At 43.1% G+C, this 58,266-nt stretch overlaps 6 protein-coding genes across 6 annotated transcripts; all 6 read right to left on the reverse strand.

Moving 5' to 3' along the window:
- Nucleotides 1-2,666: 2,666 nt before the first annotated feature.
- On the reverse strand, nt 2,667-5,096 carry LOC135883073 (protocadherin gamma-A5-like). Its single transcript, XM_065410109.1, has one exon. The coding sequence runs from the start codon at nt 5,094-5,096 to the stop codon at nt 2,667-2,669; it is 2,430 nt and encodes an 809-aa protein (XP_065266181.1).
- Nucleotides 5,097-8,238: 3,142 nt separating this feature from the next.
- Nucleotides 8,239-10,719, reverse strand: LOC135882924 (protocadherin gamma-B5-like). Its single transcript, XM_065409953.1, has one exon. It carries the CDS (start codon nt 10,717-10,719, stop codon nt 8,239-8,241), a length of 2,481 nt encoding a protein of 826 aa, XP_065266025.1.
- Nucleotides 10,720-19,641: 8,922 nt separating this feature from the next.
- Nucleotides 19,642-22,068, reverse strand: LOC135882082 (protocadherin gamma-A4-like). Its single transcript, XM_065408856.1, has one exon. The coding sequence runs from the start codon at nt 22,066-22,068 to the stop codon at nt 19,642-19,644; it is 2,427 nt and encodes an 808-aa protein (XP_065264928.1).
- Nucleotides 22,069-23,869: 1,801 nt separating this feature from the next.
- LOC135883007 (protocadherin gamma-B5-like) lies at nt 23,870-26,410 on the reverse strand. The gene has a single exon (XM_065410034.1). It carries the CDS (start codon nt 26,321-26,323, stop codon nt 23,870-23,872), a length of 2,454 nt encoding a protein of 817 aa, XP_065266106.1. The 5' UTR covers nt 26,324-26,410.
- Nucleotides 26,411-27,338: 928 nt separating this feature from the next.
- Nucleotides 27,339-30,130, reverse strand: LOC135882925 (protocadherin gamma-A12-like). Its single transcript, XM_065409954.1, has 2 exons — nt 27,710-30,130; nt 27,339-27,404 (listed from the first exon to the last, which is right to left on the reverse strand). The coding sequence occupies exons 1-2, from the start codon at nt 30,128-30,130 to the stop codon at nt 27,339-27,341; spliced, it is 2,487 nt and encodes an 828-aa protein (XP_065266026.1).
- Nucleotides 30,131-34,900: 4,770 nt separating this feature from the next.
- On the reverse strand, nt 34,901-37,453 carry LOC135882926 (protocadherin gamma-B1-like). The gene has a single exon (XM_065409955.1). It carries the CDS (start codon nt 37,451-37,453, stop codon nt 34,901-34,903), a length of 2,553 nt encoding a protein of 850 aa, XP_065266027.1.
- Nucleotides 37,454-58,266: the final 20,813 nt, after the last annotated feature.

A 58,266-nucleotide genomic window follows, 5' to 3' on the forward strand; every position in this document is an offset into this window, starting at 1 on the left:
CAAAGAGCTATCATCCTACTTCACTAAGAAGATCATGCACATTCAGAAAACCTTTTCAAGTAGCCTGGATCCACTCTACCTGTACTCACCAATCAATAGACCATATGCATTCCCGGAATTCAGTGCATTCACTCATCAAGAAGTTAAGGACAATCTTAAAAAGTCCCAACCCAAGACTTGTGAATCAGATACATGCCCTTCCTGACTTGTGAAAGAGTCATGAGCACCTGGTGCCACTCATGACAGAAATAGCCAATGTCACATTCAGAGAAGGAATGTATACAGGTGTCTTCCTTCAAACATGCGGTCATCTAACCAACATCAAAGAAACCCACCCTGGATACATCAGCTCTAGCCATCTACCACCCAAAGTAAAACCTCACATTCCTGAATAAACTCACAGAATAGCTACACAAAGGCCAACTACAATCTTACCTAACTAACATTAATATTCTAGACCTGGCACAATCTGGATTCAGACCAGGAGATGGAACTGAAATGGATTGAGTGGCACTGATGGATAATTTCCTTTAGTCAATGGATAAAAGGCAGACATCCATTCTCATCCTCTTGGACAAGTAGTACTTTCTATCATCTCTGGTTAGCTAGGAGACTCCCCATCCTGGCAGAGGATGACCTGACCTCAATTATTCTCTTGACTGGTCTATAGCTATGTGATATGACTGGCATAAATCCTTCAGTGTTAAGGAAATTCCATATAGTATAGAGCACTGTAGTGCATCTTTTCAACAACACAGGATACCAGTAGCACTTCAAACCTGTCCTCTACTCTCTACCTTGGCTTCCCATACAAGAATTGAATAAAGTTCAAGATATCAGTCATATTCAAAGCGCTGTATGGCCTCGGGCCTAGGATATCAAAAAGATTGCCTAAAGATGCAGGATGAACATCTTGGTGGACAATTTTGCTCCTCTGGCAAAAAGGAACTCTTTACCATAAGGGCAAAGCTTGTCTGTATGGGAGACAGAACTTTCTTGGGGCTAGTCCAAGACTTTAGGAGTAACCCCCCCCCCCCTCCACTAAGGATAATAACAAACCGCACCACCTTCCACTCCAAGTGTAAGGCACATTTCTTTAACCTTGCCTTCTTTAACAGAGAACAAAGATAGATATAAGTCATGTCACTTAATACACTACTGGAAAGAGCTCAGATACTATGGTGATGAGTGCAGTATAAGAGCCTATATAAAATAGAATAGAATAGAACTATTTATTAATGGAGATATCCCATCTCCTAGAACTGGAAGGGACCTTGAAAGGTCATCAAGTCCAGCCCCCTGCCTTCACTAGCAGGACCAAGTACTGATTTTGCCCCAGATCCCCAAGTGGCCCCCTCAAGAATTGAACTCACAACCCTGGGTTTAGCAGGCCAATGCTCAAACCACTGAGCTATCCCTCCCCCCCAATTAAGTGTTCTAAATAGGAAACATCACAAGGAATTTTGAAAATTTCACTTATAAACCCAATCGTCAAAGAACGCCACCAGGATCCAACATAAGGCTCTGATAAATTGCTTTTGTATATGAGTCAGAGTTCACTGCATTACCACCGACCAAGGGGGATTTAATATAGTGACTAGTTAGCTCTAATTTCAAATATATAATTGTGACTATGTAGGAGAATGTTTTCTCTAATAATAAAATTATTACAAAGTCATGCTATAACCTCCTTTATAAACGTTGAATCAAACCATTAAATGTTTCAAGGCCCAACGGTAATACACAAACAACAAAAAATATAGACATTATCACATATTATAATGATGCCATATATCATAGTTTCATAATTCTGCATTTCTGACATTTACATAATAATAATAATAGATACGAGTGGAATTTAAATGAGTTTGGTTTAAAAATTGGATTAATCCTCTTAAAGCTGAGAGGTATATCTTCACCAGACAAGTCAATAATCTACAAATAATTATAAAGTAATGATTATGACCCGACTCAGCAAAGTATCTGTATCAATAAGGTTATTGACTTGTTTACATGTATACAGGTGTCTTAAGGAGCGTGCTGAATGAGTGCTTATATAACGTGCTGTATAAAAAAATGTCCATAACTTTCAAACGTGAAAGGCCAGACTATTGGGAACATGTATATCAACAGGGAAACAAAATTAAAAGAACATGAGATAAATTATAGGACAAAACTATGATTTTACACGTGATTAAATTATATTATAGAAAAAATAAGGTAGTTCTTTTACTACGTTAAATTTAAGAGGTTCACGGTCTTCAAATCAAACTGTCTTCCAATAAAATTGAAGTACTATATACACTGAAATTTCTGTACTATCCCAAGTAGGTAACAGATATATGAAGATACAGGAAGAGAATCTACTTTCAAACAAACATTAAAAGGGTGTAATTTCACTGAAAAAAGAGAAACATATATTGTGCCATTTAAAAAGAAAAGGTAGATGATTGAAAATATATCAAAAGTCACACATATCCTAATGCCCCGAGAGCCAACCCTTGCAACACAGAAAACACAGTTCACTATTGACTTCAGTGGGGCCTGGAATTACCTCCTTTCCTTATCTCACAAACAAACATAAAGCATCATTTCCCTCTCATTAGACATTGCCCGAGAAATTAACATTATATACTTTCGACCCACAGAACGAAGACACAATAACCTTAGCTCACCTGAACAGAGGTCCGATCCCCGTTACTAATGCTTACATCCTCAATAACTAGAATAGGATCCTTTATCTCACAAGTTTGCTCACTACTCAGAGTATTTGAATAGTTTGATTTGGGAAAGTTGAACTGGCTCTTTCTGGAGTCCGTGGTTAGAGAAACCTCATGTGAGTAGGAGTGAAGAAAAGCTCTGACTCCATCGAGCCCCACAAACTGCGAGACGGGAACTCCACTGAAAGTCACACTCGAGGAGTCAAACAGCTGCGAGTTTTTCCACCTGCGGAGCCTCAGGGCCAGTAACACTATGATAAAGGTAAAGAACAAGCAGGAAACGGAAGCCACAGCGATCACCAAATACAAGGTGAGGCTGGACTGGGGGTCTGCAGGAGCTGAGAGGCTGCTTAAATCGGAGAGGATTTCGGGGATGCTGTCAGCCACCACCACCGTGACAGTGGCCGTGGCAGTGAGAGGGGGCTGCCCGTTGTCCTTCACTAAAACCACCAGACTTTGCTTGAGCGCATCTTTGTCGAGAAAGTAGCGCGCTGTCCTGATCTCGCCGCTGTGGAGTCCCACACAGAAGAGCCCCGGCTCTGTAGCCTTCAGCAGCTGGTAGGAGAGCCAGGCGTTCTGCCCGGAGTCTGCATCCACCGCCACCACCTTAGTGACCAGGTAACCCGGCTCGGAGGAGCGAGGGGCCAGCTCCACTCCCGTGGAGCCATCGGTGGGAAAGGAGGGGTGTAAGATGTGCGGGGTGTTGTCATTCTGATCCAGTATAAAGAGAGTGATGGAGACATTACTGCTGAGAGGTGGGGAACCCCCATCCTGAGCCTGCACTTGGAACCGAATCTCCCGGAACTGTTCGTAATCGAAGGAGCGCAGAGCGTAGACAGCCCCAGTCTCGGAGTTAATGGAGATGGAGGAGGAGAGCGGAGCTTCCTGGATCTGAGTTCCAGGAATGGAGTAAGTGATTCGGGAGTTGTCCTCCAAGTCGTAGTCACGCGCCGTCAGGGAGAAAACGGAGGCTCCTTTCGGGTTATTCTCCGTGAGGTAGGCGGTGTAGGATGTTTTATCGAAGAAGGGGGCATTGTCGTTCGTGTCTAAAATCCGGAGTGGGATCGTGGTGGCTGTAGAAAGAGGAGGAGTCCCACTGTCCGTGGCGGTCACTGTGATGTTGTATGCTGCCACCTGCTCCCTGTCCAGAGCTCGGTCTGTCACCAGACTGTAATAATTATCCAACGATTTCCTCAGCTGAAAGGGGAGGTTGCCGGGTGTGGAGCACGTGACTTCCCCGTTCTCTCCGGAATCTAGATCTTGCACATTTAAAAGGGCGATCACAGTCCCGGGAGGAGAGTCCTCAGGGATCGAGTTGACCAGAGATGTGATTGTTAATTCTGGAGCGTTGTCATTCACATCACTAACAACGATCAGTATTTTCGATCTGTCGAAAAGGCCTCCCCCGTCATGGGCTTGCACCTCCATTTCATATAATGCGGATTCCTCAAAGTCCAAGTTCCCCATGACTGTTACTTCTCCCGTCCTAGAATCCAAGTGGAATATTTGGGAAGCTTTCTCCACGATTGTTCTGAATGAGTATTTTAATTCGTTGTTGACTCCTTCATCCGGATCAGTGGCTTTTACTGATACCACCGTGGAACCTTTCGGCACATTTTCCAAAACCCTCGCTGTATAGATAGCCTCAGTGAAAACTGGGGCGTTGTCATTTGCATCAAGAACAATAATGCGAATTTGCGCAGTGCCGGACTTGACTGGTTCTCCCCCGTCAGTGGCTGTGAGGATTAGATCGTGAACAGCTTGTTCTTCCCGGTCTAGAGACTTTTCCAGCACCAGTTCGGCATATTTCACAGCATCGGTTATAGTTTGCACATCCAGAGAGAAATGCCTATTATTGCTCAGTTGATATATCTGGATAGAATTAATTCCCACATCTGGATCCTGCGACTGCTGCAGGGAAATCCGGGTCCCCACAGCTGTTGTCTCGCTGATTTTTAACTCTAATTTCTCTGATTGGAAGCCTGGAGCATTGTCATTAATATCTGTGATTTCAACTTCAACTGGAAAAAGCTTCGCTTTATCCTCACGAAGAACCTCAAACTTTATCAAACATATCTCTATCCGGCCACAGATCTCCTCTCTGTCTATTCTGTCTGTGGTGTATAAATGGCCACTCTTAAAATTCAAAGCAAAATACTGACTCCTACCTCTGGCAACAATGCGGACACCGCGGTCTGAGAGCTCTTTTAGATCCAGTCCCAAATCCTTTGCTATATTCCCCACGAAAGAGCCTTTGTGCGTTTCCTCCGGGATCGAATAGCGAATCTGCCCAGAAACCGCCTCCCAAACGGTAACCAATAAAAAACAAAACAGGGCTCGCCGTTTGCAGTCCCGGAGACTTTGTATATCCTCCATTTTTCTCCGGATGTATATAGTGCTCTGATTCCCAGTCAGGTATGTATTTTCTTTTAGCCGCAGTCCTTTGTTTTCGCAATCACTGATGTTAAAATTAAGACTGTTTCATAGATATTTCTCAGTAAAATCCCTCTGAGTAAGTGTGACTCTGATCTCTGAGTTCTGTGCTGTGTAGCTGCGGGCGGGGCTGGCTGGATCTCTCTTCCCATTTCTCTGCCTGATTGGTGAACAGCGGCGCTCAGAGTCACAACCAATAACTGCATTAAAAAAAAAATCCAACACCTTCCTATCTGTTTGTTAATTAATCTTTTCTCACGACTATTTATGTACAGTTACTTCCTCTATTTAAAATGTATACACTTACCAATACGCCTATTTGAGTTTTACATGGAATTACGTTAAGTAAATAGTCCTTGATAAGCAATGATTTAAGTAGAGTTCGTTGTGCTAAAGGAACACAGATGTATTATTTATTTCCCAGACAAGAGGGTGATATCACAGTTGTATTTGCCTGAATAAAATACAGCTCCGTGTATAAATTTGTCAGGAGCTCACAAAGATATTCTAAAATTGGCTCCGCGTTCTGTTACACACTTTGCTTTGAAACTATATTGAAGTTCCCTGCCAACTATGGACTGTAGCATATTGGTAAATGGAATTTTTAAAATGTCAAATGTTATAATCCTTCAAATAGTCCATCACTGACTGACGCCTTTCCTTCAAAACTTCTAACAGGATGATGAGAGTATAATTTTCACATTCCATAAATCTCAGGTAAGACAGTTACTGCTACAAAATGTATATCAGCAACGCGCAATAGTATCAGAACTTTGGACATAGTGCTGCGCAATTCAATAGGCACTAACCACAGGTTGGTACCAAACATTTACAGTACTACACCGAAGAGAAATAACGCAAACATATAAAAATAGAATTAATCTAACAACCTTTTAGTTCACATGATTATACATGATTATACATATTCATGAATATCATTTTTCATTGTCTGAATAATTTAATTAAAAATAAGAGAACACTGCCAACTTAATAAATTTGTTAGTCTCTAAGGTGCCACAAGTACTCCTGTTATTTTTGCGGATACAGACTAACACGGCTGCTACTCTGAAACTGCCAACTTAAGTGCAAGAGTGTAATAAGAAAAGCCAAAGAGGAGTTTGAAGAACGGCTAGCCAAAAACTCCAAAGGTAATAACAAAATGTTTTATAAGTACATCAGAAGCAGGAAGCCTGCTAAACAACCAGTGGGGCCCCTTGACGATGAAAATACAAAAGGAGCGCTTAAAGATGATAAAGTCATTGCGGAGAAACTAAATGGATTCTTTGCTTCAGTCTTCACGGCTGAGGATGTTAGGGAGATTCCCAAACCTGAGCTGGCTTTTGTAGGTGACAAATCTGAGGAACTGTCACAGATTGAAGTATCACTAGAGGAGGTTTTGGAATTAATTGATAAACTCAACATTAACAAGTCACCGGGACCAGATGGCATTCACCCAAGAGTTCTGAAAGAACTCAAATGTGAAGTTGCGGAACTATTAACTAAGGTTTGTAACCTGTCCTTTAAATCGGCTTCGGTACCCAATGACTGGAAGTTAGCTAATGTAACGCCAATATTTAAAAAGGGCTTAAGGGGTGATCCCGGCAATTACAGACCGGTAAGTCTAACGTCGGTACCGGGCAAATTAGTTGAAACAATAGTAAAGAACAAAATTGTCAGACACATAGAAAAACATAAACTCTTGAGCAATAGTCAACATGGTTTCTGTAAAGGGAAATCGTGTCTTACTAATCTATTAGAGTTCTTTGAAGGGGTCAACAAACATGTGGACAAGGGGGATCCGGTGGACATAGTGTACTTAGATTTCCAGAAAGCCTTTGACAAGGTCCCTCACCAAAGGCTCTTACGTAAATTAAGCTGTCATGGGATAAAAGGGAAGGTCCTTTCATGGATTGAGAACTGGTTAAAGGACAGGGAACAAAGGGTAGGAATTAATGGTAAATTCTCAGAATGGAGAGGGGTAACTAGTGGTGTTCCCCAAGGGTCAGTCCTAGGACCAATCCTATTCAATTTATTCATAAATGATCTGGAGAAAGGGGTAAACAGTGAGGTGGCAAAGTTTGCAGATGATACTAAACTACTCAAGATAGTTAAGACCAAAGCAGATTGTGAAGAACTTCAAAAAGATCTCACAAAACTAAGTGATAGGGCAGCAAAATGGCAAATGAAATTTAATGTGGATAAATGTAAAGTAATGCACATTGGAAAAAATAACCCCAACTATACATACAACATGATGGGGGCTAATTTAGCTACAACGAGTCAGGAAAAAGATCTTGGCGTCATCGTGGATAGTTCTCTAAAGATGTCCAGGCAGTGTGCTGAGGCGGTCAAAAAAGCAAACAGGATGTTAGGAATCATTAAAAAGGGGATAGAGAATAAGACTGAGAATATATTATTGCCCTTATATAAATCCATGGTACGCCCACATCTCGAATACTGTGTACAGATGTGGTCTCCTCACCTCAAAAAAGATATTCTAGCACTAGAAAAGGTTCAGAAAAGAGCAACTAAAATGATTAAGGGTTTAGAGAGGGTCCCATATGAGGAAAGATTAAAGAGGCTAGGACTCTTCAGTTTGGAAAAGAGAAGACTAAGGGGGGACATGATAGAGGTATATAAAATCATGAGTGATGTTGAGAAAGTGGATAAGGAAAAGTTATTTACTTATTCCCATAATACAAGAACTAGGGGTCACCAAATGAAATTAATAGGCAGCAGGTTTAAAACAAATAAAAGGAAGTTCTTCTTCACGCAGCGCACAGTCAACTTGTGGAACTCCTTACCTGAGGAGGTTGTGAAGGCTAGGACTATAACAATGTTTAAAAGGGGACTGGATAAATTCATGGTGGCTAAGTCCATAAATGGCTATTAGCCAGGATGGGTAAGAATGGTGTCCCTAGCCTCTGTTCGTCAGAGGATGGAGATGGATGGCAGGAGAGAGATCACTTGATCATTGCCTGTTAGGTTCACTCCCTCTGGGGCACCTGGCATTGGCCACGGTCGGTAGACAGATACTGGGCTAGATGGACCTTTGGTCTGACCCAGTACGGCCTTTCTTATGTTCTTATGTTCTTAAGAGAAGAGACACCATAACTAACGTGATAATGCAAAAACTCACCTTGAGAAGAGTTTCGGACCCAGATTTGGGTGCTTCAGAACCACAATTATTCATAACTAAAATCCCAGAGTTGTCATTGCAAAGGATATTCTCAGCTGTAACGTTCTGGTCACTACTTTTAAGCAAGTTAAATCCATTTTGCCCGCAGTCTGTAGCCAAACACAAATTATAGGAATACGGCAAGGTCCCGTCTTTGTAATCTGGTAGGAATCTGGGATCAGCCTTGGAATAAAGAGCAGGCCTGACATACTGAAGAATAGAGGAGCCTTTTGAACTTCTAACTTTCATGGCTATCACCACTGTAATTGTAATTAGAAATAAAAATGAGATCAAGGCTAAAGCTAACACCAAGTAAAACTGTAAATCAGACTGAGGTGCCGAGTCACCGGATTGGTCGCTCATTTCCGGAAGAGCCTCTTGGAAGTTCTCAGCAAACACCAGGTTGAGAGTCACTGTGACGGAGAGAGGCGGCTGCCCGTTATCTTTCACCAGGGTGACCAGCCTGTGCTTCACAGCATCTCTGTCCGCAAAGGCGCGGGCTGTCCGGATCTCCCCGGTGTGCAGCCCCATTCTGAAGAGCTTCGGTTCCGTGACCTGGAGCAGATGGTAGGAGAGCCAGGCATTGTGTCCTGAATCAGAATCCACCGCCACCACCTTAGTCACCAAATAACCTGCCTCGGCCGAGCGAGGGACCATCTCGAACGAGGCGGAGCCATCGGCTCCGAGGGAAGGGTACAGGATGCGAGGGGCGTTATCATTCTGATCCAGAATAAACACCCTGACGGTGACATTGCTGCTGAGAGGCGGGGACCCGCCGTCTTGGGCCTTCACTTGCACTTCAAACTCCCGGAATTGCTCGTAGTCGAAGGAGCGCTGGGCATAGATAGCTCCGGTCTGGGAGTTAATGGAGATGTAGGAGGAGAGAGGCACCTCTTCGAGGCTGCTGCTCAAGATGGAGTAAGTGACTCGGGCGTTCCGGTCCAGATCCCGGTCTGAGGCTTCTACACTGAAAATAAAGCCCCTCGAGGGATTGTTCTCTGGCACATAGGCGGTGTAGGAAGGTTTCTCAAAGACAGGAGCGTTGTCATTGATATCCGAGATCTGCAACAGGATGGTTTTCTGGGTGGAGAGGGGGGGAGAGCCTTTGTCTGTGGCTGTGATTGTGATATTGTACTCCGGGGTTCTCTCCCTGTCTAGGGTGCTGTCTGTGAGGAGCTTGTAGTAATTATTAGAGGAAGATATTATTTTAAACGGCAAATTATCTTGAATGCGACAGGTGACTTCTCCATTTCCTCCATCGTCTCGGTCACGGGCTTTCATCAGAGCTATCACTGTCCCGGGCACTGAGTCTTCGGGAATTGGACTCGACACGGATGTGAGTGTCATTTCGGGTGTATTGTCGTTCTCATCCAGAATTTCTATATGAACTTTGCAGTGGTCAGTGAGACCTCCCCCATCCCTCGCTTCTACACCCATTATATAATTATTTGCTTCTTCAAAATCCAGAAATCCTTTTGTTGTGATTATTCCGTTACCAGAATCTAAACTAAACAGATGTCGTGAACTCTGCGGTATGTTGCTGAAATAATATGTTATTTTGGCATATGAACCTTCATCTGCATCAATGGCTTTAATCTGGAGCACTAAAGAGCCCTTTGGTAGATTTTCCTTCAGGTTGACTTTGTAGATCTCTTCAGTGAATACAGGGGGGTTGTCATTAGCGTCAGTAACAGTTATTTTAATCTGAGCTGTTCCAGTTCTGACTGGATCTCCCCCATCCACAGCCGTCAGGATCAAGTGATGGGAACTCTGCTTCTCTCGATCCAAAGGTTTCTCTAACACCAATTCTGCCTCCTTTTTTCCATCTGGATTTTCCTTCAGTTTCAATATAAAATACCGATTTGGACTGAGCTGGTAACCCCGCAGTGAATTGGCTCCAACATCGGGATCTTGCGCAGGTTCTAGAGGAAATCGCGCACCAGGTTGTGCTAATTCATTAATTTCTAAATCCATATTATTTTTAGTAAACCGCGGTGCATTGTCATTCATGTCCTGGATTGCGACATTCACGTGGAAAACATTCAAAGGGTTTTCAACCACAGCTTCTAAATTTAGGAAACAAATCGGTGATTTCCCACATATCTCCTCCCGGTCTATCCTGTTGTTCACATAGAGATTGCCATTTTCCCCATTCACACTGAAGTATGGCTTTTCCGAATTGACACGCAGCTTTCGCTGAGGCAGCTCTCTGCCATTTAACCCCAAATCCTTAGCGAGATTCCCCACAAGGGAACCTTTGGCCATTTCCTCGGGAATGGAGTAACGAATCTGCTCGGAGACCGCCCGGCAGAACAAAGAGAATAAAAAGGGAAAGAACAGTACTTGCCCTGTGACTGCCCGGCCCGGCTCTCTGTGTCTGGTTTCCATATCAGCCACTCTCGGCTCTGTTTTCCTTGCCTCTTTTATTCTGAATCGATTCTCCGTTCCAAATTTCCCTCGGCTTGTAAGAATCCTCGGGGTCGGCAATGAAATATAAATGAAATATATTCCCCTGCTAGATTATAGCAATCCGGGAGGATTTGGTTTTTCCGCGACACTGTGTCTTTCTGCTGCGTTTCTTCAGAGATCTGCACAGTATAATAATGTAATAGCTCTGCAAGAGGCTCCGTCCAATAGGTCCCTGGCTGCAGCCCTGACTCCGCATTGGCCAACAGCGGCACTCTGAGTCTTAGTGAGGGAACTGCAGGCGAAATGCTCACATCGGAGACGGAAATACGCAAGACCCCGCAATATCACTAAGCATAAATTCTTTCATAAACTAATTTTTTGAGAGTTAAAAAATCATCAAGATCTGAGAAGTGGAGACTCCGCAGACCAGGTCAATTTATAATAAACCAACTCCGAAGGTAAGATTCTCATCGGAATGTTGCAAATTTAGTTTTCCTTTCAAGAGTACAACCGACTTCTTTACCCTCTTGATTTAAAATACAACATGTAAGTGTCTGTTGGTGTAAAAAAATGCCATTGCATGCATTTTCAGCGTTATAAGTAATTTCAGGTGAGGCAGTTTAGTTCCGTCATATCCTCATTCGGTTAGATTATTTGTAAATTTCTGTTGTTGCCATGGGCGATAACATGATTTTCCTCGCTAGAGAGCAGAGAACGTTAATTATGTTGGAGGCTGAATGTGGAATTTATTAAGTACATTCACAGTATGCTTCTCTGAAGATGGAACTATCTTACTTAAAACCCTTTGTTCACGGCTAGATGTACCCATTCTTATTTTATTTCTAAAATAATCTCCCGGTATGTGTATGAACGAGGCCTGGGACGTAAGGTATAATTCTGTTCTCGCAGAGGTCAACAGCAAATATTTTATTGCTTCAGTGGTGTCAGGATTTCTCCCTTGAGAAACAGTTCCCTTCCCAGCTCCGACACAAAACTCCTAGGCAGGGGCTGAGTTTTCGTAAAGGCGGGGAGGGGGCACAAGGCCCCGCCCCCTCCTTTGCCCACGAGGCCCCGCCCACTCCTTTGCCCACGAGGCCCCGTCCCTGGCCAAGCCGGATCACGGAGCTCTGGCCTCTCCACCTGCTGAGGGTGGGAGGTCCGAGAGCATCCCCCGGTGCTCTGTCTCCGTCTCTCTCGCGGGACCCCTGCCCACTGCAGGTGGAAGGTCCGCGCTGGCTCCCCACAGCAGCTCGCGCGGTTCTTACCCCTACCCGGCTCCGGCTTCCCGCCTGGCCTAAGGTGCCGAAGAGCCACCCGGGCAGCTGTGGGGAGCCGCGGACCATCCATCTGTCCTGGGCGGGGACATGGGTCGGGGGCTGCTCTCGGCTCCCCCGGACAGGGCAGGTGGAGGATCCCCGGCTCCGGTTCCCAAGGCCGCTGTTGTCTGGGCCAGATCCAGCTTCTGTTCCGGGCAGCCTGACGGGGGGCGGAACCTCAGGGGGAAGAGGAGGGGCAGGGGGCCGGGCCCTAGCGAAAAAAGTGGACGGACCTGGAGGGCCATGGTCCATTGGTCTCTGCTGTTCCAGCACCCCTGCTAAGTGCAATATTTGGAAAGTTAATTAGTCAAATTTTTCAAATTTGGAGCCTTCAAGTTAGGTACCTAAATCCATACTGAAGATCCTAAATAAATGTCTTGATTGTCAGCGACACTGAGCAGCTTCAGCTGCCGCTCACTTCATTTGGGATCTGTGAGTCCCCGCCTACTGGAATATGAGGCCTTTTATATAATTGACTAAATATTGATTCACACGCCTAATAACAACGTTTGAACACTTTGATTTAACCTATCTGTGCCTGAGCTTTCTCGTAGTTAATTTGGGAATAATATAACTTTCCTAATTCACAGGATTGTTGTTAGACTATATTAATCATTGTTTGTAGTTTACTGTGAGCCTGATCCAAGGCCCACTGAAATCAATAAAAATAAGAATCCCACTGACTTCAATAGGTTTTTGGATCAGGCCCCTTAAAATGCTTGCATGGAAGGGAGTATATAAGTGTGAAGTATCACAGAGATGTTCTGATGAGAACAGACCAATAGAGTACAAAAATTATGAGAGAACTAAAAATAAGAGATTTTACTTTTTTTTTCTTATAGGCATTCCATATTATAATCCAAGTCAGATACCAAAGAGGACATTTCCTTATGAACAAAACAAACAGTTATCAATAGAAATATTAGGTACTCCACATATGAAACATTTTATGGAATAGTGAAAATATTGACATAAAATTATTCTTTTAAAAATATCAGTAGGTGAAGGGACACAATGCAGGTCTTCAATACATTTCTTTAGTTAGTTGTCAGAATCCATTGCAATATCTCACACCAAAGCATTTCATCTAGTGACTAAACACATATGTGATGTCAGAGAATGACTGTCCCTAAAGAAACTACTAGAAAGATGTGTGAGAAACTTTTCTGTATTAATTATTATAAAGTAATTATATAGCCCGCTGAAGAAACTTTTAATCAAACATTAAAATGTGTTTAGGCCCAACAGGAAGACACAAACAAAAACATATAGCAATTAATCTGACATGTTAAAATGATAGGATTTATTTATGCTAGCTCCATAATTCTGTATTTATTACATTTACAATATATATATCAGTACGGGCTAGATAATGCCATGTATGTATGGGACTGAATTAAATTTGTAGATTGAATATTAAAGTAGATTCTTTCTTTTAAAGTTGAGAGGTCCTCTAATCAGTGAGTCTTCTTTAAACATCCACATTTTATTTGAAAATGTAGAATTTTAAACATGGTAAAAGCATTGATGTGTGTTCAAAATTCAAATAAGCAGGGACAATTTCACAAGAGAGGAAAAAATATTCTCCTAATCCAAACAAATAACAAACATTTTTCCATAAATCCACAAAATTGATAGATACTTGTGTAATTTCCAGCTGAAGAATACATATTTTAAAATACATATAAACTGGAGGAGATGATAACCTCACACAGTCTTCTCTATTATGTGTGAAAGCACAAAGAATGTTATCAAATCAATGACCAGAGGTCCTTAAATGACCTGCCAGTCAGAAACAGAATGGCAATAATGGCCCACGTCAGGGCCAAACCTTCAAATAGGCCCATTGCTTCAAATTGTGCAGCTCGACATTGAGGGACTATCTAATGCAAAGTGTGATTACCTCACAATGATCCCGCAGATTCAAAATATCTATGCCCTTGAGGTACAAGAAACACACCTGGAGAGTGAAGGCCAGTGATAGAAGATCAATAGAGTCCACATGTCTGCAAGCCATCACCCTACATATGGACTTGTGACGTACATAAAATATGACCTTAAAGATTCCATCGAAGTCCTACCTATTATGAACCCCTACTCAATCACCATCAAGAATGACTATCTAACAGTCATTAACTTATACAAGCCACTGTCAATGAAATGGTCATGTCCAGTTTTACCAACACCAAGCCATCCTACCATCTATGTAGGAGCACATCCTGGGCTTTCACTGAAGACCAGCACCTCCTCTCCAATGCCAAATACTGTGGCATGTTCAGATCAGCCGGATGGAGGCAATGCTATACTCCTGACATTTGTTTTGTGTCACGTGACATCTGTGGTCACACAATACCATTGAAAAGGCCAATTCTCAATGACTTTGCCAAGAGCAAACACAGCCCGGTCATGGTTTGCACAAGCCTACAATTTTCACTCATTCAATCCTTCCTGCAACTGCCCTGGAAAATACAGTCTGCTGACTGGCCCAGCTATGTGGTGATTGTAGACGGCTCGATAAACCAGATTCCATTATATTCAGCTAATTACCACCACTTTGTAGGCCTACTAATATTGGCCACCAAATGAGCATTGCATGGGGCTTCATAAAATCATTAACTCCTTGTTGGACAGAAGAGAGCGAGGCACTCTTCCAGAAATATCAAGCTCACAAAAGCCCCAGGAGGAAGGTTACTAGTGGAGTTCCTCAGGGATTGGTCTTGGGACCAATCCTATTTAACATTTTTATTACTGACCTTGGCACAAAAAGTGGGAATGTGCTAATAAAATTTGTGGATGACACAAAGTTGGGAGGTATTGCCAACACAGAGGAGGACCGGAATATCATACAAGAAGTTCTGGACAACCTTGAAAACTGGAGTAATAAAAAAATAGGATGAAATTTAATACTGTGAAGTGCAAGATAGGGACTTAGGGACTAACATCAAGAATTTTTGCTATAAGCTGGGGACTTATCAGTTGGAAGTAACAGACGAGGAGAAAGACCAGGATGTACTGGTTGATCACAGGATGTGTATGAGCCAGCCACATGATGCAGCCATGAAAAAGGTTAATGCAGTCCTAGAGTGCATCAGGCAAGATATTTTGAGTAGAGATAGGGAAGTGTTAGTATCATTATACAAGGCACTGGTGAGACCTCATCTGGAATACTGGGTGCAATCCTGATATCCCATGTTTAAGAACAGTTTGAATTCATCTGTCTCCCATGTTTAAGAAAGATGAATTCAAACTGGAACAGGTGCAGAGAAGGGCTACTAGGATGATACAATAAATGGAAAACCTACCTTATGAAAGGAGACTGAAAGAGCTTGGCTTGTTTAGGCTAACCAAAAGAAGGCTGAGGGGAGATATGATTGCGCTCTATAAATACATCAGGGAGCGAGAGGAGTTATTTAAGTTAAGCAGCAGTGTGAACACAAAATTCTTCTGTGTGTGTGACACTGGCAGACCAGGTACCATCTCATTCCAAGGCCCCTAGGTCTCAACTGAACACTGAGCAATACATAGTTGAAAACCAGACTGGCTCACCTGTGTGTTAGCCTTGTTAAAATAGAAGTTAAATTTATAAGAATGTGTTTAGAGCTTAGACTTTATGAAATGCTTGTAGGATGCTGCACGTATTAATCTCACTTATAACATCTGTACCCCATGTTATAAGGTTATATAGAGTGTTTGCACTGTAATCCTCTGTAACTGTAACTCACCAAACAGGAAAGAAGCATTAACTAATGTGAAATGCTGACTTCCACAGAAGGTGTTAGGTCCTGCCCTCAAGAAGGCCCACTGAAACCAAATGAGGCATTGTAAAACATCAAATACTTCATTAATTGCACTCCTCTCCCCACTCCCCCATGAAGAGGAGACATGAGCATGAACTCATCCCATCAGCTTGAACTCTGAGGGGAAGAGAATAAAAATCCCAGACAAAAAGAAAATGGATCTCTATGCTGCTTGCACTTTGGAGAGGTCAGAATTTCTAAGCATAAGCAAGGGACCCCCAGTTGCTTAGCCTGAGTTAGCCCTAGAGAAAATATAGGGTTTGCATATTACAGCAGCTTGTACTACCTTTTGGAACCCAATTGTAATGCTCTTGATTCACTACAGACAGCTTGACAGTGTGACATTTGGAAAGATGCTTAGGCCAAAATTTTCTAACTTAGATGTAAATCCATCATTATAAATATAAATAAGTGATGCTGGCAAACCATGTGCCAATTGATGCGAAGGTCCCCAAGTCTCACACTGACAAATACATAACTGGAATCAGTGTGGCTCATGTGTGTGTCAGTATGGTTAAAAAAAAAGTATTAGAACGATAGGAATGTGTTTAGTTTTTAGAATTTCTTCTTCTTCTTTCGTATGGCTGGTGTAGAGCAGCAACTACAATTTCACCTGAAGTTGATTGAGCCAAATGGCTACATTAGGAGTAGCAGAATTTATTGAATGCTTGTGAGTTGCTGCATGCGTTAATCTCACTTATAACATCTGTATCCCATATTGTAAGGTAATATTTAAGTGGTTGTAGTGTGAGCCTCTGTGCCTGTGTAAATCATCATTCAGGAAAGAGACATTAATTAATGTGAATGGCTGATCTTACCAGAAGGTGTTACACCCTTCCTAAAAGAAAAGGTCTATCAATATCAAACAGACTATACTGAGATATTGCAACTGGAATTTTCCTACCTACCATCAACAAGAGGATGCTGTTGTTCTGCCTCCTTCCCCTGAAGATGTGCCATGAAGTGGCCTCCTCCCATCGCTGAGTTTGCAGTTTAGAGCACATGTCAGGAAGTGGACAAAAACCCCAAACAAAAGGAACTAGCTGCTTGGAGTGTGGGGAGGAAGTATTTCTATGCATAAGCAAGAGACTCCTAAGCTGCTTAGCATGGATTAGCCCTAAAGGACATATAGAGGTTGCTTATTATATAAGATTCATTTACCTTTTGAAATTTAAGATTATAACTCATCTTGTATATATATTTACCTGCTTTAACTTTGTAAATAAACTAATTTCCTTTTCCGAACAGTCTGCCCTGAGGTTGGTACTCACACTCTTGAATCACTACAGGCAGCGTTACAGCTTAATTTTGAGAGATTTTGAGCATCTGTAGCTCCCATTGATGTCATTAGGATTTGTGGAGCTCAGAACCTACCAAATGTGGCCCCCCACTTGATGCCTAAATATAGGTTTATGTGTTTAGAAGTTTGAAAAGCTCAATCTCCGTCCGTGTCTCAGCTTCCTCATCTGTCAAATATGTAGAATATACATTTCCTACCTCACAGGATTGTTGGGAATCTTAATTAAATAATTATTATCTGTAATGCACGGTGAGATCCCTGGTTAGAAGGCACTATATAAGCTGTAATGTGATGTATATGATGATGTTCTTATTCACATATTATGATGTTCTTAATGACAGCAGTTCAACATACAAAGAATCAAAAGCTTTAAGGTAACTCAAGATTAAGATAACACATGTAATTCCATAATTGAAATTTAGGCCATGTCCCAAGAAGACACTGTCTTCGGGACAAAACTAAAATGTTCCAGAGGAGTTCCAAATATGAGACATGGAATGCTGAAATTATTCATTGTAAACACATTCATTAGAAGATATCACCAGATGCAAGGATACAACATATGCCTCTGATAAATTTCTTTTGTAATATCCCTCAGCCCGCGCCTCTTCCTGCAGCCCCCATTGGCCTGGAGCAGCAAACCGCGGCCAGTGGGAGCCGCGATTGGCCGAACCTGCGGATGTGGCAGGTAAACAAACCGGCCTGGCCCACCAGGGGCTTTCCCTGAGCAAGCGGCGGACCGGCTTTGAGAACCACTGCTCTACAATATTGCATACATAAAGTTAAATTGTCATTTTCAAATGAAAGATACCTACATTGAAATATACAAAAATATAACTACATCTATATAACTGTTTATAAACAGACAAACACAACTTTATTTCCTTTTACTTCCACATAAATCCTTCATTTTTCTTCTCATTTGATATGATTCTAGAGACAATCAGTATATCTTCATTCCAAGTACAAAGATCTAAAGATGCTAGGTCAGCTGAATCAGTGCCTCTATATGGAAATTTAAAAAATTGTCTTTTCTAAACATTAAAAACAGGTGCCGGAATTTATCTCTAATTAAAATAAAAGCAACGACAATAAAACCTGATGAGTAAATCTTCACCCACAACATTTAACTCGCAAAGGCCAGACTATTGGAAACAAGAAAATCAATGCTGCAGACAACTGCAAAGAATTTCAGATTAATTAATCAGCATAATTCTGCACTAACATAATTCTAGATTACAACAATAAAAACAAATTGAAGTCATATGACAGTGGGATTAAATTAACTGTGTGAGAAAAATTATTGTTGTCCCTGCAGTGGGGTAGATTTGAAGCTCATCAACATCTCATCAATGTGCCTTCCACTAACCTTAGTATTTCACATACTCAGAAATATCTGTATATTTGTAACTTCCCAAACTGGGTCTCAAGAAATCTTAAAAAGATAATGTTGTTTAAAACAAATATTCAATAAAGAGTAATTTCATTTAAAATAATAAAGGAAAAGGATGTTTGTGCCAAATTCATGGCTATGAAAAACACGTCATGGACCGTGAAATCTGGTCTCCCCCTGTGAAATCTGGTCTTTTGTGTGCTTTCACCCTATATACTGATTTCATGGGGGAGAAATTGTGGGTCCTGACCCAAAAGGGAGTTGTAGGGAGAGTTGCAGTATTGTTGTTCTTACTTCTGTGCTGCCTTCAGAGCTGGGACACTGGAGAGCGGCGGCTGTTGGCCGGACACCCAGCTCTGAAGGCAGTGCCCTGCCAGCAGCAGCACAGAAGTAAGGGTGGCAATAACATACCATGCCACCCTTATTTCTGCACTGCTGCCTTCAGAGCTGGGCGGCCAGAGAGTGGCAGCTACTGACTGAGGGCCCAACTCTGCAGACAGCAGTGCAGAAGTAAGGGTAGCAATACCACACCATGACATCCTTACTTCTGTGCTGCTGCTGGTGGCTGCTCTGCCTTCAGAGCTGGGCTGCTGGCCAGCAGCCACCATTCTCCAGCTGCGCAGCACTGAAGGCAGCACTGCCAGCAGCAGCACAGAAGTAAGGGTAGCAGTACCACAACCCCCCCCCCCCACAATAATCTTGTGACCCCTCAGCCCCACAACTCCTTTTTTGGTCAGGACCCCTACTATTACAACACCATGACATTTCAGTTTTAAATAGCTGAAATCATGACATTTACTATTTTAAAAATCCTATGACCCTGAAATTAACCAAAATGGACCCTGAATTTGGTACATTCATAAGTAATCAAGACACAATAATACCCTCCTCCCCTAGAGCAAGCCATATGTACACTGTATTTTCTCAGTCACAGAGGGCTTGATGCTACACTTATTGAAGTCAATGGCAGAACTCTCACTAACCTCAATAATGCAAATTCAGTCCTCTTTAATCCGTACTTTTCAACTAATTGCACAGTCCATGAGGAAGACTAAACTTATATACTATAAACTAATAGCAAAAAGACCGATTATGTTAGCTCACCTGAATGGAGGTCTGATCCCCGTTACTAATGTTTAAATTTTCAGTAACTAGAATAGGATCCTTTATCTCACAAGTTTGCTCACTACTCAGAGTATTTGAATAGTTTGATTTGGGAAAGTTGAATTGGCTCTTTCTGGAGTCCGTGGTGAGAGAAACCTCATGTGAGTAGGAGTGAAGAAAAGCTCTGACTCCATCGAGCCCCACAAACTGCGAGACTGGAACTCCACTGAAAGTCACACTCGAGGAGTCAAACAGATGCGAGTTTCTCCACCGGCGGAGCCTCAGGGCCAGTAACACTATGATAAAGGTAAAGAACAAGCAGGAAACGGAAGCCACAGCGATCACCAAATACAAGGTGAGGCTGGACTGGGGGTCTGTAGGAGCTGAGAGGCTGTTTAAATTGGAGAGGATGTCGGGGATGCTGTCAGCCACCACCACCGTGACAGTGGCCGTGGCAGAGAGAGGGGGCTGCCCGTTGTCCTTCACTAAAACCACCAGACTTTGCTTGAGCGCATCTTTGTCGAGAAAGTAGCGCGCTGTCCTGATCTCGCCGCTGTGGAGTCCCACACAGAAGAGCCCCGGCTCTGTAGCCTTCAGCAGCTGGTAGGAGAGCCAGGCGTTCTGCCCGGAGTCTGCATCCACCGCCACCACCTTAGTGACCAGGTAACCCGGCTCGGAGGAGCGAGGGGCCAACTCCACTCCCGTGGAGCCATCTGTGGGAAAGGAGGGGTGTAAGATTTGCGGGGTATTGTCATTCTGATCCAGTATAAAGAGAGTGATGGAGACATTACTGCTGAGAGGTGGGGAACCCCCATCCTGAGCCTGCACTTGGAACCGAATCTCCCGGAACTGTTCGTAATCGAAGGAGCGCAGAGCGTAGACAGCCCCAGTCTCCGAGTCGATGGAGATGGAGGAGAGCGGAGCTTCATTTATATGTCCTTCATTAATAGAGTAGGTGACTCGGGCGTTCTCCTCCAAGTCGGAATCATTCGCTTTCAGGGAACAAACGGAAGCTCCTCTGGGATTGTTCTCTGTGATGTACAAAGTGTAGGATGGCTGGTTGAAGATAGGAGCGTTGTCGTTTATGTCTGAAAGCTGTACTAAAATAGTTGTTGTTGATGATAAAGGAGGAGTCCCTCGGTCTGTGGCTGTGATAGTTACACTGTAATTCGAGACCCGCTCCCTGTCCAGTGATGTGTCAGTCACCAAACTGTAGTAATTGCCAAATGACTTCTGTAACCGGAATGGAAGGTTGGCTGGTATGGAGCACGTGACCTCACCATTCTGGCCGGAATCTCCGTCTTGCAAATTTAATATCGAGATTACTGTTCCGGGGGGAGAATCTTCAGAGACTGAGTTGAACAGGGAAGTGATTGCAATTTTCGGGGTATTATCATTGACATCAATAACCGTTATCAGAACTTTGCACCTGGCGGAGAGATCTCCAATATCCTTTGCCTCCACTTCCATTTCATATAATGAAGCTTCCTCGTAGTCCAGGTCACCTATCGTTGATATTTCTCCTGTCCTAGGGTGAAGCTGGAATATCTGAGACGCCTTTTCTGTAATTTTTCTAAATGAAAAGGTCACCTCAGAATTCTGTCCCTCATCCCGGTCAGTGGCGTGTATTGTAATTATCAAGGACCCTCGAGGCGCGTTTTCCAAAACACCCACTTTATAGACCGGCTGAGTAAAAAGCGGTGCATTGTCATTGGCATCCACAACCACAACACGGATCTGAGCAATGGCAGATCTGACTGGATCTCCCCCGTCAGCTGCTGTGAGAGTTAATTTATGGACAGTCTGCGTTTCCCGGTCCAGAGACTTTTCCAGCACTAGTTCCGCATATTTAACACCATCAGATCCAGTTTGCACATCCAGAGAAAAGTGTTTGTTATTGCTCAGTTGATAGCTCTGGATGGAATTAATTCCCACATCTGGATCCTGCGCCTCCTGCAGGGAAATCCGGGTCCCCACAGCTGTAATCTCACTAATTTTTAACTCTAGCTCATTCGCTTGGAAGGTGGGAGAATTGTCATTAATATCTGTGATTTCAATTTCAACTGCGAAAAGCTTCACTTTATCCTCAATAAGAACCTCAAAAATTAAGAGACACTTCTCGATCCGGCCACAGATCTGTTCTCTGTCTATCCTTTCTGTGGTGATTAAATGGCCGCTCTTAAGATTCAAAGCAAAATACTGAGTCCTACCTGTGGAAACAATGCGGACTCCGTGGTGTGTTAGCTCCTTTATATCCAGTCCCAGATCCTTTGCGATATTCCCCACAATGGAGCCTTTCTGCATTTCCTCGGGAATCGAATAGCGAATTTGCCCAGAAACCGCCTCCCAAACGGTAGCCAACATAAAATAGAACTGGACTCTCTTTTTGCAGACTCGGAACCTTTGTGTATCCGCCATTTCTCTTCCGATGGGTATGGAACTCCGATTCCCGGGTCACGGCTGAGAGTATTTTCTCTTATCTTTAATCCTTTGTTTCCGCAGCCACTGATGTTTTAACCAAGACTGTTTTATATAAAATTCCTGCAGCCATGTTCCCTTTACAATCCCTCTGAGTGAGTGTAATCTCTCATTGTTTTGCGCTGTGTAACTGCGGGGCTGGGCTGGCTGGATCTCTCATCGCGTTTCTCCACCTGATAGGTCAACAGCGGCGCTCAGAGTCTCAACCAATAACTGCAGGCAATGATTTAAAAATCCGCCTTTTAATCTGTTAGTTTAAATCTCTAGCGCTATGTATACCGAATGATGTTTATATTAGAAATAAACTCATATGAGTTTTCGATTACGTTGTTTTAATGCGGACAGTTCCTTATCCGTTTTACATAAAGATCACGGTGCTATTGAAATACTGATGTGCCATTTAGCTATATAACTAGAGTGCGCAGTCACAGTTTTCTTTGTCAGAATGAAGCAAGTCTATTGGTGTCAAGGACTCACAAAGATATACAAATATGAAAACACCAAGTGGTGTACACATTTCCTGTGAATTATTCAGAGCCTCCTTTAGTTTCCTTACTCCCCTTCAAATAGAGATTTGAAGAACCATGATATCATAGGCACGTTAAGGGATATTTGTAATTGTAACATTGTATTTCCATCTTATTATCAATAAAACCTGTTATTTTCAACCCGTGAGACCAGAATACCTGAGATATATAATTGTGTATAATGGGAATAGCTGACGGTCCCTTTCAAATTAATATATCTTACATGATGTATTATACCACTAAGCAAAGAGAAATGGTATTCCCAATGTTTGTTCCTTTTCGGTGACCTAACAGATATCCCGAGCGGTTTTGTTTTCTACGTGTTAATGCAGAATTGCGCTTTGATTTGATTTGGTATTGATGTTCCCTAATGATTAAGGACGTTAACTTATTGTGAATTTGAATGGAAAAATGATTCATTTAATAATTATTTGAATAAGTATCTCCTTAAATGTCCGAAAAGTCTCATTAGAAGATGATATTAGAAGAATTGGAATATATTTACAGCATGCCATAAATTCCAGGCAGGTAAATTATGGCTGGAAAATTTAACTCATTGATGCACAGTCACATCGCAGCCAAAATCAAAACCCTGCCAAAACACAAACACGCAATTCTCCCCCTGGAAAGATGATAAGAAAGAGGTGACAGATACTTAATGCACTATTGGAAGGTGGTCTGATACTGCACAGATCAGGGAAAGATACGAATCTATATAGCATAGAATAGAACAAACAATTTTTGCTTCTACAAATCTGCCACTAAACAGCAGGTGCCGACAATCCTTTGGTACTAAAACTTGGAGCACCTGATAACAACAATTGCACACAAGGAAACACAGGGAAAAAAGAATTACTCTGAAAAGATCGCAATATAAACGACTCTATAAATTTCATAAATATCACACGACAATGTGCTCACTTAAAAATCAAAGTGTAGACTTCACCTCGAATATGTCAGTGAAAAAATTCACCAGTGGAAGCGTTCGGGTGTCAGATTTTGAACTCTCTAAACCAAAATTACTGCTTAAAATTAAAATCGCAGCGTTGTCATTACAAAAGATATTCTCGGCTGTATTACTCTGCCCATTAGTTATCAGAAAATTTAATTCATTCTTCCCAGCGTCCTTAGCACAACACAGTTTATAAGAATATGGCAAAGTCCCATCATCGCAGTTTGGTAGAAATCGGGGATCTGCCATGATGGAATAAAGATTAGAACTGATTTATTGAAGAACAGGGGAATTCTTTGATCTTCGGAATTTCATGATTAAAACCACTGAAACTGTTACTAGGGGGTGAAAGCAGATTAGCGCTACAGCCAGGACCCAGTAAATTAATTAACGCATTAATGCAAAAACTCACCTTGAGAAGAGTTTCGGACGCGGATTTGGGTGCTTCAGAACCAGAATTATTCACAACTAAAATCCCAGAGTTGTCATTGCAAAGGATATTCTCAGCTGTAATGTTCTGGTCGCTACTTTTAAGCAAGTTAAATCCATTTTGCCCGCAGTCTGCAGCCAAACACAAATTATAAGAATACGGTAAGGTCCCTTTTTCGTAATCTGGTAGGAATCTGGGATCAGCCTTGGAATAAAGAGCAGGCCTGACATACTGAAGAATAGAGGAGCTTTTTGAACTTCTAACTTTCATGGCTATCACCACTATAATTGTAATTAGAAATAAAAATGAGATGAAGGCTAAAGCCAACACCAAGTAGAACTGTAAATCAGACTGAGGTGCCGAGTCACCCGATTGGTCGCTCATTTCCGGAAGAGCCTCTTGGAAGTTCTCAGCAAACACCAGGTTGAGAGTCACTGTGGCGGAGAGAGGCGGCTGCCCGTTATCCTTCACCAGGGTGACCAGCCTGTGCTTCACAGCATCTCTGTCCGCAAAGGCGCGGGCTGTCCGGATCTCCCCGGTGTGCAGCCCCATGCTGAAGAGCGCCGGTTCCGTGGCCTGGAGCAGATGGTAGGAGAGCCAGGCATTGTGTCCTGAGTCAGCATCCACCGCCACCACCTTAGTCACCAGATAACCTGCCTCGGCCGAGCGAGGGACCATCTCGAACAAGGCGGAGCCATCGGCTCCCAGGGAAGGGTACAGGATGCGAGGGGCGTTATCATTCTGATCCAGAATAAACACCCTGACGGTGACATTGCTGCTGAGAGGCGGGGACCCGCCGTCTTGGGCCTTCACTTGCACTTCAAACTCCCGGAATTGCTCGTAGTCGAAGGAGCGCTGCGCATAGATAGCTCCGGTCTGGGAGTTAATGGAGATGTAGGAGGAGAGAGGCAGCTCCTGGAGGTTGCTGCTCAGGATGGAGTAAGTGACTCGGGCGTTCCGGTCCAGATCCCGGTCTGAGGCTGCTACACTGAAAATAGAGGCCCCCGAGGGATTGTTCTCTGGCACATAGGCGGTGTAGGAAGGTTTTTGAAAGACAGGGGCGTTGTCATTGATATCTGAGATCTGCAACAGGATGGTTTTCTGGGTGGAGAGAGGGGGAGAGCCTTTGTCTGTGGCTGTGATTGTGATATTGTACTCCGGAGTTCTCTCCCTGTCCAGGGTGCTGTCTGTGAGGAGCTTATAGTAGTTAATAGAATATGATATTATTTTAAAAGGCAAGTTGTGTTGAATACTACAACTAAGTTCTCCATTTTGTCCGGCATCTGGATCAAGAGCTTTGATCAGAACTATCACTGTTCCTGGCGGTGAGTCTTCGGGAAAAGGACTGGATAATGATAAAATCGTCACTTCCGGGGCGTTGTCGTTCTCATCCAGTACTTCTATATAAACTTTGCAGTGATCGGTCAGCCCACCCCCATCCCTGGCTTCCAATTCCATGGTGTATTCATTTTTCTCTTCAAAATCCAGGATCGCTGTATTTGTAATTTCTCCATTCTCAGGGTCTAAATGGAATAATTTGCGGGTGTTTTCCGGTATGCTGTCGAAAAAGTATGATATATGGCCATTTAAACCTTCGTCTTTGTCACTGGCTTTCACTTGAAACACTAAGGAGCCCTTTGGTAGATTTTCCCTCAGGCTGACTTTGTAGATCTGTTCAGTGAATACAGGGGGGTTGTCGTTGGCGTCAGTAATTTTAATCCTAACCTTAGCTGTCCCAGATCTGACTGGATCTCCCCCATCCAGAGCCGTCAGGATTAACTGGTGGGAACTTTCCTCCTCCCGATCCAAAGACTTTTCTAAGACTAATTCTGCTTGCTTTTTGCCATCTGGGCTCTCTTTCACTGCCAGGGTAAAGGAGGGGTTTTTATTGAGTTGGTAATTCTGCAGTGAGTTGATCCCAGAATCCGGATCTTGCGCAGATTCTAGTCGAAATCTCGCACCCGGCAGCGCTGATTCGCTGATTTCTAGATCAATGTCACTCTTTATGAACCACGGGGCATTATCATTAATGTCCTGGATTGCGACATTCACGAGATAAATATTTAAAGGATTTTTAACCACCGTTTCGAATGTCAGGACACAAAGGGGTGTCTCCCCGCATATCTCCTCCCGGTCTATCCTGTCATTCACATACAGGTTGCCATTTTCCACATTCACACTGAAGTATTGCTTTTCAGAACTGACACGGAGGTTCCGCTGCGGCAGTTCTCTGACATCCAACCCCAAATCCTTGGCGAGATTCCCCACAAGAGAACCTTTGGACATTTCCTCAGGAATCGAATAACGAATCTGCTCCGAGACCGCCCGGCAGAACCAAGAGAATAAGAAAGGAAACAACAGTACCTGCCGTGTTACTGCCCATCCGGTCTGTATGTGTCCGGTTTCCATCTCACTCGCTTGCACTTATGCTCTTTTCCTTTCTCTTTTATTCCGTTTAGATCCTGTAGTTGAAATCCAGCCTGTATTGTAAATATTCCCAGCGATGAAAATAAAATAAAATCCCTTTATTACTCCAGTTGTGCATCCGAGTCCCGATGGAAGGTTTCTCTGAGCATCAAGGCTGTGTGCGCTTTTGTCTCTGCTCTGCACTATGTGATTGAGCAATCACCCTGCAGCCGGCTCCAATGGATCTCCGGCTGCAGCTCCGCGCCGTATTGGCCAACAGCGGCACTCTGAGTCTCTGCCGGAGAACTGCATCTCGAATGATATGATAAAAGCCAGGACGTAGGTACAGAGAGGGCAATGGAAATTCGTTTGGATCAATGCATTCCCTCGTCCATCCTTAGGTAGAAGAATATATAACGAACACACAAAAAGAATTTAGGAAAGCTGAATGGTATGGGTTTCCATTTTGTCTGCTTTTTGTGTAGTTTGTATGTTCTGTCACCAAAGTGGCTTGATTTTAACAAAAAGCGCAATGAAATTGTTATTATTACAAAATTTCCCTATCCAGAATCAGGGCCCTGGCACAACAAAATTATTTCTCTTCAGAACTTCCTTCAAAAATAAAATACCTTTTCAGTCATCTTTCCGTGTAAACGGCCTAATTCTGGTCTGGTGGATTTCGTGGGATTTATGGTACTTTGATGTAAAGAGAGCACAGGATTGTCAAGATCTAATAACACCTATCGGAAACTAAACAAGTAAACATAATATATACGTAACCGAGGAGATTGAAGCTTCATTCAAAAAGGTTTCTCGGAGTTGTTATAAGACCCTCTGTAAACTGATCCTTCCTTCCAACAAACAATTGTAGTTCCCTTTAAAAATACTGTATATGTTACGCTACACTGGTATTCCTGTTTGAATTGTAGTAACGTCGAAAAGCTGCAATGAAGATCGAGATCTAATTGTGTGTAAACAAAAAAGTACACATCACGCTTGCCTGGAAGATTTGCTATGTTACTTGAACCTGAGTCATGAATTAAGGCTCAAACAAACAAACAAACAAACAACAAAAAACCTACCCTAATGAAGACGGAAAGGAAGTAGAGGGTCATAAGGAAAGTGGGATCACTCTAATACAAGGTAATAATGCGTGATGGATCAAAAAAGGCGATGGGTTTTACAATAAATAAATAAATAATATTTCCGGCTCCTAAAACACATCAACGTGGTTAAAAAGAAAAATAAGAAAAGAAGCAAACTCACTTGAACAAATTTATGCTCGCCATCGCCATTCTTTAAATCTCCCGATATTGACACAGGATCCTTTATCTCACAGGTATGCTGACTGGTCAGAGTATTTGAATAGTTTGATCTGGGAAAGTTGAATTGGCTCTTTCTGGAGTCCGTGGTGAGAGAAACCTCATGTGAGTAGGAGTGGAGAAAAGCTCTGACTCCATCGAGCCCCACAAACTGCGAGACGGGAACTCCACTGAAAGTCACACTCGAGGAGTCAAACAGATGCGAGTTTCTCCACCGGCGGAGCCTCAGGGCCAGTAACACTATGATAAAGGTAAAGAACAAGCAGGAAACGGAAGCCACAGCGATCACCAAATACAAGGTGAGGCTGGACTGGGGGTCTGCAGGAGCTGAGAGGCTGCTTAAATCGGAGAGGAATTCGGGGATGCTGTCAGCCACCACCACCGTGACAGTGGCCGTGGCAGAGAGAGGGGGCTGCCCGTTGTCCTTCACTAAAACCACCAGACTTTGCTTGAGCGCATCTTTGTCGAGAAAGTAGCGCGCTGTCCTGATCTCGCCGCTGTGGAGTCCCACACAGAAGAGCCCCGGCTCTGTAGCCTTCAGCAGCTGGTAGGAGAGCCAGGCGTTCTGCCCGGAGTCTGCATCCACCGCCACCACCTTAGTGACCAGGTAACCCGGCTCGGAGGAGCGAGGGGCCAACTCCACTCCCGTGGAGCCATCTGTGGGAAAGGAGGGGTGTAAGATTTGCGGGGTATTGTCATTCTGATCCAGTATAAAGAGAGTGACGGAGACATTACTGCTGAGAGGTGGGGAACCCCCATCCTGAGCCTGCACTTGGAACCGAATCTCCCGGAACTGTTCGTAATCGAAGGAGCGCAGAGCGTAGAGAGCCCCAGTCTCGGAGTTAATGGAGATGGAGGAGGACAAGGGCACTTCGCTTCTGTCTTCTTCAATAATTGAGTAAGTGACTCGGGCGTTCTCCCTCCAGTCAGGATCATTCGCTTTCAGGGAACAAAGGGAAGCTCCTCTGGGATTGTTCTCTGTGCTGTATAAAGTGTAGGATGTCTGGTTGAAAATAGGAGCGTTGTCGTTTATGTCTGAAAGATGTACTAAAATAGTTGTTGTTGATGATAAAGGAGGAGTCCCTCGGTCTGTGGCTGTGATACTTACATTGTAATCGGAGACCCGCTCCCTGTCCAATGCTCTGTCACTCACCAAGCTGTAATAATTGTCAAATGATTTCTGTAACCTGAATGGCAGGTTGGGTGGTATAGAACATATGACAACACCATTCTCTCCAGAATCCAGATCATGTAAATTTATAAAGGCGATTACAGTTCCCGGTGGGCTATCTTCGCTCACAGAGTTGGTGAGTGAGGTGACTGTAATTTGAGGCTCATTATCATTAACATCAATCACAGTAACCAGGACTTTAGACCTAGCCGAGAGGTCTCCAACGTCTTTGGCTTGAATCTCCATTTCATATAATGCAGCTTCCTCATAGTCCAGGTGTCCCACAGTTGATATTTCTCCCGTTTTAGAATCCACCTGGAATATCTGAGACGCTTTGTCTTTCATCTTCCGGAGTGAATATGTGACCTCCGAATTTATCGCTTCGTCGGGATCTGTGGCGTTTACTGCCAGCAGCAGAGACCCGATGGGCACATTTTCCAAAACATTCACTTTATAGACAGGCTGACTGAAAACTGGTGCATTGTCATTTGCGTCAAGGACGATAACGCGGATCTGCGCAGTGCCGGACCTGACTGGATCTCCCCCGTCAGTGGCTGTGAGGATTAGATCGTGAACAGCTTGTTCTTCCCGGTCTAGAGACTTTTCCAGCACCAGTTCCGCATATTTGTCTCCGTCAGCTCCCGTTTGCACATCCAAAGAGAAGTGTTTGTTACTGCTGAGATAATAGCCCTGCACAGAATTGGTTCCCACATCTGCATCCTGCGCCCCCTCAAGATAATATCGGGTTCCCACAGCGGCTAACTCACTGATTCTAAATTCCAATTCATCTTCTTGGAAGCGGGGCGCATTGTCATTAATATCTGTGATTTCAACTTCAACTGGGAAAAGTTTAGCTTTATCCTTAACGAGAACCTCAAAATGTAACAGACATTTCTCCATTTGGTCACAGATCTGCTCTCTGTCAATCCTTTCCGTGGGGCATAAATAACCGCTTTTAACATTCAAAGCAAAATACTGAGTCCTACCTCTGGAAACAATGCGGACACCGCGGTCTGAAAACTCCTTTTTATCGAGTCCCAGATCCTGAACGATATTCCCCACGAAAGAGCCTTTCTGCATTTCCTCCGGAATGGAATAGCGAATGTGCCCAGAAACTGCCTCCCAAACGGTAAAAAATACAAAGCAGAACAGGACTCGCCAGTTGCAGTCCCGGAGCCTTTTTATATCCGTCATGTCTAGCACTGGAAATAGATGCCTTAGAGTCCGAGTGTCAGAACAGTATATAAAAAATAGTAAAAATAAAAATCCCGCTCTTCAATCAGTAGTTCGTGGATCAAGAGCTTTCCCAGGGGGGTTAGTGCAGCTATGCTGTACTGTGTATTCTGGCTTTTACAAAGAGTGTCTGGTCTGCCTGTTGTGCGATCTGTTACAGCGGGGCGGGTGCTGGCTGGATCTCTCTTCGCTTTTGTCTCCCTGACTGGTGAACAGCGACGCTCAGAGTCTCAACCAATAACTGCAGCAGTTTAGGTACATAATTTTAAACGCATTTCCCCCCAATATATGTGTTAGCTAATTTATCCAGCATCTTTAGTCTCCTAATGTATATTATATATTAATTAGGGCTGTCATTAATCACAGTTAACTGAGGTGATTAACCCCCCAAAATTAATCACGATTAATAGCAGTTTTAATTGCACTGTTAAACAATAGAGTACCAATTGACATTTATTAAATATTTTGGATGTTTTTCTACATTTTCATATATATTCTGTGTTGTAATTGAAATCAAAGTGTATATTATTTTTATTACAAATATTTGCACTGTAAAATGATAAACAAAAATAGTATTTTTAAATTCACCTCATACAAGTAGTGTTGTGCAATGTCTGTTGTGGAAGTGCAATTTACAAATGTAGATTTTTTTGTTACATATCTGCACTCAAAACCAAAACAATGTAAAACTTCAGAGCCTACAAGTCCACTCAGTCCTACTTCTTGTTCAGCCAATGCCTAAGAGAAACAAGTTTGTTTACATTTATGGGAGATAATGCTGCCCGCTTCTTATTTACAATGTCACCTGAAAGTGAGAACAGGCAATGTTATTTGTTTTCGTATGCCCCATCATGCTTAGGCAGAGGACATGCTTCCATGCTGATGACACTTGTTACAAAATGCATTATTTAAATTTGTGACTGAACTCCTTGGGGCAGAATTGTATGTCCCCTGCTCTGTTTTACCGGCATTCTGCCATATATTTAATGTTATAGCAGTTTCAAATGATGACCCAGCATATGCTGTTCATTTTAAGAACACTTTCACTGCAGATTTCACAAAAGGCAAAGAAGGTACCAACCTGAGATTTCTAAAGATAGCTATGGCACTGGACCCAAGGTTTAAGAATCTGAAGTGCCTTTCGAAATCTGAGAGGGGTGGGGTGTGGAGCATTCTTTCAGAAGTCTTAAAAGAGCAACACTCCAATGCAAAAAATACCCCAAACCACCAAAAATGAAAATCAATCTTCTGCTGGTGGCATCTGACTCAGATAATGAAAATGAACATGCTTCAGTCTGTACTGCTTTGGATTCTTATGGAGCAGAACCCGTCCTCAGCATGGATGCATGTCCCATGGAATGGTGGTTGAAGCATGAAGGGACATATGAATCTTTAGCACATCTGGGATGTAAATATCTACAAGAATGCCACGAGAATGCCTGTTCTCACTTTCAGGTGACATTATAAACAAGAAGAGGGCAGCATTATCTCCTGCAAATGTAAACAAACGTCTTTGTCTGAGTGACTGGCTGAACAAGAAGTAGGACTGAGTGGACTTGTAGGCTCTAAAGTTTTACATTATTTTATTTTTGAATGCAGAGTTTTTTTACATAATTCTATGTTTGTAAATTCAACTTTCACGATAAAAAGGTGATTTGAAAAATACTATTTCTTTTGTTTTTTACAGTGCAAACACTTGTATTCAAAAATAAATATAAAGCGAGCACTGTACACGTTGTATTCTGTTTTGTAATTGAAATCAATATATTTGAAAATGTAGAAAACATCCAAAAATATTTAAATAGTATTCTATTATTGTTTAACAGTTCAATTAATTACACAATTAATCACAATTAGTTTTTTATATCACATGATTAATCACGATTATTTTTTTAATTGCTTGACAGCCCTAATATTAATGAAACAAATCTAGTTGCAAAATGCATATTATCTTATGCTAGATATATTGTAAAGCTTAACTCTTCCCTTTAATCCACTAGTCACATAATCTGTGGCAAATGGAACACAACCTCTCTGCTTAATTTCCTCATTTTAAAATGACACACAGATTTATTTTTTGCATAATAAATTAAAGTAATCCTGTATTTATATCACATTGTAATAAACAAGAAGACTAATTTTAGTTTACACATTATTGTGTGAAGTCACACAGTCCCATGCACTTTCCCTTCCAATGAACAATTTGTTCGCCTTTCTGTTTAGAATTTAGCATCTATTTATTTGTTTACTTATATATTAATTTAGGCATTCATTATAGGGCAAAAGTGCCTATCCAGTGCCTTAGAGACTTTTGCACAGCATAATAATATCCGTGAACTTTATCAAATCCAGTAGCCTACTCTAATTGCAAGGTTAAGACTCATACATCCAGAAAACTAAAATATAAATTATCCTGCACACCAGCACAAATTACAATTAGTCTCCCTTGGCTCCAAGAGCCCATGAAATCAGATTGGCTTTGCAGCATGCTCTAAAGGTCAACCTCTAAAGGTCAACAGTATTTGGCTAATTTGGCCCAGGTGGACTAGCAATCATTTCCAAAGCAGAGGAGAGAGAAAGCCCTGTCAGCAGATGGAGCTCCAGTTCTGGTGCTGCAGTGTAATGCATTTACCGCAGTATGTGAGACAGGGAGAGACGATCTCTCAAATAGACGGGCCCCACCCATTCAGGAGTTTATAGTCCAAAACCAGAATACTGAACACCCCTTGGAAACAAACATGCAGCCATTGCTGATCATGGAGCACTGATTCTCACTTCAGAGGAGAAATCGAAAATACATTTAAGGAAATAATGCAAGAATATCTCATAGGTGTTTTGCACGTGTTTCATCAATATATAAAGTAGGATATTTAAAAATATTACACCTTTTGGGTAACCCAGTATATGTTCTTTGTTGCTTTGTTTTCGATATGGCAACCCTGAACAGTGAGGTCATTCACATAGGCCTGGTCTACACTACGAGTTTAGGTCGACTTTAGCCGTGTTAAATCGAATTAAGCCTGGACACGTTCACACGACGAAGCCCTTTCTTTCGACTTAAAGGGCCCTTTAAACCGGTTTCTTTACTCCACCTCCGACGAGGGGATTAGCGATAAAATCGGCCTTAGGGGGTCGGAATTGGGGTAGTGTGGACGGAATTCGACGTTATTGGCCTCCGGGAGCTATCCCACAGTGCTTCATTGTGACCGCTCTGGACAGCACTCTCAACTCAGATGCACTGGCCAGGTAGACAGGAAAAGCCCCGCGAACGTTTGAATTTCATTTCCTGTTTGCTCAGCGTGGAGAGCACAGGTGACCATGCAGAGCTCTAAAAATCTATTTTTTACATCTTAAGACGACGGTGCAGCATGACTGATAGCCCTCGGCATCTTCTGGGTGCTTGGCAGCAAATACTGGGCGCTTGGCAGTTATAGCCACATTTTTCCTGTATGATGACGATGGCCTTCAGGTCTATTCCATGATCTGCTACTCAGGGAAGACTCTGCTAATGTGCGATGGGCGCTTGGCAGAAAATGGCATACTACGACTGATAGCCATCATTGTCATTGTGAAGGCAGCAGAATATGACTGGGGGGATGGGGGACTGGGGGACATATGGAGTTCCAGCTACTGCTGTACGACGATGACGGTTACCAGTCGTAATAAACCATCTACTGCCAAAAGGCAAAAGGCAAGGGCTGGTGCAATGCAGCCCTACGGCTGCCAGCCCCACGGCTGCCAGCACCCAGATCGCCAATGAAGGATACCAGTCAGCTGCACCGTCTACTGCCAAAAGGCAGTTAGCTGCTGCTGCTGTGTAGCAATGCAGTCCCACGTCTGCCGGCACCCAGATGACATATGGTGACGGTGAGCTGAGCTGAGCGGGCTCCATGCTTGCCGTGGTATGTTGTCTGCACAGGTAACCCAGGTAAAAAGGCGCGAATCTATTGTCTGCCGTTGCTCTGACGGAGGGGGAGGGGCCTGACGACATGTACCCAGAACCCCCCGCGACACTGTTTTGCATCATTCGGGCATTGGGATCTCAACCCAGAATTCCAATGGGCGGCGGAGACTGCGGGAACTCTGGGATAGCTACCCATAGTGCAATGCTCCAGAAGTCGACGCTAGCCTCGGTACTGTGGACACAGTCCGCCGACTAGAGCACTTAGAGCATTTTATGTGGGGACACACACAATCGGCTGTATACAACCGATTTCTATAAAACCGGCTTCTATTAATTCGACCTAATTTCGTAGTGTAGACATACCCATAGACTGATGAACAGAAAGGAGAAGGGAGATAGAAAGCTAGACAGGAAATCTGACTAGCATATCAAATTTCGAACTGTGTATCTTTAGTTAACTGCTTCTATTTTGGCTTTAATTTTTATGTTTATTTTGGAGGCATTTCTGTTGATGTTATGCGTTATTTACTTATCTGCTAATTTATTCCATTATTTTATAAAGTTAATATATTTTAATGGTTTTGTCATTCTTAAAATTGATGGAAAATCAAAAAGAAAAAGATCATGAATTTAAAAGGCTTATCTACATAAGGCTTATCTGCTGGGTTATCTACATAGCCATAAATGGAAAACTGCTGATATACAGTTTATTTTCTCATTGCAATATATGTCGAAAACTTTCTGCCGTATCACCTTGATACCACTTAAATAATGTCAAGACCCCGAACAAATATAAACAAATAAAAGCTGATATAAAAATTGGTTGTTCAGAGGATTACTATTTTTAATTCATCAAGTTTAACGTTAAATGATATATAACCCCTTGATTTGCCACTACTAAAATATATAAAGATACAAGCACGTGCAAGCGCATGAGCACAGAAACTCACCTTCCCAACGCTGTCAGGTTCAGACTTTTGGTCTACAGAAGCGGAGGTGCTGTTGCTCATTATAAACATCCGAGAGTTGTCATTGGAAAGGATAATCTCTCCTACATCGTTCTGGCCATTTGGTTTTAGAATATTAGAGTTATTCCTTCCGGAGTCTACTGCTAAACACAGATTATAGCTATACGGTAAAGTCGCATCGCAGTAGCTGGGTGGGAATCTGGGACCCGCCTTGGAATAATCAGAACTGAAACATCTCAGAACTTGGGGATTCCTTGCTCTATAAAATTTCATCACAATGGCCAGTGTAACTGTCAGGAGGAACAAAAATGAGATCAAGGCTAAAGCCAGCACCAAGTAAAACTGTAAATCAGACGGAGGTGCCGAGTCACCCGATTGGTCGGTCATTTCCGGAAGAGCCTCTTGGAAGTTCTCGGCAAACACCAGGTTGAGAGTCACTGTGGCTGACAGAGGCGGCTGCCCGTTATCCTTCACGAGGGTGACCAGCCTGTGCTTCACAGCATCGCTGTCCGCAAGGGCGCGGGCTGTCCGGATCTCCCCGGTGTGCAGCTCCATGCTGAAGAGCGCCGGTTCCGTGGCCTGGAGCAGATGGTAGGAGAGCCAGGCATTGTGTCCTGAATCAGCATCCACCGCCACCACCTTAGTCACCAGATAACCTGCTTCGGCCGAGCGAGGGACCATCTCGAACAAGGCGGAGCCATCGGCTCCCAGGGAAGGGTACAGGATGCGAGGGGCGTTATCATTCTGATCCAGAATAAACACCCTGACGGTGACATTGCTGCTGAGAGGCGGGGACCCGCCGTCTTGGGCCTTCACTTGCACTTCAAACTCCCGAAATTGCTCGTAGTCGAAGGAGCGCTGCTCATAGATAGCTCCGGTCTGGGAGTTAATGGAGATGTAGGAGGAGAGAGGCAGCTCCTGAAGGTTGCTGCTCAGGATGGAGTAAGTGAGTCGGGCGTTCCGGTCCAGATCCCGGTCTGAGGCTTTTACACTGAAAATAGAGGCCCCCGCGAGATTGTTCTCTGGCACATAGGCGGTGTAGGAAGGTTTCTCAAAGACAGGGGCATTGTCATTGATATCCGAGATGTGCAACAGGATGGTTTTCTGGGCGGAGAGAGGGGGGGTGCCTTTGTCTGCGGCAATTACTGTAATATTATACTCTGGGATCTTTTCTCTGTCCAGGGTGCTGTCTGTGATTATTTTGTAGTAATTACGAGAGGAGGACAGTATTTTAAAAGGTAAGTTGTGTTGAAGGTGACAGGTGATTTTTCCATTTTCTCCTGCATCTCGGTCACGAGCTCTTATAAGAGCTATCACTGTCCCGGGCACAGAGTCTTCGGGGATAGGACTGGACACGGATGTGAGGGTTACTTCGGGGGCGTTGTCATTCTCGTCAATAATTTCTATTTGAACTTGGCAGTGACCAGTCAGGTCACCCCCATCCCTGGCTTCAATTCCCATTGTATATTTATTCGTCTCTTCAAAATCCAGAATATCTGTATTTGTTATTACTCCATTTTCGGGATCTATTTTGAATAATTGCAGGACATTTTGGGGGGCATTACTGAAGGAATAACTGATTTCTCCATATAATCCTTCATCCTTATCCATGGCTTTCACCTGTACCACTATGGAGCCTTTGGCTAGATTTTCACTTACTCTGACTTCGTAGATCTCTTCGGTGAATATTGGGGGATTGTCATTGGCATCAGTGATTTTAATGTTAATCTGAGCGGTCCCGGTTCTCACAGGGTCCCCCCCATCCACAGCCGTCAAGATCAAGATATGAGAAGTTTGGTGCTCCCGATCCAAAGGTCTGTCTAAAACTAATTCTGCGTATTTATTGCCATCTGCATTCTCCTTCACCGCCAGGATAAAATACTGATTTGGGCTGAGCCGGTAATTCTGCAGTGAATTCAATCCAACATCTGGATCTTGCGCTGATTCGAGTGGAAAGCGCGCCCCTGGCAGTGTAAATTCATTGATTTCTAACACAACGTTATTTTTGTCGAAGCTCGGGGCGTTATCATTAATGTCCTGAATTGCTACATCCATGTTGTAAATGTTTAAAGGAGTTTCAACCACCGTTTCGAATGCCAGGATACAAAGGGGTGTCTCCCCGCATATCTGCTCCCGGTCTATCCTGCCATTCACATACAGGTTGCCATTTTCCCCATTCACACTGAAATATTGCTTTTCCGAACTGACACGGAGCTTCCGCTGCGCCAGTTCTTTGACATCCAACCCCAAATCCTTGGCGAGATTCCCCACAAGAGAACCTTTGGCCATTTCCTCAGGAATGGAGTAACGAATCTGCTCCGATACCACCCGGCAGAACAAAGAGAATAAGAAGGGAAACCAAAGTACTTGCCGTGTGACTGCTTGGTCGCTCGGTCTCTGCCTGTTTTCCATCCCACTCAGGCTTGCTTTTATTTTCTTATTTATTCTACTTCGATTTTGTGCTTTAAATCCCCGTTAGAATGTCAAAATCCACGGTTTTGGAGAGTAAATAAAATTACCATCTCAATCTAATTTTCCACGAGAGTTTCGAGACAGGGTGTCTCTCAGCAGCGAACTGCATGTATCTGTGCGCAATCGCTGACTGAGCAATCTCAGTGCAGGAGGCTTTAGTGGATATCCGGCTGAAGCTTCAGCTCTGCATTGGTCAACAGCGGCACTCTGAGTCTGAGTTACAGAACTGCAACTGGTTGGTCTCATCAAAACGCTCATGTCTAAAGAGCATAATGAAAGGCTAACCCATTCTGTCTCGAAAGTCCTAAAACAGATGACTAGAGTAAAACATCCTATGTATCGGAAAAAGTTAAAAGAATCGGCAAAAATGTGTAGTAAGATACACGCCCACTCCACTCTGTTTTCTGAGAGTTTTGTATGTTCAGTAACAAGTCTGTTTAATTACGAATAAAAGCGTCATTACTTATATTTCTAAGAACGAAAAATTTCTATCTGGAAACCCAAACCCACACAGCAAAGCTTCCCTGAATTCCTGTAATATGTGACAGATTTGCCGTTCTTTCATACACAGAGCCAGATTTTAATCTCAGTTACGGCAATGTAAAGGCAGAGGAATTCGTCTAAAGTGAAGGGGGCAGTCTGGTCCAATAGATAATACACAGTAGTAGGAATCATGAGACCTAAGCTATACTATGCCCTGGCCATTTTCGGGTGTTGTCTAGCAATTTATGTTCCCTGTATTTTAGTTGATCTGTTGGTAAAGGAGGATATCACCCTGGTTATCTACTTTTGCAGACATTTTAGATTTACGGATGAAAATGGTTATTTACGTGCTAAATGTTATTATTACTCCAAATTCACATCTATGTAAATGAACGCAAAATATGCCCCAGTATGAGATGATAAAATATAAACAACTGAGAATTCTGAACCAGAAACTAAAAAAAGCAAATTCTATGGCTACTTAATTTATGTGTCTGAACTCTCATGCTTTGAAGTCCAGACTACTGTACCCCTTTCAGGAGTCTGATTTGTCTTTTGTACCCCCAAGTTTCACCTCACTTAAAAACTACTTGCTTACAAATTGATTACTTTCTCATTTTTACCATATAATTATAAAATTAGTTGCAATATAAATATTGTACTTATATTTCAGTAGAACAGTATAAACAAGTCATTGTCTGTATGAAATTTTAGTTTGTGCTAATGCTTTTTATGTAACCTGTTGTAAAACTAGGCAAATATCTAGATGAGTTGATGTATCCCCTGGAAGATCTCTGGGTACCCCCAGGGATACACATACCTCTGATTGAGAACCACTGATGTAGTCTATCTAATATGACATCCTCTATAATGCAGGCAATGTCACCCAATGATTCCTACAGTAGAGGAAATTGATATTCCCTACTGTGTCATTGACACAATTTAGAACAATAATTTATCATTTAACTAGATCATATCTTTTAGAAAAATATCCAAATTCAATTTAAAGACTTATTATGAATTTACCACTTCCAATGCTAATGTGTTTCAATCATTAATTACCTTAACTGTAAAACAAATGCATCTTGTTTTCAATTTGAAGTTTTCATGATCCCAGACATTGTCTCCTATGGCTTTGTCTGTGAGCTTAAAGATAGCCTAAAATCAATTATAGTCTCACTGAATAAACCCTTTCTTATTCTTTCCTTTGATAAAACTCTGTAAGCATCTCACCATAAGGTGCCTTTTCCAGAGCTTAAACCAATCCTGTAGCTCTCTCAAGACTGTCCAATTTTTCAACATCTTTTAAAAAATATGGAAACCAGAACTGAACACAGTATTCTAGTGGTGGTCTCACCGATACCCAATTTAGATGCATCATCACTTCCCTTGATATTACTGAGATGCTGGCAGACCAGGTTGCATCTCATGCCAAGGTCCCCATATCTCAATTGAACATTGGCAAATATATAGCCGGAATCAGTCTGACTCACCCCTGTGTTAGTATTGTTAAAACAGCTATTAGAATTATAAGAATGTATTTAATGTTTAGACTTTATTGAATGCTTGTGAGTTGCTGCATGCATTTATCTCACTTATAATATCTGCACCCCATATTGTAAAGCAATATTTGAGTCGTTGTATTGTGAGCTTCTGTGACTGTGTAAATCACCAGACAAGGGGGAGACATCATTTAATGTGAAGGGCTGACCTTCAACAAAAAATGTTATATCCTTCCCAAAAGGAAAGGTCCATCTATACCAGATTGACAGTTGTGGACACTGCAACTGGAAGATCCCTACACACTGTCAACAAGAGGACAAAAGACTTTTGTTATTCTGTCCTCCTCCTTGTGAAGATGAGTCATGCAAGTGGACTTCTCCCATTAGTTATGTTTGCCATTCAGAGATATGGCAGGAGGGGCATAAAAACCCAAAACAAAAGGAAATTATTATCTCTATGCTGCTTGGACTTGGGGGGTGGGGGGGAGGACTAACTTTTCTAGACATAAGCAGGAGATCCCTAGTTGCTTAGCCTGGATTAGTCCTAAATCATACATAGAGCTTGCCAATTTTAGCTGTTATTGCCTTTTGAAAGTTGATTGTATGTCTTTTGTGTATATGTTTACCTGTTTTAACCTTGTAAATAACTGTTTTGTATCATTTTCCTATTTAATAACTCTTTATAGAGTTTGTTATATGATTAGTTACAGTGTTGTCTTTGGTGTGAGATCTAAGGTACAATTGACCTGGGGACTGGGAATAACATAAACATTGCTGTGATTCTTGGTTTAAGGAACCAGCTATGACAAAGGTTCATGCACCTGGGTGGTGATAGATCAACGAACTCAAGGGCACTGTAACTCCATGTTAAGGCTGTCATAGTGCCTGAGGAGTTTCCACTTGATAACTGCATGGTGAAATTTAAGTATAGAAATCATAAAAAAATTGGGGTTTGTGACTTGCTTCATAACTGTCTTCCTTGAGGTTGGTACTCATGCTGTTGAATCACTGCAGGCAGTGTTACACTAGCAGAGTCGACATGTTTCACATACCACAGGTCAATTAGGCTTTGTCTACACTACCGAACTTTTAGTGACATGGCCGTGTGGACATAGCTGTGTCACTAAAGTCAGGCAGTGTAGCTGCTGTTTGTCGGCTCTTTTGTCGACAAAATACTTCCACCCCCAACGAGTGGCATTCACGTTGTCGGCAGGAGAGTGTTAATGTTTAAACTTGATATTGAGAGTTTTAAAGATTAAAGAATAGACATACTGTGTGAACTACAGTAATATGATAGTCTTAAGGGAGAAGACTTTGAACATTTATGTTTGCAGAATGGAATGTCCTTTAAAAGAAAATCCCCAGGTCAGGAGTTAAGAGTTTTGCTCATAAATTTTGACCACATACCCAGGGAAGTAGAGGAGATGGAGACTGATCAACAGGGTGAGAACCATCCTATCCCACATGCTCTAGAGGCAACCACAACCATGGAACTAGCTGGATTGCAGCGCCTGACAGCCAAAGAAGAACCAGAGAATGATGGCAGAATTGTGGATCAGAGAGACGGAAGCAACCAAGGCAGTTTAGGTAAAGGCATGCCAAAGACACATGGAAGAAATAGCAGCAGTCAAATGCAATGAAGAAGCTGAAGAGAGGGTGTGATGTTATCTGATTAAAATATGACCATGCAGATCATTGTTGCTACCACTGTTATATAATTGCAACTAATCTTGTACAAAGTACGTCTAGTAAGATGTCTATGGAAAGGTTATGATTGGCTGAATATGATTATGCTATTTGGATGTATGTATCATTTTTGTATTTGCAGTTATGAGAATTGGCTCTATACCTGTATTTCAAATATGTTTGCTCCTGTGCTAATGCCCACAAGGTATTTAGCCTGCACATCTTGAAGGGACTATTCAACTTAAGTGGCCCATCAAGGGACACTTAACTCACAATGGACTATGGAAGATGCCCATCCACACCTGATGGACTTTCATGTGAACAACTAGAGTTTAGGTAATGGCCTCTACTGTGATTAAGCAAAATCATGCATGGACATGTGACTTGCCCATGTGACTTCAAACACCATCTTGCTACCTGTAATTTTCTACTAGCTGTGCTGAAACAATGGAACAACGGATTTCCCTCCACATGGCAGAAACTATAAAAGGTCCTGGAAACCCCTCCATTTTGGCCTGGTCTACACTACGAGTTTAGGTCGACTTTAGCAGCATTAAATTGAATTAAGCCTGGACACGTTCACACGACGAAGCCCTTTCTTTCGACTTAAAGGGCCCTTTAAACCGGTTTCTTTACTCCACCTCCGACGAGGGGATTAGCGATAAAATCGGCCTTAGCGGGTTGGAATTGGGGTAGTGTGGACGGAATTCGACGTTATTGGCCTCCGGGAGCTATCCCACAGTGCTTCATTGTGACCGCTCTGGACAGCACTCTCAACTCAGATGCACTGACCAGGTAGACAGGAAAAGCCCCGCGAACGTTTGAATTTCATTTCCTGTTTGCTCAGCGTGGAGAGCACAGGTGACCACGCAGAGCTCATCAGCACAGGTAACCGTGATGGAGACCCAGGATCGCAAAAGAGCTCCATCATGGACCGAACGGGAGGTACGGGATCTGCTCGCCATATGGGGAGATGAATCAGTGCTGGCTGAACTCCGTAGCAGTAAACGAAATGGCAAAATATTAGAAAAGGTCTCCAAGGCCATGAAGGACAGAGGCCATAACAGGGACGCACAGCAGTGCCGCGTGAAAATTAAGGAGCTAAGGCAAGCCTACCACAAAGCCAGAGAGGCAAATGGAAGGTCCGGGGCAGAGCCGCAAACATGCCGCTTCTACGCAGAGCTGCATGCCATGCTAGGGGGTGCAGCCACCACTACCCCAACCGTGTGCTATGACTCCTTCACTGGAGAAACACACAGGGAAGCGGGTTCAGGGTACGAGGAAGATGAGGATGAAGATAATGTAGATAGCTCACAGCAGCAAGGAAGCGGAGAAACCGGTTTCCCCAACAGCCAGGATATGTTTATCACCCTGGACCTGGAACCAGTAACCCCCGAACTCACCCAAGGCGTGCTCCCAGACCCTGAGGGCACACAGGGGACCTCTGGTGAGTGTACCTTTGTAAATATTACACATGGTTTAAAAGCAAGCGTGTTTAATGATTAATGATTAATTTGCCCTGGCAATCGCGGCCAGTACAGCTACTGGAAAAGTCTGTTAATGTGTATGGGGATGGAGCGGAAATCCTCCAGGGACATCTCCAGAAAGCTCTCCTTCATGTACTCCCAAAGCCTTTGCAAAAGGTTTCTGGGGAGGGCTGCCTTATCCCGTCCGCCATAGTAGGACACTTTACCACGCCAGTCCAGTAGCACGTAGTCTGGAATCATTGCATAACAAAGCATGGCAGCGTATGGTCCCGGTGTTTGCTGGCATGCAGACAACATCCATTCCTTATCGCTCTTTGTTATCCTCAGGAGAGTGACATAATTCACGGTCACCTGGTTGAAATGGGGCAATTTTATTAAGGGGAAGGGACATTCAGAGGTGCCTGTTCCTGCTCTGCTGAACAGAAATATTCCCGGCTGTTAGCCACGCGGTGGGGGGGAGGGGTGAAGTGATCATCGCAGAGAATTGGGTGTGTGTGTGGGGGGGAGTTAGTTGGGTTTGTGCTGCATGTTAACCCGGAAACCGCAGCCCCTCCTTTTACATTGCAAACCCATTTTAAATGGCCAACCCAACGGGTGCTTGGTATGGGAAATGAGGGCGCTACTGTTTGAAACCATTCCCACATGTTAAGAAGGTTAAAAAAGCCAAAAGACTGTGTCTTACAATGGCTGCCTGCAAGCCGAAATTTGTTGCCTGGCACTGCGTGAGTGATCTCTCACACCAAACCGGCAGGCCCTCAATATAAGAGGAAAAATGCGACCTTGTAACGAAAGCACATGTGCTGTGTAATGTGAACAGCAAAATTTAACGTGAAAGAGTGTACCCATTGTTCTCTAAAATGTGTCTTTTTTAACCACCTCTCCCTTCTCCTCTACTAGCTGCAAATGTTTCTCCTTCACAGAGGCTAGTGAAGATTAGAAAGAGAAAGCGTAGGACGCGTGATGACATGTTTACAGAACTACAGATGTCCTCCCACGCTGACAGAGCACAGCAGAATGCGTGGAGGCAGTCAATGACTGATTTCAGAAAAGCACAATATGAATGAGAGGAGAGGTGGCGGGCTGAATCGCGGGATGAACAGAGCAAGTGGCGGGCTGAAGATGATAGGTGGCGTCATCTTGCAGACAGAAGGCAAGAGTCGATGCTCCGGCTGCTGGAGCATCCAACTGATATGCTTCAGCGTATGGTTGAGCTGCAGGACAGGCAGCAGGAGCAGAGACCGCCGCTAGAGCCCCTGTGTAACCAACAGCCCTCCTCCCCAAGTTCCATAGCCTCCTCACCCAGACGCCCAAGAACACGGTGGGGGGGCCTCCGGCCACCCAGTCACTCCACCCCAGATGATTGCCCGAGCATCAGAAGGCTGGCCTTCAATAAGAGTTAAAGTTTTAAACTGCAGTGTGTCCTTTTCCTTCCCTCCTCCCCCACCCATCCCGGGCTACCTTTGCAATTATCCCCCTAGTTGTGTGATGAATTAATAAAGAATGCATGAATGTGAAGTAACAATGACTTTATTGCCTCTGCAAGCGGTGCTCAAAGGGGGGAGGGGAGGGTGGGGTGGTTGGTTTACAGGGAAGTAGAGTGAACCGGGTGGGAGGGGGGCGGAGGGTTCATCAAGGAGAAACAAACAGAAGTTTCACACCGTAGCCTGGCCAGTCACAAAACTTGTTTTCAAAGCTTCTCTGATGCGCACCGCGCCCTGCTGTGCTCTTCTAACCGCCCTGGTGTCTGGCTGCGCGTAATCAGCGGCCAGGCGATTTGCCTCAACCTCCCACCCCGCCATAAATGTCTCCCCCTTACTTTCACAGATATTGTGGAGCGCACAGCAAGCAGCAATAACAATGGGGATATTCTTTTCGCTGAGGTCTGAGTGAGTCAGTAAGCTGCGCCAGCGCACTTTTAAACGTCCAAATGCACATTCCACCACCATTCGGCACTTGCTCAGCCTGTAGTTGAACAGGTCCTGACTACTGTCCAGGCTGCCTGTGTACGGCTTCATGAGCCATGGCATTAAGGGGTAGGCTGGGTCCCCAAGGATCACGATAGGCATTTCAACATCCCCAACGGTTATTTTCTGGTCCGGGAAGAAAGTCCCTTCCTCCAGCTTTCGAAACAGACCAGAGTGCCTGAAGACGCGAGCATCATGTACCTTTCCCGGCCATCCCACGTTGATGTTGGTGAAACGTCCCTTGCAGCAGCATTGAAAAGTACCCCGTGCGGTTTATGTACTCGGTGGCTTGGTGCTCCGGTGCCAAGATAGGGATATGGGTTCCGTCTATCGCCCCACCACAGTTTGGGAATCCCATTGCAGCAAAGCCATCCACTATGGCCTGCACATTTCCCAGAGTAACTACCCTTGATATCACCAGGTCTTTGATTGCCCTGGCAACTTGGATCACAGCAGCCCCCACAGTAGATTTGTCCACTCCAAATTGATTCCCGACTGACCGGTAGCTGTCTGGCGTTGCAAGCTTCCACAGGGCTATCGCCACTCGCTTCTCAACTGTGAGGGCTGCTCTCATCCTGGTATGCTGGCGCTTCAGGGCAGGGGAAAGCAAGTCACAAAGTTCCATGAAAGTGCCCTTACGCATGCAAAAGTTTCGCAGCCACTGGGAATCATCCCACACCTGCAGCACGATGCGGTCCCACCAGTCTGTGCTTGTTTCCTGGGCCCAGAATCGGCATTCCACGGCATGAACCTGCCCCAGTAACACCATGATTTGCACATTGCTGGGGCCTGTGGCTTGTGAGAGGTCTATGTCCATGTCAATTTCCTCATCACTCTCATCGCCGCACTGCAATCGCCTCCTCGGCTGGTCCTGGTTTTGCTTTGGCATGTCCTGGCTCTGCATATACTCCAGGACAATGCGCATGGTGTTCATAGTGCTCATAATTGCCGCGGTGATCTGAGCGGGCTCCATGATCCCAGTGCTAGCTATGGCGTCTGGTCTGAAAAAAGGCGCGAAACTAGTATCTGACGGACGGAGGGAGGGAGAGAGGGGCGAGTGACGACATAGTGTACAGGTACAGGGAATTAAAATCAACAAAGGTGGCTGTGCATCAGGGAGAAACACAAACAACTGTCACACAGAATGGCCCCCCCGCAAAGATTGAACTCAAAACCCTGGGTTTAGCAGGCCGTTGATTTCACGGAGGGAGGGGGAAGCAAATGAATACAGAACAAATCTATTTTTTACATCTTAAGCTGGCAGACGATGGTGCAGCATGACTGATAGCCCTCGGCATCTTCTGGGTGCTTGGCAGAAAATACTGGGCGCTTGGCAGAAAATAGCATACTACGACTGATAGCCATCATCGTCAAGACAGTTCGATAGGACTGAGCATGTCTGCCCAGGTGCCCATGATTGACAGCCACTGCAGTATGATGATGATGGATACCAGTCGTAATATACCATCTTCTACCAAAAGGCAAGGGGCTGCTGCTGTGTGCAATGCAGCCCCACGTCTGCCAGCCCCACGTCTGCCAGCACCCAGATCGCCGATGAAGGCTACCAGTCATACTGCACCGTCTACTGCCAAAAGGCAATTAGCTGCTGCTGTGTAGCAATGCAGTACCACGTCTGCCGGCACCCAGAGGACATATGGTGACGGTGAGCTGAGCTGAGCTGAGCAGGCTCCATGCTTGGCGTAGTATGTTGTCTGCACAGGTAACCCAGGTAAAAAGGCGCGAATCGATTGTCTGCCGTTGCTCTGACGGAGGGGGAGGTGCCTGACGACATGTACCCAGAACCCCCTGCGACACTGTTTTGCATCATTCAGGCATTGGGATCTCAACCCAGAATTCCAATGGGCGGCGGAGACTGCGGGAACTGTGGGATAGCTACCCACGGTGCAACGCTCCGGAAGTCGACGCTAGCCTCGGTACTGTGGACGCGGTCCGCCGACTTAATGCACTTAGAGCATTTTATGTGGGGACACACACAATCAGCTGTATACAACCAATTTCTATCAAACCGGCTTCTATAAATTCGACCTAATTTCATAGTGTAGACATACCCTGAGTCTCTTTCCTGCTCAAACATCTGGACTATGAACTTATACTAATGGGAGCATTCTAACAAAAGTACCGAGGACCTTCCAATTATTTGGAAGCAACCAGAGACTTGTCTTAAGCCAGCAGTTTATTCCATCACTGCTACAAGCCTGAACCAAGAACTGTGCAATTATTGTATGTATTTGATTCCTTAACCAATTTTAACTCTCAGCTTTCTTTCTTTTTATAAATAAACCTTTAGATTTTAGATACTAAAGGATTGGCAACATCATGATTGGGTAAGATCTAAGTTATATATTGACCTAGGTGTGTGGCTGGTCCTTTGGGATCAGAAGAACCTTTTATTTGATTAAATTAGTTTTAAAGAACCACTAAGCTTTAAGTCTAGTGTTTTTGGTGGTGATACAAGGACTGGAATGCCTAAGGAAACTGCTTTTCTGACTTCTTGTTAGCCAGTGCGGTGAAACAGAAATTTATTTTTGTTGCTGGTTTGGTATATCTTATGGGAGAATAACCTCCAGTTTTGGGGTGTGTCTGCCCTATTTCTCAGCAGTTTGTCCTGAATTTGATATTCTCAGTTGTGACCCACGGAGGCACAGTAATAGAGGGTACATGGGAAGCTGATAAAAACTCAAGCAATGCTACTCAAAATACTGGAGCAGCAAAATGGGCTACCCCATCCAGTGAGTATACCCACCCACAACACAAGTGAGTGGGAGAAAGTTTGCCCAGTTTATAAAGACTGACTGTATAGAAGCTTTCCTGTCCACCTTTGAGAGATTAGGCAGGATGCACAATATTCCAGAGGATAAACAGATGCCTATCCTCTTAACCAGATTAACTGGGAAAGTGAGACAAGTTTTAATGATATGGAGGAGGTGATGCTGAGGTGTACAAGAAATTTAAACAAAATGTATTGAAAAGATTTAAGATTACCCCTCAGTCCTATCAATTGAAATATAGAAATCTCAGAATGTTTCACAATGTCATTCATGTTGAATGTGTACATAAAATGTGTAATTTTATGAAAAAATGGGTAATGGGGGCAGGGGCTGAAGGTGATGATGGAAAACTGTTTGATCTGATGGTCCAGGAGCAATTGTTATGAGTATCTAAGGAAGAGGTAAAGGAAACCATCTGTGACCAAAAAAAATCCACAGTTTTAGAGACCGCAGAAATTGCTGAAGAACATGTTGAATCAAGGACACATGGAGGGGCAGGGTGCAAATCCAAGGGGAAGGAAAACCCCCATGTTACCCAGGTTAAGAGAGAAGAGGATACTGGAAATAAACCTAACCCCAACTTTGATTTAAAAAGCTCCAAGGGAGCAAAGGGTTTAAATCCCCCTACCTAGAGGGAAGGCAAGTAATCTAACATCACTGTGGGGCTCCTGGCTATATGAAACCAAACTGCTCAAAACTTAAGGTAACCTCATAACTCACACCCTCACCTGCCGTGGTGAATGACACTACCATTGCTCCAGAGGCAGCAGTGGAGCAGGAAGAAACCCTAATGAACTATATTAGGACTGAATCTTGGTTGGGTAGTGAGGAATTTATTAAAAATGCTAAGATAAATGGCATAGATTGTAAGGACTGGAGGGACACAGCATCCCAAAATACTTTGGTCAAGCAAAGTTTGGTAAGGGAGAAAGACAGACTTCCTGGTAAAAGCCTAACTATATCAGCTTTGGCTGAATTCCCTATAACTCTGCCTTTGGCTAAGGTCTACCTCAAGTGCAAGGATTTTAACAGAGACATTGTGGCGGGCATTAGGAATCTACTTCCCACTGATGTTTTAATAGATAATGATATTTTATTCATGTCTAAGCAGTTTAATATAACTCTTAGCCACAAAGAGCATGGGTCTGCCTCTCCTGGCTTGTCTATGGACAGCAAGGAGGGCCGTGAGGGCAGGGAGAAATGCACTCAGTCCTTTGTCAGTTTGAGAGGGACAGCTCAGAGTAACCTGAGGAGGGTTTGGGGATTCCACTGCTTTGCCAGAGTCTCATTTTAACTTAAGTGATATGCAAATGCAATTTATTGAGGCTCAACAGGCAGATCCTTCTCTGCACAAGGAGAGAAATGTGGCTCAGAATAATACACCTGCTGGAGAAGGAAAGGGTAACTTTTTCTTAGAAGGAAGTTTGTTGTACAGGGATGCTCCTACAGGAAAAAAGAGATGCCCGGGTGATATTTACAGGCATGTAATCATGCCTGATAAGTACAGGACAGAACTGCTGCAGGTAGCTCATTATTGTCCCTTTGCTGTACACTTAGGAGTGGAGAGAACCTGTGGGAGGCTCAAACAGAATTTCTATTGATCTCACATATTTGAGATAGTTCAAAATTACTGTAAGGGTTGTGTCTTATGTCAAAAGCATAAGAGGTTAAAGGGATGCTGTTGCCCATCATTAAGAAGGTGTTTGGCAGAATGTCTGTAGATATTATGGGACCCCTATCCAGACATGGAGATATATAGAAGCTGAAACTATGGCTATTGCCCTAATTACCATTTTTAGCCGAGTGGGGAAATCTTATCAGACCATGGTGCAAATATCATCCAGAAACTAATGGTCCAGTAGAAAGATTCAATGGAACTCTGAAGTCTACACTGAGGATGTGTGCTGACTTGTGAGAGAATGACTAGGATGTGTTGCTCTCTTATTTGTTATTCATGTACAGTGTGTACCCCAACAGTCTACAGGGTTTGCCCCCTTTGATCTCGTTTATGGAATATAGATGAGGCGACCCTTAGATTTAATTCAAGGTGTTGGGGAGGGTAGTACAGAAGAGTCAAGACAACCTATAGCAGAGTATGTCACTCATTTTAAAGAGAACTTAAGGTCTGTGAAGGACTTACTGCATCAAAACCTTGAAATGAATCAGGTGTCTCAGAAAGCATGGTATGACAGACATGCTTGAGAAAAGTCTTTTTATATAGGTGACTTTGTGTTAGTGTTGATTCCTGTAAGGAAAAAAAAAGGATACAAGATTGTTGTGAGGGACCTTTCTATATGATAGAGATAGTGAATGAGATGACTTATGATGCAATGAAACTGCAAGGCAGTGGAGCTGTGTAAAACGGTACATGTCAATACAGGTCTGTCACATCTTAGGCGCATTTAATATGTGCAATTTCAGCCTTACACGGTTGGCAAAAACAAAAACAAAAACCCAAAAAAGAGAAAAATAACAATTTAAATACTGTTTCTGTAGTGTGGGCGATTCTGCCCGCCATTACACTCAATGTAATTTTGACTATACGCGATTTTCGCTTTAGGCGCTGACTGCGGAACGTAACCCCAGCATAAGATGAGACAGACCTGTAGATTGAAAACTTAACACAAAAGTGAGATGGCAGTGAATATGATTTGTTGGGCTGATGAGGGACCATTTACTGCCCCATTAAATTATTTGGTCAGCTAGAGTAAGGAACAGACTCCTCTGGAGAGCATTCAGATTTGGAAAGGTTTGGACCCAACCCAAAAGCGGGAGATATTGGTCCTCTTGAAATACCTCAGGCAGGTATTTTCAAACCTTCCAGGTTTAACTAACAGCACTGTGCATTCCATAGAAACTACAGGGCCACTCTATGCCCCTTTCAGAGCATACCATGCTAAAGTAGAAATGCAAAGACAAATTCAGGAGGAGGTGGAGAGCATTCTAGACATGGGAGTGACTACTAAATCAAAAATCCCCTGGGCGTCTCCTATTGTAATGGTATCCAAGCGGAATAAAATGATGAGAGTTTGTGTGGATTTTAGAAGGGTAAATGCCATCACCCAACCTGATCCTTACCCCATACACGAGATAGAGGACCTACTGGATCTATGAAGGGGTACTCTGGATTTAACTCAAGGGTATTCAGAAATTCCAAATTCTGATGCCCAGGAAAAGTCAGTTTTCATAGAGAAGTCTGGCCTATATCAGTGTAAGAGGTTATACCTTTCAGATTAATTAATTCAGGGGTTTCCTTTCAGATGCTTGTCAATGAGATCCTGCAGGGTTTACAGACCATGGCCCAGGCCTATGTAGGTGACTTGGCTATTTTAAGTGACACCTAGAAAGACTACCTGAACCATGTGGGAATTGCATTGGAGAGGCTTAGAGAAGCCAAGCTCACTGTCAAGGTGTCCAAATGCAAGATGGGGGCAGCAGACCTACCTAATTTAGGATACAGGATGGGCAGTGGGTTTGTTCGCCCTGCTCCTCTAAAAGTAAAAGCCATTGGGAATTGGCCTGCCCCGTGAACCAGGAAGTAGGTCCAAGATCCAAGCCTAGCCCATGAGCAAAGAAACAGGTTTATTGTTCTGGCGAGTTATTACCAGAGGTTTCTAAAGGGGTTTAGCAACATTGTGGCCTCGTAGCCAGACCTTATAAAAAGGGAAAACTATACTGGGTGATATGGACTGAGGCCTGTGAGAAAGGCTTCAAGGGCATAAAAGAGGCTTTGCCAGTTTAAGTTATCCCTGATTTCAGCAAACCTTGTGCTGTGCACTGATGCTTCTGATATTGGGTTATGTGCACTGCTAATGCAGGCTGGGTTGGGGACAACAGTGACCCCATTGCCTTTTTAAGTAAAAAACTGACCCACATGTAACAGAACTATGATGTCATCAAGAAGGAATGTTGTGCCATAGTCTGGGCTGCTAAACCTGCCTGAGGTATTTCAAGAGGACCAATATCTCCTGCTTTTGGGTTGGGTCCAAACCTTTCCAAATCTAGGACTTAGGTTGGTCATTAGGAAAAACTTCCTAACTGTCAGGGTAGATAAGCACTAGAATAAATTGCATAGGGAGATTGTGAAATCTCTGTCACTGGAAATTTTTAAGAATAGGTTAGACAAACACCATTAAGGGATAGTCTAGATAATACTTAATCCTGCCTTGAGTTCAAGGGACTTGAGTTCAAGACCTCTTGAGGTTACTTCCAGTCCTATACTTCTATGATTCTATAATTTAATAAGGTAATATTTGACCAGCTGTATTGTGAGCCTCTGAGACTGTGTAAATCACCAGACAAGAGAGAGAGATCATTTAGTGTGAAGGGCTGACCTTCAACTGAAATTCTTAAGCCCTTCTCAAAAAAAAAGGTTCATCAATACCAGACAGACTATTGTGGACATTGCAACTGGAATTTCACTATGTACCATCAACAAGAGGACAAAAAACATTTGTTGCTCTGTCCTCCTTCCTGTGAATATGAGTCATACAAGTGGACTCCTCCCATGAGTTGAGTTTGCAGCTCAGAATACCATTCAGGAGGGGAATAAAAACCCCAAACAAAAGGAAATGATTATCTCTGTGCTGCTTGGCCTCTGGTGTGCAAGGCTTTTCTAGATATAAGCAAGAGATCCCCAGTTCTTAGCCTCGGCTAGCCCTAAATGACACATAGGATTTGATTATTATAGAACTGTCTATTAACTTTTGAAATGTAGGACTGTAATTAATTTATCTGCTTTAATCTTGTAAATAACTCCTTTGTTTCCTTTTCCTATGTAATAAATCTTCATATAATTTATTATAGGCTTAGCTACAAGTGTTGCCTTTGATGTGAAATGTAAGGCAGCAGTTCTCAACCAGGGGTCTGGGCATAGGCATCGATCCAGGGGTGCTCCAGGGCTCAAGCACACACAGAAAAAAAACAGTCGGTGCTCAGGAGCCAGAGCTTGAGTGTGGAATGTGATGAGTTCTGTGCTGCTAACAGCTTCTGCCTTTGGGGCAGGAAGATTGTTTATAAACAGAGGCAGGGTGATTAAGATAACAAAAGGCTTGTCATTAAATTAAATTAAGGATTGTTAGATGATCCTGAATGCATTCCCAGGCACTCCAGTTAAAAGATAGGAAACAAAGGGTAGGAATAAATGGTCCATTTTCATAATGGAGACAAGTAAATAGTGGTGTCCCCATGGCTTGTACTGGGACCAGTGCTGTTCAACATATTCATAAATGATCTGCAAAAAGGGGTAAACAGTGATGTGGCAAGTTTGCATGTGATACAAAAGTACTCAATATAGTTAAGTCCAAAACAGACTGCAAAGAATTACAAAGGGATCTCACAAAACTGTGAGACAGGGCAACAAAATGGCAGATGAAATTCAATGGTAAATGCAAAGTAATGCACATGGCAAAATATATTCCCAACCATACATACAAAATGATGAGGCCTAAATTAGCTGTTACCCATCAAAAAAGAGATCTTGGAGTCATTTGCAGTACTCTGGAAGCACTATGTTTCCAGAAAAAATAACAGGAGTACTTGTGGCACCTTAGAGACTAACAAATTTATTAGAGCATAAGCTTTCGTGGGCTACAACCCACTTCTTCGGATGCATATAGAGTGAACCATATATTGAGGAGATATATATACACACACATACAGAGAGCATGAACAGGTGGGAGTTGTCTTACCAACTCTGAGATGCCAATTAAGTAAGAGAAAAAAATCTTTTGAAGTGATAATCAAGATGGCTCAGTACAGACAGTTTGATAAGAAGCAAGTGTGAAAATACTTACAAGGGGAGATAGATTCAATGTTTGTAATGGCTCAGCCATTCCCAATCCCTATTTAGCCCTGAGTTGATTGTGTCTAGTTTGCATATCAATTCCAGCTCAGCAGTCTCTCGTTGGAGTCTGTTTTTGAAGTTTTTCTGTTTTAAGATAGCCACCCGCAGGTCTGTCAAAGAATGGCCAGACAGGTTAAAGTGTTCTCCCACTGGTTTTTGAGTATTATGATTCCTGATGTCAGATTTGTGTCCATTAATTCTTTTGCGTAGAGTTCCAGAGAACTGCACATTTACAAAAATCCTTCTCACTGTGCCTGTATCATCCTGAATTCATTCTCCAGCTTCAGAAGACTTAAAAATTATCTCCTGTCATCAATGGGACAGATGCAACTGAATAATATAGCTGTCCTTAATGAGCATCAAGACAATACCAGGGAACTAGATGTGAATAAGATTGCTGACAGCCGATCCAGAAAGCCAGGGTGAGACATAGGGCACGTCTTCACTACCCGCCGGATCGGCGGGTAGCAATCGGTCTATCGGGGATCGACTTATCGCGTCTAGTGAAGACGCGATAAAATCGATCCCTGATGGCTCTACCGTCGACTCCGGAAATCCACCGCGGCAAGAGGCGGTAGCGGAGTCGACGGCGGCGCGGCAGCGGTCGACTTGCCGCCGTCCTCACAGCCAGGTAAGTCGACCTAAAATACGCCACTGCTGAAGTTGCGTATCTTAGGTCGACCCCCCGCTGTAGTGTAGACCTAGCCATAATGTCTTTAAACTGGGACATTAGTGAAGACAGCTTGTAGGTGATTGCAATGATTTTAATATACTGTAATTCATGGTAATGTAATTATGTAGTTCATAACAATTTAATAATTATTAAAACAGTAAAGATCCAATGATAGACACATTCAGTAACTAGAATATGAAAGAAGTGTATAAATATGCTGGAAATAGCCTTCCTCCCAAAACTGGCAGAGTGCCCCCCCCCCAAACACACATACCTCTTCAAAAGCACCCAGCAGCAAAAAACAAAGTCAGCGCCTATGAGTCTGGGGCCCCCTGGGGTGTCATGAGCAAGTTTTAGGGGGCCATCAAGCAGAGCCAGCATTAGACTCACTGGGGCCCAGAGCAGAAAGCCAAAGCCCCACGAAGCAGGGTTGAAGCCCGTGGCCCCGCAACCCGGGGCTGAAGCCAAAGCCTGAGGAACTTAACTTTGTGGGGCCCCCTCTGGTGTGGATGTGACATTATCTAATTAAAATATGACCATGTAGATCATTGTTGCTACCGCTGTTATATAATTGCCACAAATCTTGTACAAAGTATGTCAAGTGAGGTGTCTATGGAAAGGTTATGATTTGCTGAATATGATTATGCTATTTGTATGTATGTATAATTTTTGTATTTGAATTTATGAGCATTGGCTCTATACCTGTATTTCAAATATGTTTTCTCCCACAAGGTATTTAACCTGCATATCTTGAAGGGAGTATTCAAGTTAAATGGCTCATCAAGGAACACTTAACTCACAATGAACCATGGGAGATGCCTATCTACACTTAATGGACTTTCCTGTGAACTTTCCATCTACTAGTATAGATAATAGCTTCTGCTATGACTAAGCGAAACCATGCATGGACATGTGACCTGCCCATATAACTCCAGACACCATCTTGTTACCTGTAATTTTCCACAGTGAGAACAATGGGATTCCCTTCAATTGGCAGAAGCTATAAAAGGTGCTGGAAACATCTCCATTTTGCCTCTTTCCTGCTCAAGCCTCTGGACTATCATAAAAATCAACAGAGAGTCCTGTGGCATCTTTAAGACTAACAGATGTATTGGAGCATAAGCTTTCGTGGGTGAATACCCACTTCGTCAGACGCAGTATTGCCTACTTCGTCAGACTATCATAGAATCATAGAATATCACAGTTGGAAGGGACCTCAGGAGGTCATCTAGTCCAATCCCCTGCTCAAAGCAGGACCAATCCCCAACTAAATCATCCCAGCCAGGAGTGGAGAGAACCTGTGGGAGACTCAAACATAAATTTATACTAATGGGGACATTCTAACCAAAGGACTGAGGACCTTCCAATGATTTGAAAGCAACCAGAGCCAGCAGTTTATTTCATCCCTTCTACAAGCCTGATCCAAGAATTTTGCAATTATTGTATGCATTTAATTCCGTAACCAATTTTAATTCTCACCTTTCTTTCTTTCTTTCTTTCTTTCTTTCTTTCTTTCTTTCTTTCTTTCTTTCTTTCTTTCTTTCTTTCTTTCTTTCTTTCTTTCTTTCTTTCTTTCTAAATAAACCTTTAGATATTAGATGCTAAAGGATTGGCAACAGCATGATTATTGGTTAAGATCTGAGATATATATTGACCTGGGTATGTGGCTGGTCCTTTGGGATCAGAAGAACCTTTTGTTTGATGAAATTGGTTTGAAATAACCACTCATCTTTAAGTTTAGTGTCTGGGTGTTGAATTCAGGGCTGGAATGCCTAAGAAGACTGCTTTTCTGACTTCCTGTTAGCCAGTGTGGTGAAACAGAAGTTTACTTTTGTTGCTGGTTTGGTATATCTTATGGGAGGAAAACCACCAGTTTTGGGGTGTGTCTGCTCAATTTCTCAGCAGTTTGCCCTGAATTTGGTATTCTCAGTTGTGACCCACGGAGGCACAGTGACAGTGGGGCCCCAAGCAATTGCCTTGCTTGCTACCTCCTAACACTGGCTCTGGCTTTTATATGCAGAAAAACAATTGTGGCACAGGTGGGCTGTGAAGTTTTTATAGCATGTTGGGGGGGGGGGGGTGTCTCAGAAAGAAAAAGGTTGAAAACCACTGATCTAAGGTACAATTAGACCAGGGGTAAGAGATTGATTCTTTGGAACAGGGAGTAACCTGAATATTGCTGTGATTCTTGGTGTAAGGGCCCAGCTATCACAAAGGGATACTTCCTTGGGTAGCAAGATTGATTGGAGTATCCAAGAGGACTGTCTGAGACACCATATTAAGGCCTGTTATAATGCCCGAGGAATTTCCACTTGACAATTGTTGGTGAAGTCTAAGTACAGACCTCACAATTAATTTGGGATTTGGGTCCTGCTTTCAAACAGTCTGCCCTGAGGTTGGTACTCATGCTCTTGTGTCACTGCAGGTAATGTTACAATTGCGTGAGCCCTTTTGTTATAGATTCATACTGGGAGCTGTTGTTCAGTTAATTATCTACAATGAGGCATAAGTACTTTTCAGAGTCACTGTTTTCCAGGGTACTATTCACTATGCTGTCAGAATGGCCTATATTCTTTGTTCCTAGAAAGCTGATTTTGTATTTGACTGTATTAAAATACATTCTATTCAATAACATCTATCTTACAGTCTACATGCCTCTGTATCAATGGTCTGGCTTCGTCATTATTTACCATTCTACCAATCTTTGAGTTATCTGCACAGTTCATCAGCAAACGTGTACTTTCTTCAAGGTCACTGGTAATTTTTGAAAAGCATTAGACTGTGAAGTAATCCTTGCTGCACCCCACCAGAAACATTGCCATAATTGGTAATTTCTCCTTTAAATTTTGAGATCTATCACTCAATAGAACTTAAAGCCATTAATTATGGATCATATTGTCATCCATTTGCCAACTGGTAACAGATTTTGGTGTCTTGCAGGATGGTTTTCTGTTGGTGGAGACCATACTTGAACAAACTCAAGCAAACCCCTTTTTCAGAAATCTCAGTTGAAACACTAATATCCGGTTTCCAAGAAGCAACTTTGCACCAGTAACTGACTCTAGTCAGAGACATTAAGGTGAACAAGAAACTTTCTTGTTGTTTGCAGTTCCCTCCCAGAAGAGAGCCTGCTTTACAAAAATGAATAACAATGTGCCATCTGGTGACTCCAAGCACAATAATATCTAATTTGGATAGTGCTAAAAATTTAATCAGTTGGTCCTGCAGTTTTAGATCAAACTTCTGACAAAAATCTAAATATATTACATCAACACAATTACCTGTTTCAATCATACATAAAGTCTAGCCAAGGGATGGCATAAAGTTTGTCTGAAAAGACATATTTCTCAGGAGATGATATTGATTGGCAATACTTATATTTCTGTCCTCTAATTTCTTACTTATAGATCCCTGCATCTACAATTTCATTATTTTTCTCCAAAATAACTTCAGGCTAACTAGACTACAATTACATGGGCCATTCCCTTTTGTGTTTTTAAAGTATCTTATTAAACTATGTTAAAACATTCTTCTTTTATTCTTTTTTTGGTTCTAAGAATTACAGCCTTCTTACAAAAGACAGAAAAATGTCACAAAATGAAGGATGTGCTCTTTCATTCTGAAAAGTTTACATATAAAACACACATTAGGCTTCTGATAGGACTGTTAATATAGGATGGTGTTTATCTTTTTTAGGACAAATACTAGGTTTTGGAAATAAAGAACATCCCAAGAACTAAGAGCATATTCCTAATAAAATAATGTCTTCAAAAGACTTTAGCCCATGCAAACCGAACACTTATACCTACATGTTATACTTAAAAAAATATTAAATAAATTCATTGTACTATCTTTACCACAGAGAGAGTGTTTCCTCCCATAACACATTAGTCAGTGATATCAAAGCAGGCAAGTGAAACAATAAACAGAGGTGTCTGAACTTTTCCACTTATAAAAATAGCAAAATTCTGCTAATATTAAACCATATGCAACCATGATAAAATCCTTGGGGAGGCACAGAGACAGAGTATAAATCAGAGGAGAATTTGGCCTGAAGTCATGATGCAACATGCAACAATTTCAGTCTGTCAAGGCCCAGATGTGGGGCACCTAGAAATCCCTGTCCCTCTCTATGTATCCCAGTATGCTGACCCAGCCTACATTGCTCCCTGAATACTCTGCTCTTCTCTTCCTTATGCCTAGCACCCTATAATTACTTCATTCTCCTTCCATTTTCTGTCAATATCCTGCCTCATTCATGCACCTCCTCTTTCTTCCTATCCAAGACTCTCACTTTCCAAGACCAATAATACAGCTCCTTGCT

This window comes from Emys orbicularis, chromosome 8 (genome assembly GCF_028017835.1).
Source record: "Emys orbicularis isolate rEmyOrb1 chromosome 8, rEmyOrb1.hap1, whole genome shotgun sequence".
NCBI lineage: Eukaryota > Metazoa > Chordata > Testudines > Emydidae > Emys > Emys orbicularis.

Bases quoted from the DNA above. Each gene is read 5' to 3' on its own strand.
- LOC135882924 (XM_065409953.1), bottom strand. From the start codon at position 10,719: ATGGAAACCAGACACAGAGAGCCGGGCCGGGCAGTCACAGGGCAAGTA.
- LOC135883007 (XM_065410034.1), bottom strand. From the start codon at position 26,323: ATGTCCAAAGGTTCTCTTGTGGGGAATCTCGCCAAGGATTTGGGGTTG.
- LOC135882926 (XM_065409955.1), bottom strand. From the start codon at position 37,453: ATGGAAAACAGGCAGAGACCGAGCGACCAAGCAGTCACACGGCAAGTA.
- LOC135882082 (XM_065408856.1), bottom strand. From the start codon at position 22,068: ATGGCGGATACACAAAGGTTCCGAGTCTGCAAAAAGAGAGTCCAGTTC.
- LOC135882925 (XM_065409954.1), bottom strand. From the start codon at position 30,130: ATGACGGATATAAAAAGGCTCCGGGACTGCAACTGGCGAGTCCTGTTC. The intron at 27,405-27,709 runs GTGAGTTTGCTT...ACACACAATTAG, and splicing joins GCGAGCATAAATTTGTTCAA to ATCTCGATCTTCATTGCAGC.
- LOC135883073 (XM_065410109.1), bottom strand. From the start codon at position 5,096: ATGGAGGATATACAAAGTCTCCGGGACTGCAAACGGCGAGCCCTGTTT.